The following is a 56,126-nucleotide window of genomic DNA, read 5'->3' as shown; positions in this document are numbered from 1 at the left end:
CGGGCGGTGGCGGTCAACCACCATTCGAGAGATTTTTTCAATGCCTATAATTCAAATGATAGTAAAAAAATTCTAATACGTCACCACCATCATGAAACAATGATGAATAATTGTTCAACATGTTTTAATGACATTGATAATATATATATGCATTAGGCTCAAAATGTATTTTAGTGACATTTAATATAATATACATTAATTTTAAAACACATCCCGATATTACCCACCACGATCGTTCCACATCCATTGGGCCAAACGATCTCGAAACCTTGACATCTCACGAAGGTGCTCTAGGCTGATTGACCGAGATGGTTTGTTGTTCTTGTGCAGTCATGTCATCTTCTTCAAGCTCCACATCTTTATTTTCAAACTCGATAAATAATGGATCTCTAGAATCATGCATTCGAATCACGTTGTGAATAACTCAACATGCTAATGCTATATATTTTTGTTTTCTCAAACTATATGAAGGCATATCTCTTAAAATTAAAAATCTTTTTTTCAATACCCCAAAGCATCGTTCTATAACATTCCTTAATGACGAATGCAAATAATTGAATAGTTCTCTAGTACCTTGCGGTGGAAGATTATGCCGTCAATAATCATTCAAATGATATCGCTCTCCACGATACGGTGAAAGAAAACCCGACATATTGGTATATCCAGAGTCAACCAAATAATACTTTCTTGCAGGGGGCATAGGGAATTTATTTGCGGGATTGCTAATGCACTCTAAGGAAATTCTTGAATCATTTGCACTTCCTTCCCATCCACGCATAACAAATGTGAACCGCATATCAAAAGAACAAGCACACATCATATTCATTGTCGGTACAATTTTCTTTCCACGATATGGAACATGACTATCTTGCGGCACACAACCTGAAACATGAGTTCCATCTATACCCTTACACAATTCTGTCATGTTATATATATGTATATATATTACTATTAGAATGATAGTAAAAAAATTCACATACTTAATGTAGGAAGGCATATATACATACCTTGAAATAAGGATAATACTTTGTGATATATGATATCTCTGTTGGAGTTGCATCGTATGATGGAGGGACGATCACATATTTGGTTAGAGAGCAAATTGCATAAAGGACCTTCTTAAAATATGTAGAGATGGTCTCTAATGAGTGCTGAAAACGATCCGCGGCCATACATTGGCGTTCATTAGGAGAAAGCACAAATAAAAAGATTGCTATTTGTTCTTGAATCGTCACATTTCTAGAATGTTTTAATTTTCCAATTCTCTTTAACTCTTCACAAAGGTTAATAAATGCTTCTTTTTTCATTCGGAAGAGGTCAAAACAAGTACCCGGGTGACCACCTAGAACCTCAATCACCCAATCATGCCCACATAATTTTGAAATCCTTTATGGTCGAGGCTGCTCCATAAAAGATCCATTAAACTTCATAAATGCATGAATGGTTAATAACACTTGAAATTGCTCCTCATCTGAATCAAAGTCTGATGATAGTTGATAATCATCTGTATCTGTATTGCCATCCATACCTACAAAAAACAAATAAAATTATAATTGAACACTATTGAAAATATAGTCTTGCATAATAAAATTTACATAAGGCATGAAACACATGTTAACAACATGAACAAGTAATACCAACAACGTTATGGAAATACAAATATATAGGTTAAAAAACTAACACAAATACACCCAAAAATCTTCAATCTACTATAACACAAGCATAATTTAAATACACACAAAAGTCCTTGACCTACTAGAATCAAACATATAGAAACACACACAAAGTCCTTGGCCTAATAGAAACAAACACAAACATAAACAAATACAAATTTCTTCGAAACAAACATAAACAACATTAATGTAGATTTAACACCCAATCCTTCTTTCTCTCGCTATGCATGGCTAAAAACATGGTTCTCCATGATGCATCATCATGCAAAATATGCGCGGCCTTGGAAAACTGAGTTGAGTCAACATCGGGTAAAGCACTAAGTGCAGTGATGCATTGAACCATTCCTTGTTCTTCCTCAGAGCTTCTTCCTCTCCTTCCACTAACATGACTATCTGCAGTAGTCGAACTCATTTTCCTCTCCCTCCACTCCATTTTCTTCCTAGAGTTTTCTCCCATCGAGGTTAAAGCTTCAACCATTGCTAATTGGATTTGCTGGTTCAACGTTACACGTTTGTTTGCCACTTTTGCCTTTTTCTTAGCTCGAGATGACTCAACATCTTCCTCATCTTCATCTTCTTCTTCCTTATCATCTTCACTAATGGTAGGACTTTTAGTAGAGGGATGAACATGATCACCAGTAGCAGTTGTATCACCAAAAATGATGTACAACTTGTCATAACCTTTGTAACCCTTCTAAAATATCTTGCGTACTTGTGCGTTTACGTAAAACAAAAAATAATAATGCATTCAAACTCACATAATAAAACTAATAAAAATTGCATTATTCAATGAGTATTACTGCATACAACTTAGTCCACACATCTTCCGTTGCAGATATTTGACCGGTGCTCGTAGTATACCCAATTGTCGTATCCGTCAATATAATTTTTAAATTTCTCCATCTTTGTCTCAATTGGTTAAACTTATTTTTCATTTGGTCATGAGTGTATTCTCTCCATGTCTTCTTTTTCAACTCATGCTCCATGAATTTCCAAGAGGATCTAGTAAATGTAGTTGTAAGCCTATTTTCCTTTTTCACTTCTTCCTCCATCAAGTCTATGAAATAAAGCTCCACATTTTCAGACCAAAAAACATATCCTTTTGAAGGGGAAATCTCCACCGCTTCGTTAACATCACGATTTTCACTTGACATCTATTACATTCACAACAACATGAAACCAAAAAGGCTAATCAAATAAGAGAGTATAACTAAAATCAAATAAAGCACAAGGCATACAAATAGAGCATAAGCAATTTTTTTTTTTAAAATTTGATTGAATGCATGTATATATAACTTGCACGAAGAAAAGACAACAATTGAAATTAGACCATATTGGATATAAACTCTAAAAGTTATTGAAAAAAATTAAATCCTAGAAACAGCAGCTACCCAGTTACATATTTTATCCAAGTAAGAATCTCCTTCTGGGTTTTCTCTTTCATGTAATTCAAGGAATATTATACATGAAATTTCGATATGGCATGTTTACTCTAAAATTAACAACAAAATACAAAAATTATAATTCTATGACCAAATATAGAGCAATAGAATGAAACCTCATACTATGTAACTTCTAAAATTACGAAGAAATAGAATCCTATGTTCCAAAAAAACAATAACCATAATTGCATGAAAAATAGTTAAAATCTCCATTTGGGTTTTCTTGTTTCTGTAATTTGTAAGAAATACTGTAAAATTTCATGTTGATATGTTTACTCTCGAATTAAACGCATACACAAGTGGTAACTCTAGAACCAAAACATAAGAATTATTCCTCTACAAACTCAAACAAATTATTGACCAAAAATTATACAGACAAATCCACAAACAAAACCAAGAAATCTCAAACAATCTACATGAACATAGAGATTAGCAAAATTCAAACCCATCAAGTGAAAAAGTAAAACCTTTTATGGAGTGTACAGTATATTGTTTATTGAAAAGATAAAAAAATTACCTCTCAAATTTTCAGGGGAAGAACAGTATATTTATCGGTGGCTGGGCGACGTGTTGGGGGTGGTGATCGACGGGTTGGAGGCGACGGGTCGGGGGCGGCGATTTCGGTGTGACGGTGATGGTGTTAGTGTTGAGGGAGAGAAAAGGGGGGGGGGCGGCTTGGAGTGGCGGCGATGGTGTTAGGGTTGAGGGAGAGAAAGATGATCGGTTGGTTTGGGGGGATAAATAAGCCACGAGAATCTCAAAACACCTAAAATGTGTTTTGAGATAAGCGTTAGATTTTTAGGTTTTGTATATGGTCAGCTCAAAAAAACACTCTAGTTGCCAAACATGTTTCATAGATTTTTTGAAAAAAAGAAACAGAAACAGAAAAAACACTCCAGTTGCCAAACACTCCCTTAACATTTCATGTTTAGAAATGCTATCAGTTAAGAGTACTCGTTTAAAAATTTTTTTATTTCCCAATGGTATATGCAAAATGACTGTTTTATTGGTCTCTTTGTCTCTCTCTCCATTATTTTTACATCCAGATGATAGAAACTAATCCTATGAGTACATTATGGGATACTTGTAGCATTACTCTTTCATGTTAGCAAATCTCCTATTAGGACGAGAGGGTTCATCTTAATTGATCAGATTACATAAACCCCTTACGACTTTCCCGCAAAGTAGTCTAGAAATAACTGTTGCAATATTAACAGAAGAATTGGCAGTTTGTGAGGAATCACTTCACCTTCTTTTCTTTTTCAACTTCTGCCAACTCGAATTCACCTAATTCCATTTTATGTCTAGAGAAAATATGAATGCATGTACTATTATCATTGCCTTGTATTATGCCAGCAGTTGCTTAGTTTAGCTCCCATTATGTGAGACACAACATTTGGCGTGATGCCTTTCAAAGAATCACTGAGATACCTATGAAATCCTACACAGGTGCTTGTTGAGTGCATTGAGTTGATAGATAGCGATCTCCTCTTGTTTCATTTTTCCAGGGTTTCGGAACACAAGCAGCCAAATTTCAGCCTCCTTGACGACAAATGGAAAACACATCGTATGTGCTAGTGAGGACTCTCACGTCTACATTTGGAGACACGATTCTGATGCCCAACCAAACAGAAGCAGAGCAGTCTCTGTAACCCAATCCTATGAACATTTCCATTGTCGGGATGTTACAGTGGCTATTCCTTGGCCAACAAAAACTCAAACAACCCAGAGCAATTCTCACGACAGCTCACCATTGTCATCATCATCATTCAATACTAGCATCAACCCCTTTGGTGATAGAATCACAGCAACTTGGCCTGAAGAGAAGTTTCTTACTCCACCAGACCCTAGCAGTCTCAGCAGCAGCATTGATCTCAGTAATGGGGTGATGCAATTGAAAAGGCGGTCTGCATGGGGGATGGTGATTGTGACTGCTGGAAGAGGAGGCAGGATCAGAACATTTCAAAATTTTGGCTTTCCGTTTTAGTTTGGAGGATGGAAATTGCTAAGTAACTGTTAGTCTGGTCGAGTTGCTGCTCATGCTATTCTCGTTTTGTGAATAGATAGATTAGTATATGGTGAGTGATTGGAACTGTTACAAAGATATGCATGTTGCTATTCAACTTGGGGAAAAAAATTCTATAGAGGGTCCTCTGTAGAAAATCATATAAGGAGGTAGGAGAATTTTACAAGTCTCTCAACTCTGAACTTAGGTAAGGGACTCTTTGATCCCTATAAGATTTTCTATAGAAGGCCATGCTTAGGATTTCCTTTTCCTTCCAATTTTTCAAAATTGGTCTCATTTGCAGTGCCGGGAATTTCCCAGCTCCAAAACTTGACACATCGTTCTATAACTGCAGGGGGCTTTCTATGAGCGAAGTGTAGATTGAAGAGGATGCTTAAAAGCCTTATGAGACCTCAGGTGAATTCGTTTTACAAGTACAACTTCTTACTATAATTTTGGGGCATGCAGTTTTCAGTGTGCCATTATTTTTTGATATTCTACATTTGTTTTTTCTGTTTATATTGTTCATGTAAGTATAACATCTTTAATGCAATGAAAGAAGTTACAGTTTCTAGGGAGTTTTGCCTCTGTTCAGTGCCTAAAGTAACGTGTTTCTCAAAGCAATTAAGAAATGCTTGATACATCAATAAGATTGTAGGCAACAGACAAATTCACATAAATGAGAAACTAGGGTAAGACCAAGTACAATTTTACTAGGAACTTTTATTAGCTGTTGAGATTCATTTGAAGCATCAATCTCCATCATCCCATTCTAACAATTCCAGTAACTGCCACATTGAACCAATGAATCCTGACCCCAAATCGACAAATGAATCCTGACCCCAAATCAGACCATTCTCATAACCATTCATCAAATTTATCATACTTTCTTCACTATTAAAACTATATATCGAAGAGTTTGAATTCGAGGAACTGCAATCTGTATAAAAATCCTCAGGAGCAGACATTTACAGACGAATCTGAGGCTGTAACAGAACTTTTACCTTGATCAATGAAGGTGGATTGGTTTGGTGCAACTGTAAGGATTATAATTACAGTTTGTATATGACTGAAAATATTTGGACCGTTCAGTAATTTTAACTAAAAGTTGAGTTTAAATTACTCTAATTGACAGAAGTCTAAAACTTTGATGCCTAGAACAGACGTCTAGAGGTACAAATGGAACTATAAACACACAAGTTTAAAATTGAATGATACAAGTACAACTACAACACTAATTGTAAATGACAAAACTTTAGAATTGAAATACACAGCTACCACTATGATTGTACAGTCCATAATTGTTTTACGATCAATCCCCTAGCAGAAGTTCAAACTGATACTTGAAAACAACACAGACAACTAGAATTATAATTTCAAATTGTAAAATTTAAAAACTGAATCAAACAACTACAACAACTACCTGTAGTACTTTCTGTTGAATGCAAACCAAACAGTTCCTACTGAACTACAGAGAAAATTGATGATTTGTATTATGTATACCTGTGACAACTCTTGATTTGGGTTGAGACCCTTTTTAATTTTTAGACTACTAGCAATCTGGCAAGAGTATGCAGATGAGGAGGAGATTAGAGAAGACGGAGATTAAATAAGACTAGCTCTGTTTTGTTGATGTTTGAGTTCAGAGTGAGGGAGCATGACAAAGAGAAAGAAAGATTTTGTAATAGAGTTGCACTCTTTTCTGAACGTTGTTGGTGTTGCTTATTTATGGACAAGTTTTTTGCTTAAGAGTTAAGGTGATAGTGTGAGTACACGACAATGAAGAGCAAACACGTACATCAAATTGAAAGGGACAGGGGTGATCGGTAACTAAGGAATGTCTGCAAATTCTACCTGTCAAAATGATTAGCTAATTTTGTGATCTCTTCATTCTTAGCGTTGGGACTTCGATGATCTTTGAATTTGTATTAATTATTAAATCTGGTCCCAAAAGAGCACTAACTTATATCTTGTTATGGGGAAAGGCTTAATTTCACCCAAATACCCTATAGTTTCTCCTACTTTTCACTTATATACCCTCACTTGTTTTTGGCAGCGCTTATATACCCTTGAGTTTATAAAATTTGGACTTATCTACCCTCATCTTTTTGCAGCACTTATATACCCTAAAGGTTTTAAAACTTGCACTTAAATACCCTATAGTTCTTAAAAGTTGCACTTAAGTACTCTTAAATTTATGGGACTTACACTTAAATACCCTCAAGTTTGCATAGCTGAGGGGTATTTAAGTGCATTTTACTTTAAGGTATTTAAGTGTAAGTTTTAAAAACTTTAGGGTATATTATTACTGCCAAAAGAAGTAAGGGCATATAAGTGCAAGTTTTAAACACTTTAGAGTATAAAAGTGCTGCAAAAACAATTGAGGGTATATAAGTGTAAAGTAGGGAAACTGTAGGGTATTTAAGTGCAATTAAACCTATAGAAAATGAAGGAGGGTTTTGTTGATATTTGGTCCTTTGCATCTCTAGTTTCCTATTAGTTATTTCAAATTAGCTCCTTTTTTTAGTAAAATGGTGAGTGACTACCCTTGTGTGCCGTTGATAAGAGTTTAACGAAACAACTCACAAGATGACAATAAAGAAAGTAAAAAAAGCCACAAACAAAAGAAGACTAAGCTAAACTGTGGCAAAACAAAAAGAAAACAACCCGACTATAATCAATCACAAAAATAACGGAAGAACAATCGTACAGAGCTTAATGGAAGAGTATCAGCCTTTATTTCAAATTAGTTCCTTGTGTCGATAAACTCATGAAAAAAAAACTAAAAGAGTTTTATTGTTTATTTTGCTTTAGGGCACAGGAGTACTACAATTAATTGGATGAATACTTGGGGTGCATACAAAATATCCATATTCAAGGAAATATCCGAATTTGTATTCTTTAGGATATGGATAGTTGGATATGATTACTAAAATCTATAACCAATGGGATATAATCACAGATATGGTTGTGTAGATCTGAAATATCGAAATATAAATTGGTCATACTGTTGCAACAGTTTAATCCTTTGATTAATGGATTTGTGGTTAATTTTGATGATCCAGATATCTCATATTAGCTTTTCAGGTATTACAAACATATTAATGAACTCTCTAATATCATATAAACCATATATATATTCCAATATAAATTGTGTCCACATGTCTATCCGCTTATATATTCACATGCAAATCCATATATGTACCCGATTTTAGCGGATATTGATATGAAATTTTCATACCGAGACATATATGTATCCATATTCGTGATTGATAAGTGAATATATATATGGTAAGTATCATATCTGAGCCATATCTGGACCGCATGCACCTCTAATGAATACTCATACGAAATGCTTTCATTCATTGCCTCAAACATATGATACATTGTTTAAATTTAGCATTTCATCTTCTTTGGTTTGTAGAGACATACTCAATCAAAGAAGCTACTTGATGATGTGTGGTTAAAGTTGATGCTTAGCAGTGATGGTGAGATTGAGGACCAAGAAATTCATGCAGGAAGGCACCTTCGAACTGCTGCTCTAGCTCAGGTACCTAATTATAACCATATGATCAATGATACTTGATAAATAACAAAAATGATTATTCCTAAGTACTGCATCTTCAATACTTACTCTGAATGGAGGTTGGTCATGTTTCTTTATTTTTCCTAAAGATTGTACACTTAATAATTAATTTTATTTATCCTCTTCTCCACACACCCTTTTCTAGTGCAGGATGATTCTTGACCCTTATCGCTCAAATTTAAATTGTAATAACACACAAGTTGATCTTCTTAACTATCAACTAGTGTTTCGGTTTCTATGACAAGTAACTGCCTCAGCTATTCTAAATAATGAATTGATGACAATGTTTCCACTGGTGCTAAAATGTGTTCCCTCTTCTGTTGGTGCCTCTTTAAAGTTGCTCTTGGCCAACATTTAAAAGATCAATAAAACTGTTAAAATTCTCTAGCCTTAATGATATATATTTTTGATTTCTCAGGAACGAGTTGCTCAAGTGAAAAAAGACAAAGGGCATCAGCGACAAAGTCAGAGGAAGGAGAAGGTAACTGCTCTTCGTAATTACCCTTTTAACATGTATTTTATTTTAGTCATACAATACATATCATTTGCCACAAATTATTTATAATATTTTATCATATGGCTCTTCCTTCTACTATTTTAGGTGATAAAATGATAGCTGAAAGATATTTTGCTTGTATGGTTTGCAGAAACAGTTGCATATAGCTCTAGCAAAAGAAAGTTGGATGAATTGACCATAAAAAAAAAACATCGCAAAAAACGAGATCTGGAGAGTTATGGCAACTTGTTGAAAGCTGTACAGCTTGTTGCTTGTTTCTTAGACCAAAAGTTCTGGATTCAAAAGGAATCACTGAGGATCTAGCAAGTTATACTTTCCTTAGTAGCCCATGTTTGAGTTGTTTCTTTTTCTTTGTTCCATTTACCATATGGTTCTCGAGTAAATTTTTTTTGGAATTATACAGTTAGTGAATGGTAAATTAAACATTATTTCGGCTTTTAGAGGGCAAGCTTGCCGAGGTGGCCCACCATCATGCATGCGTTACTTTCAAGTGCAGTTCCTATCAGTATTGAAGCACAACAATAATTGCACTGACAACAAATAAGGACCATTTATGATATTGTTGTTTTGAAACTACTACCCCTATAGTTTCATTATTGCTGATGGGCTCTCTGGGTTAAATTTTTTTGGCTCTTTTACTCTTGGTGAAGGTTTAGGAGTTATTGCCCCAGCGCAAGATTAGTGAGTCTATTTAAGGGTAAAGGAGCCAAAAATTTAACCCAGATGAACTACCTGCAACAATGAAACTACCCAATAAGTTCAAAACAATGACTAGTACAGGAGGGTCTATCTGCCACTAATCCTTTCTTCATTCAAACTGCTCCGACCTGGATCTCCTTTGGTCTTTTTCGAAAATGGACCACCAGAGTCGGCACCAAACCCACAAGCAATCCGAATCCTGCTACTCCGCTCACCACACAGGCCACCAGAATCATTGTCCTCACCCACCCGTTAACCTTTTGCTGGTGGAGCCGCGGTGATGGTAGGGCCCACTTTGGTGTAGTCGAGTTCTTGGCTACTGGAGCTCTGTTGCCACCGAAGAAGGCCACCATTGCTGGAGAGATTGCTGCAGTTCCATGGTCGTTGTGAGCCGGACTGTGCTCCGATGGTTCAGTGGCTATAGACTCTAGACATTGCAGAGAGAGAATTGAGAAGATGACGGCTACTGCTAAGGACATTTTGTGTTTGTGGAGGACTCTCATCTGAGTTCTCTTTGGCTTTATCAGTGAAGGAAGCTGCAGCTTTTCTACTTGTCATGCTCTGGCATTGATTAAGACATCCTACCTAATTAAACTTATAGTAGATGCTTAAAGTTTGTTGTTTCCATAATTGATATCAGCAGGGTTAGACTGCGACTGCCTTTTGTTTTGCTTTTTAGATCCCCAGAGTTCAAAAAGTTTGTAGGCTGGATTTTTACCTAGTGAATTATTGAGACTGGATTCCTCTTCCATTAATAAAAATTGCAAGCTAAATCTAAACCTATCAGATTTAAAAAAAAAAGCCTAACGCATAATTTTCTCCACTAATTTATCTTCTTTTTCCTTCAGTAGAGATATTCTTTGCATGATCTCACAATCAATTGTGAGAAAATCATGTAAGAGTAAACCGTTTTAATGATCATCCTGTCGATTTTTTTTTTCAGTGGAGAATTTCTCTGCTCATCAATCATCATGAGAAAATCATGTACAGTAATCGACTAGTATCCCATGTTAGCCATCGATGGTTGGATCTACTACCGGATCTTTCCACTCAGAAATATTGAGCTTTTGTGATGAGTGAAAAAGGCGAAAAAAAGAAGTTTTTGAGTGGGTCACACCACACTTTATCACCAAAAAGTTCTTTTCAACAGTGTAATGCACTAGGTAGAAGACCAATTTCGAAACGCGATAATTTTACCTTTTACCACTAACACTTTGTATGGATACTTTACAATTTTTGCTTTCATGACAGGAGAATCTTAGTCAGGATACTCGTACATCCAATAGTCCATGTCACCCATACAGGAGGACTCAATCCTTTTAACAAAAATCTCAAAATCTTGAAATTTAAGGTCCACTTAAGACCGTTGAGCAGGGAGCATATTCACACAGCCGTTGTACTGAACCCAGTGGAAATAGATAAGTTAGATCATAGCTTAATAAGTAAATGGCATTTCAACCCAAACAATCTTTATAAAAATTTTATCATAAAAGCCCTTAATTAATCGAGATACTATGAATTTCTTGTCAATTAACTATTTTCTTTTGTTTATGCTTATGAGATTGTATTAAACTTTACTTGGTATCAATTGGCTCCAACAGTTCTAACTAGGGGTGCCAAACCGTATCCGTATCCAAGGAAATAACTGTAACTGTATCCATTAACGGATACTTAAAGGATACAGATATGATTACTCAAAGCTATAACTAATGGGATATGGTTACGGATATGGTTTTCTAGTGAGATATCCGGATCCATATCAGAAATATCCGAATACATATTAGTCATACTCTTATGGTAGTTTTAATTTTTAGATTATGAATTTGTGGTTAATTTTGATGATCAAAATGTCTAATCTTAGCTTTTTCAGTTATAATTAACATATTAACTAAAACATATTAACTAACTCTTTTGTATCACATGAACTATATTTTTCTGAATACTATCTAATTTTCTCATATCTGTTTTGTATCCGCATGCATATCCGTTTATATTTCCGCATGTATATCTGTACCCATATTCAATTTTAACAGATATGAATATAAATTTTTTTTACCGAGGTATATCCATATCTTTATCTGTACTCAAGATAGGAAGTAGATATAAATATGATAAGTATCATATTCAAGTTATGTCCGAACCAAAGAAGTTACCTCTAGTTCTGACCATTGGGGCGTGTTTTTAACATATTTTCATTCTTTTTAAAAATTAAATTAATAAAAGTACTTGCCCAAATGGTTTAAACTATGGGAGCGGCTTTTAGAACCATAGGGGATAAACGCATTTTGTACCAATAGGCTTTTCTTTAGCCCTGACGGTGGTAACTAACATACGATTTTTCTTTAGCCCTGACGGTGGTAACTAACATTCGATTGCCGCAAGGGTTACAACTACCGCGGCATTGTTGTAGTTCCAGTTACAACTGTAAGTGAAAAATTAACAGAACACCCCTCCTAAATAAAATATTGGCGACGCAACGGAAACAAGAGCCAACAATGATCTAAAAACAATCCGGTCTTCTGGCTTGCTCTTTAGACTCAGATGCATCAACCAGAGGTCCAGGTTGACACAACGAGAATACATTTCAAAGGTTATACCTAAATTATAACAAAGGAAAATCACTCTGTCACTCTCCCCTTTCTCTTTCGCTTTCTCCGCCTCTCCCTTCTTCTTCTTGTGTTGCTCAAATCTATATCCGAGCATATCTCCACAATACCGCTTGTTGAGAACATCAAGCTGTTCGATGAATGGCCTTTCCCGGGTATCCACCAATATGTCTTGCCATTTCTTCCCACCTTTTCTCACAAACTTTTCCAGACCTTTGATAAATGACAAAACAGGATTAGAATCTCTCACATGAACTGATTATATCTGAGATGAGAGGTAAAAACAACAGGGGGGAAAAAGGTACAGAAAAATATCATCAATAAATGAATATGCTATTCATGCAATATCTGTCTGCCATAACATATCATGTAGGAATGTTACTATCAAAAGATACATTGCAACAGGACTATTAAAAGGCATGGGGAAAAAAATATACTTAAAAAGGGTTTTTTATCATTTTAGACCATAAAATCTTCATATTTCTAAATTAGACCCCCAATATTTGTTTGAAATGGGATCTTATTTTGAACAACTTAATAGATTTAGAGGTCTCAATAAAGACATCTTAATAGATCTAGGGGTCTTATTCGCAACAACTTAAATGGATTTACAGGTCTACTTCAGGATACGATGAATGATGGTCTAATATAGAATAGGGAAAAATGCTTCCAGCCCCCAAAACTAATGAAAACAAGCTTCCCCCTCCCAAGACTTTTTCAACGTGTGTTTTACCCCCAAAAGTAAACTCTGTGTTCTCTGAGCCCCCAAAACACAAAACCCAAGAAATTAAGATACGTGAAGACCATAATACCCTCCATTGTCACATCCTCCTTCCTCTCCAAACCTAACCACCGCAACCTCCTCTCTTTCTCCTCCTTCCATGGCCTCAAGCTCATCTCCGCCTTCAAAACCCAATCTTTCTCCTCCCTATCATTGTCATCCTCCGCCCCCAAATCTCCACATCCTACGACCTCTCCTCCATCTGCTTCCGCCCCATCAAAGAATCCATCGTCTCCCGCGAGATGACCCGCCGCTACATGTCCGACATAATCACCTACGCTAACACCGTCGGCGGCGGCGGCGGTGGCGGTGGCGGCGAATCCGTCGGCCTCTCCTGCGCCTACGAGCTCTCCAAGAACCCCGACATCAACGTCGCCATCATCGAGCAGTCCGTCTCCCCGGCATTGACGATCTGATTTCTTCCTCCATCTAGAGAGCGTCGAGTTTGTACAGAAAGTGAAGCGTATCGCTGACAAATACTGGGATCTCTACTCTCAGGAACGCGATCTCCCTGGACATTTACTTAGCTATCCCATTGGAGTAAGCAGTGAAGGAGTTGTTACAGAGCTCCCAAGGACGGAGTTTTTCCCCGATACAAAGGCTCGTGTTATTTGAACCAAGTCTGATTACATGCCCCCCATCCTCACCACTTAGGTAGCATTTGTCTTGTTTCTTTGCTTCAGGTTGTTTTTACTAAATAATAGTGTTATTGTATGTGGGAATAAAAAAAGAGTATCTTTGATTGTGGGTTGTAGTTTGTTGTTGGTGTTCTTTGATGGATGCGAATTAATTTATGCGTGTGTGAGGTTTTAGTATTGAGATATGTTTTCCTTTATGGCATAAATAGAATCTATGTTAAGCCTGAAGTTTGATTATTTGTCTCCTATTGTGTTTTGTTAAGGTTTGTCGTCGGTTGTTAAGATTAGTGGTCGGTTGTTAAGGTTACGGATTTGTTGTTAAGGTTACGTGTTTGTTGTTAAGGTTACACGTTGGGATTTATATGTATATATATTTTGGTTGTTAAGATTACACTTTTGTTGTTAAGGTTACGCGTTTGTTGTCAAGGTTACGGGTTTGTTGTCAAGGTTAATTTCACAACTAATTAGAATATTCGTTGTTAAGGATAATGATTGGTTGTTAATGTTACGCATTTGTTGTCAATGTTACGGGCTTGTTGTCAAGGTTAATTTCACAACTAATTAGAATATTCGTTGTTAAGGATAAGGGTTGGTTGTTAAGGTTACGCGTTTGTTGTCAAGGTTACGGGTTTGTTGTCAAGGTTAATTTCACAACTAATTAGAATATTTGTTGTTAAGGATAAGGGTTGGTTGTTAAGGTTACGCGTTTGTTGTCAATGTTACGGGTTTGTTGTCAAGGTTAATTTCACAACTAATTAGAATATTCGTTGTTAAGAATAATGGTTGGTTGTTAAGGTTATGCGTTTGTTGTCAAGGTTACGGGTTTGTTGTTAAGGTTAATTTTACAACTAATTAGAATATTCGTTGTTAAGGTTACGCGTTTGTTGTCAAGGTTACGGGTTTGTTGTCAAGGTTACGCGTTTGTTGTTAATGTTACATGTTTATTGTGAAATTAACCTTGACAATCAACCCGTAACCTTGACAACCAAACCCGTAACATTAACAACAAACCCGTAATCTAAACAACAAACACGTAACCTTGGCAACAAGGCTCTTAGGCTCTTAGCAATAAGGTTACCCGTAACCCGGAATAAGGTTTGTAGAATATCGTAGCCATCATCAGTTCCATGCAAAAATTTCTTAACAATCAACCCGTAACCATAACAAGCAACCCGTAACCTTAACAACCAACACGTAACCTTAACAAGCAACACGTAACCTTAACAAGCGACGCGTAACCTTCACAACCAACGCGTAAATCACTTGGCTTTTGAAAATCTCATTAAAAGTGAAATATTATTATAATTTCCCTAAAAATTAAAAGTGAAATATTCATTTTCTAAAAATATATTGTTATATATGTTTCCGAATCTTACAAAAAATCAGTAAGAAAAAAGAAAATTACCAACAATTAACCCTTCAAAAAACAAAAAAAACAAGATTAAAATCACTAACAGGACCCACTTCCTTCTTCCACCTCCTCAATTAACCCTTCAAAAAATAAAAAAAATATTAAAATCACTAACATGACCCACTTCCTTCTTGCACCTCCTCAATCTCAAAACGAACCGAGGAAGCCACGAAATCACAGCAAGTGCCCACCACCTAAAACAAAATCCAGGTTTTGAAAATCCGACGCACATGCACCACGACCGCCGCCGTAAACTTCGTCATCCTCCTCTTGCTCATCACCTCCTCCTGCTCATCCTCGCCGTCACCGGCGTCTCTCCACGTGTCACGTTCCCGGCCATCCGCGTGGAGCTCAACATGACCCTCGACCTCCTCATCAAAAACCCTAACTATGCTTCGTTCTCTCCAGCTTTACTATGGTGGGGCCCAGGTTGGGGAGGCTGATGTGGATCCTGGGAGGATACCGGTGCGCGGGGCGATGCTCGTGACGGCGAGGTTGACGGCAGAGGGGGCAATCTCATCGCGGAGGTGGGGACCCTGCTGAGGGACATGATGACGGCCGCCATCGGGGAAAGGGACGGAGGAACCCTTTCAAATCATCACAGATAAAGAAAGAAAAAGAGAGAGAAAGGGTATTATGGTCTTCAAATTTTAATACTCTTGGTCTTTGTGTTTTGGGGGCTCAGTGCATATTTGTTACGAATTTGGGGGTTTTGAGAGCGTTGAAAAAGTCTTGGGAGGGGGAAGCTTGTTTTCATTAGTTTTGGGGGCTGGAAGCATTTTTCCCTATAGAATAATAGAGATTTGCGTGTCTAATATGACAAGGAAAAAAAAAAAACCGCTTTAGCATGTGATGGTAGACAGCTGGACACCAGTCGAATGAAGGAATCATAAGTAACCGACAAAACAGAGGTGACTGGGTAGAGAGGAAATGAAAAGGGAAGGCAGTTTTTTATTTTTATTTTAATTTTTTCTAGTATCGTATAAACTGATGTTATAAAAACAATGAATATGAGCATAAACCATGACAAAATAACATCATACAATAAATATGGTTATAAAAACAAGGAAAAAAAAATAGAATTCTGTTCAGCCGTCTGGTTAGCGTCTCAAACTCGAGGAAATCGAAAAGAAGGCGTAATACTCTAGCATTATTTGCACCTTCTCGGAGGGGATTGGAATCTGATAAGGCATAGCCTTCAGCTGAATATGAATATGAAACCGGAACAATGACAATAACATCATACAATAAATACGGTTAAATACTGTAAGTCGGTTTCATGAATGAGCCGATGCTAATTCCTAAGTAATGCAAGATAGTTGCAGAGGGTTGCTGCTATAACTATCCAAGTGCTTGTGATTTTGATACTGCCTCCAAATGCACATCCAAATTGGACAAGAAAAGGCGGGATACTACTCTGTTGTGTGGTTTAGATTGCCAACCCTTATTAGATGGAAAAGGAACAACACAAGTCTAGCAACAATTTGCGCATCTTCTTGTATTGGAAGTTCAATCTCCCGGTAGCACCTTCCAATAGCTTCTTTTTAATAGGATCTGGACGATGTTTAAGAATTTGCAAAAGATGTCGTGATACAACACCCGGGTTTTTTTTTTTTTTGGGTTTGACGAGGGAACTTCTCCATGATCCTTCGGACCATCGGTCGTGGTACATCTAGACGTTGTTTTTTATGCTGCATCCATAAAAAATTCTGACCCCAATAATTATTCGTATTTCCATCTTTGGTACCGTTAACCAGACATCAACTGTGGAGAGGAGTTTCTGACCAAACAATACGTGAATAACTGCAGTTCTCAGCTCTAATCATCTACTTGAAACACAAGTGTCTATAAGCAGTACAAATACAAGTAGATGATCTTTTCTTCTATGTACTCATAGAAAAACTTGTAAGCGAAAATTGAGAAAGGAAACAAGGAAATCACCGTCCATCAACAAGACCCTCCCAGTCAACATCTTCCACGGTGCAAACTTCTTGCTTCCAAAGACTGCAGATAGGCCTGTCCATCCGGCCCGTCCCGGCCCGGCCCGGCCCGGCCTGGAAATCCGGGCCCGGACCGGGCAAAACCGGAGCCTGGACCCGGACCCGAGTACCCCGGGCCGGGTTCTGGACCGGCCCGGTTTTTTTCTTTTTCTTTTATTTTTTTATCAAAATTTTTAAATTTTATTTAAATTTTAAATTAAAAACAAAAACAAAAAATAATAAAAAACAATAATTTTATTAATCACTTAAAATGACATAAATTACAAATAAAAAATTATAAAAATAAATTCTTTATTAATAAGTAATAAATCATTTATAAATTACAAGTATAAATTTATTTTGGAATTCATCGCATCACAATAGATAAGTACATCCCAAATAGGTTTTTTTAAATTTTTTTTCTTTTCTTTTTTTTTTGATAAAAAATGCTAAAAATTAGTTTAATATTATTATATTTTATATAATTATGTATTAGTATATACTTCCAAATTATTATGTAGCTATATATTATATATACATATATTATATGTAAATATATTGTATATATTTATAAGTTATAACTTGAGAGAGAGAGAATTGCATAAGTAGTTGTTGCCCGTTGGGCCAATGGGGAAGAAGTAGCCGTTGTAATATACTATACTTATATATACTTATAGAGAGTATACACACACACACACACACACACATATTATACATATATAAGAGAGAGTATACTTATATAATAGGGAGTATACATATATAAGAGAGAGTATACTTATATATACTAAGAGAAAGAGAGTATATTATTATATATATATATANCTTATATACTAAGAGAGAGAGTATACACACACATATTATACATATATAAGAGAGAGTATACTTATATAATAGAGAGTATATATATATATAAGAGAGTATACATATATACTAAGAGAGAGAGTATATTAGTATATATTATTATATAAGAGAAACTGAGAAGTATACTTATATATTCCTTAACTATATCATACTTATATATAGATGAGAGAGTATACTAAGATAGCTATATACAAGAGAGAGTATACTATACTACAATCACATATGACATATATTATACATATTATATATATTTATATATACATATATTATACATATATAATATAATACATAAAAAAATAAAAAAAATCAATCCGGGCCGGTCCGGGCCCGGGCTGGGCACAAAAGAGCCGGCCCGGCCCCGGCCCGGAGCTCGAACTTGGCCAGTGTTTCGAAAAAAAAGATTACAAGTCAACAATTTCTTCAGACCAAGACGCGGAATTCGTCTCTATGTCTCAACAACGCAACATGTGCATTTTAGCTGTCGAACGCAGCACCAAGCACAAACATGTGCATTTCCAGCTGCCAAACACAGCTGCAAGCTCTGCAAACGCAGCTCCAAGACGCGGAGGTCCTCCCCGCATATCGGCTCAAAACGCTGCATAAACGCAGCGTTCACAACTGCTGATGCAATTCAAACGCGGATGCGGACGCCTATCCAGCTCAACGCATTCACAACCGCTAAACGCAATACCAACGCTGACGCAGCGGCCACTCAACCGCAGACGCAGTTAGTGAATTTTTTTGTTCGAACGCAAGACAAACGACTCGAATGCAGGCATAACGCCAACTCAAGTGCGGACGTAGTGACACAAACACAACTCGCGTTCGAACGTGGATCTGCTCCAAAACGCACCCAATTGCGTTTGACTCATTCAAACGAGTTGAACGGTTCTTGAACCGTTTCCCCATGATCTGAGGGGATCACAACTCCACTCAGGAGTGATTTAAGGGGCGGTTACACCCACAACCCCCCATTAAGGAGCTATTTTAGGGGCGGTTACACCCCCTAATCGCCTATAAAGTAGAGAAAACTCAACTGAGTTAAAAAAGGGATTTTTGGATCAACAGAGACTCTGGCGAATTGAGGAGCAACATTCTGGCTTCAACATCAGTAACAAAGATCTTGGAGCTTAGATCTTGGCTTATAACCGAGTTTCGGTTCAAATTAACTCTATTACAGGGAGTTTTAAACTCGTTCTGAGTTCTTGAACTCGTTAAGAGTTATTCTAAAACTTGCCATGCAAGTTCTCCACAACGTCAAATCGTGAGGAGAAGACAACGTTCCAGTGAAGCAAAATATCGGATCGTCAATGGAAAGCAAACTCGACACGAGCATCGAGGGAGGCATTCCATCATCACCATGAAGAACCCAGTTTTAAACAATAGGGAGAATCTACATCGATCTTCTTCTCTTTTGTAAATCAGGATTCTGATTGAGAATATTGTAATTCCTTTTTTCTGAAATCAACCAGAGAGAAATTGTAATCGAGGGAATTGTAATCATTCTTTTTCTAAAGTCAGTTAGATAGAATAAAACAATTTTTACCTTAGATTATTCTTTCAATTTTGCCACAAACACACATGTTGTGCCTTGGGCTAACCCAGAAAAGGAGCCAAGGGCTTAGAATCCGACTGAGGAGTCGGATGCCTAGAACTCAGGAGAGAGTTGACTAGGTCTTCCCCTATGACCGAATGACGACTGTGGGAGTCAACCAAAGGGTTGTGCCTTAGGCTTATCCTGATAAGGAGCCAAGGTCTTAACCATGATGATTGATGAGAGCCGGAGGAATCGAACCATAAGTTGTGCCTTGGGCTTACCCTGATAAGAAGCCAAGGGCTTTTTGTCACGCCAACCCGGAGGTTGGGTCGCCTAGGACTTATTTTGACGCCTAGGGCTTCACCATGATGGTTGTTGAGAATTAGAGGATCCAACCACATGTTGTGCCTTGGGCTTACCTAGAAAAGGAGCCAAGGGCTTAGAATCCGACTGAGGAGTCGGATGCCTAGAACTCGGGAGAAAGTTGACTAGGTCTTCCCCTATGACCGAATGATGACTGTGGGAGTCGGCCAAAGGGTTGTGCCTTCAAGCTTATCCTGATAAGGAGCCAAGGGCTTAGAAATTCGACTGAGGAGTCGAATGCCTAAAACTCGGGAGAGTTGACCGGAACTTTCCCTCCCTTATGGCCGAGAGATGACTATGGGAGTCTGTAGGCATCGAAAATTGCCTATAGGTCTCCATGAACAGCTCAGCGCTAAGAAAAGACGATGAACGTCACTATCCGGTTCACAGAAGCTTGATTGATATCGGTGAACGTTTGAAGTGAATCGACGAACTACGTGAAATAACGGAGTTTCAGAATAACAAAGACACGAACCGATCGGGAACCTCGTGTCGTTCACAAACGGCGAAATACCCTTCGTGTCTCATTTATTCCATAGATGATCTAATCATTGGAGCTTATAGAACTCCTCGTCGGCTTTCCAACGCACTTTGAATCACTCAAATCCGAGTTCGGACGAAGAAATTACGGCGGAAACGGACAAGTGCACGGAAAAGAACGTCTCAGCCTGAGTTGAGACACCCCGAGGTGTCTCGGCACAATCGAGACACCCCGAGGTGTCTCGGCACAAGTGAGACACCCAAGGGTGTCTCGGCCTCGCTGAGACACCCTGGGGTGTCTCCAGCCCCTAAAAGTGCCCGTTATGCGGTTTTAACCGCCCGGATCTCCTTGAAGCCTATAAATACAGCCCCTGGAGCCTCTTTTTTTCAGATCTGGAATTCTCGAACGTTGGCGAAGCCCTGCCAAATTAAGGAGTGAAGAGCCATGAATTTCAGAGAGGAGGAGGAGACTTCAATGGATTCTTCGTCATAAAGAAGATGAGTTCGTCAGATCTGCAGCCCGGTTTGTCCCTTAAGATTACCCCGTTACGGTAATCTTAAGAAGAGCAATTATCTCACTGTTGCCGAGATAAGCGCTACGGTTTCTTAATTCCTTCACGAATCAACGAAGCTCTGCCTAATTTTTCAGCAATCAGATCTGATCGACGGTGGTCCACGGATATCAACATCCCCGTCACAGGCCAAGATCCCACGCAAGCAGAAGACCGATAAACGATCTCTGCACTGTTTGAAGAGAATTGTATTTTTTTTGTTTTCATTGTGTAAAGGTCTTATAAAAAGACTAATTTTTGTTTTCGTTGTAAACGTCTGAAGTTTGTAATGAATCCCGCAATGAATCAAACAATTTTCACCGCAAACAGAGTCGGCCAAAGGGTGACTGCCTTGGGTTTTGGAGGTCTGTGGTCCTGGCTGCCGCCTTGTAGGATCCTCTATGTCCATGTACCCATGGGCTTTCGCCATCAACTGCTCATAGTTGGTGACTGGCTTCTTGGCAAGAGAGTCGGCCAATGCATTGCTCTGCAGGCCGGCCACGAGTGCTGATATGGTGACCGCTCTACCTAGGTCGTTGACTTCCAGCCTCTTTGCTTGAAATCTCTTAAAGTAGTCTCAAAGGCTCTCTTCTGGCCCCTGCCTAATTTGGATCAGCACATGAGGGGGAAGCTTCTGCTTGGTGCCAGTTAGGAAATGATGAATAAACTTTCGGGTAAGTTGTCAAAAGTTATTGATGGATTTCTTCTCGAGAGTGTTCCACCAGAGTTTAGCACTTCCTGTGAGGGTGATAGGAAAACATTGACAAATAACCGCTTCCGATACTTGGAGCATGCTCATCACATCATAGTAATTCTGAACATGTTCGGAGGGGTCTCCCTCGCCTTTATATGTCTCTAAGCGAGGCATTTTGAACTTTTCGAATGGGGCATTCATGAGGTCGTCTGAAAGAGGGTTATTACTCCTGAAAACACTTGCGATTGGTCTGTAGACTCGATCGTATCCAGAGGTCCCTATGGTAGGACTTTCGCCGGTGAGATCCTGATGAGGAAGGAGATGTCGGTGAGTCAACCGATGAGATGATGGGGTCTTGTGCTTGACGCGATCCTTTCGTTGATTGACAGCAGCGTGAGGAATCGGAGTCGAGACTATTTGTTGTGCTCCGAAAGGTGGAGGAATAGCAAAATTGGCTTACTGCGGCTGTGGGAGCCGGATGATAAGCTCATTGGTGAAGGTAGCAAATTGCTCTCAGAAAGATTGAGAAATCATTTGAGCTGTTGCTTCAAGCTGAACTTGAGTAGCATAGATCTGAGGAGGTCCTCTAGGACGAGATTGCTCAGCTCTATCTTCAAAACCAGACATGCTTTCTCGAAAAAGAAAGAAGGCCCCACGGTGGGCGCCAAACTGTTGATGCTGAAAATCACACAGCCAGTTGAATCCGTAAGAGGATGTTGTTGCAGTTGCGAGATGATGAAAGATGGGGCCGTCTTCTTCTCCGACTTTATGTCTGGCCACTGAGTTAGAATGAGCGAATCTACGCACAAAGAACCGTAAGAGGGAGGGGTGTGATTCCCCTATGGTACCTCCGACGATCAAGTTAGCTGATGAACTTGAGTAGAGTAAAACAGAACTTTGTGTTCCTATGCAATGTGTTAGGGGGTTTTAGATTGCAAACCTCCGATCTTTTTACAAGGCCAAATAGTATCTATGTTTATAGAGGATGCCGGGGGGAAATTGGTCACTTTGCGAGTGCACAGTCCGACTGTGGAGAAGTCTCCGCTGGACGTCGAGTCAGCTTGGACTTAATAAATGTCAACTTGTGAGTGATGGGAGATCGCTTCAACCATATCAGGATCCGCACGGTCTGATGATTCATGCAAACTATCAAGATGTGAGTTTCAGAGATGTCTGTAAGGGTTTAGACAGTCTCGGGAGTTGCCCCCGATGTTTGGTGAACCCAAGGCATTGACAATCCTCTAGCTTTGCCGCTTAGCTTCTGGCTTCGCTCGAGAAGCAACATTCTGAGTCGTTCTCGGGGGGAGAGCCAATTGGACTTGAGGTCAGTAAACCTCTCGGTTATGAGAAGGATCGACTGGGTCCGCCTCTTGGATCGATGTTGAGGAATGATGTCGACTCGGATGGGGGAGAGATGACTCGGACCGCCAATCGAGTTGACTGAACATGGGAAGGAGCTGAACCGAGTCTTCTGACGACTTGCCCGGGTCGAGTTCGAGTCGTCTGGGAGGAGTTTCGGCTTGGCCAGATCAAACGGGTCTTAGGCGAGCAGTATGACTGGACCGACTAGTATTGTCTCTCATGTCGATATTGATGAACGTTGATTCGTCTAGTTGGTCGAATCAGACTTTAGCTGATCTCTAGCCCTCTCCCGTTGGCCAAGATGTCGACTCATCCGGGAGGAATAAATCTCTCGTGGCGACTAACAGTTAGCCCCTTGAATCGATATTGAGATGTCGGCTTGATTGGCTGGTTAGGATGTCGGCTCACAAAATCGTGTATTTATGAAACAGTGATAACTCCATAACACGCCAGCTTCAACCAAGGCTTGGATGCTATTTTTGAGGGCGAAGCAAGCCTTGGTGGGATGAAGAATCCTTTTATGGCACACACAATACTTTAGATCCATAATGTTGTTAGCTTCCTCTATCCTGATTTGTGATAGGTGGCAGCTTGATCTTGTTGTTTTTAAGGAGGTATTTGAAGATAGCTGGAACTTCCTCATCCTTGAAGGAGTATTCTTTTTGGATTCTTGGGTCTGAAGTTTTTCACTGCTTCAGAGGTTGTTGCTGCGACGTCTGATTAACAGCTGCCATAGGTGCTTTTCCTTTACGAGAAGTGAAATTCGAGTTCGGAGGGTTGGTTATTGTTTGACCTCTCTCAGCCTTCTTCTTTTTGAGGAAGCGTTCGGCCTGTTCTCCGTGCACCTTCAACTCTCTCCAAGTCTTGGACGGCGCCACTCCCATGGCTTCTAACACGTCCAAGGAAAGATTGTTGTGGCATGTTTGGAGGACGAATTCTTCAGTGACTGGATCTCGGGAGTTCATAGTTTTGTTCCAGAAGCGTTTGACGAAGGTGTCGACTGACTCTCCGTCTTTCTACTTCTCATCAAAGAGTGTCCTAATTGACACCTCGATGTCATCATCAAAGAAATTGCTAAGAAACAGGTTCTCCATGTTATCCTAGCTATTGATGCTTCCAGGCTTGAGACGGCGGTACCAATCGAAGGCAGGCCTACGAAGGATGCCAACGAATGACCGGACTATCAGAGGTTCATTACCAGAGATCACGTCCAAGTGGGACTTAAAGTAAATCAGATGCTGAGTGGGGGAACCATTTCCGTCGAATGGCATGAAGTTGATTAGGTTAAACTTTGTCGGATAAGGGATCAACTCCCACTCTCTTGGATAGGGGCATGGAATACTGGTCTTTTTCACCTCTTGGGTAGACATCAATGTGTTGATTTCGCTTTCAAGGTCCTTCATTTTCTCATCCTCGTTCGTATCCTTCTTTGGTCGATTTCGAGGAGAAACAACATGGTCACCCCCAGTGTTATCATCATCGGTGGGACCACCCCTAGCATTGTTGTTCTCAGTAGGTCCACCCCCAGCGTTTTGGTCAACAGGAGGGTTTTCAGCAATGAGGTGTTCATCCACATTTGAACCACCACCCATTTGATTAACGTTGTTGTGACGGCTGGATTCACATTGCTGGTTCATCAGAGCCGCAATTTGTTGGTCGTGCATTTTCCTTATTTGTTGCATAGCCATTTCCATTTCGAGTTTGAAATCCTCTCTCTGTTTGGCCAGAGCGTCTTCGAGAATTTGGGATATTTGTTCAATGTTGATCATAAACGCTTCCCGAGCTTGTCCCATGCTAGACATTGTATCATTGGAAGCGACCGCGGAGAAAGTATCCGAGAGTTGGTCTTTTGAAGACAATCCTTCGTGCATCCTCGGGTAATCCCTGTGTCGGATAGCTTCTAGCTGCAGTCGAGATATTCGTTGGGTTATTCCTGATTTGACTTCTCTTCCCGGAGAAAAGTCAGGATTTGAGCTATTTGAGGCAATCATAGACTTTTCTTTGTCTGTCATGTTGATGGAAATTTCTGGGAGTTTGTCATCTTGAATGGCTGATCTTCTTTTGCGAAAGCCCCTTGATTTGGGCTTTGACGCTTCAATGGATAGTCTTTCAAATACCGAGACCCTTTGTGAAGCGGTTTTGGGGCAGCTACATGCTGATAATGCTGCCCTGATAAGCCTCGCACACGGATAGTGAGAATTCGTATCTCGGATATTCCTCTTTCGAGAGCTCTTCGTACCCCCATTCCGATAGTACAACTCATCGATCTGATTATCGGAACAATCTATGGAGTGGTGGCATAACTTCCCAAGTGTAACGTCTTCGTCAGACGAATACGTTTCCCTTTGAGGATATAATTCTTCATTATCATTTCCAAGATTCGCACGTTTAGAACCATGCTTTCGCGAGCACGAGACTTCAATGGGCTCTTCGACTTTGACACGCAATCCAATGTGGTCGGTTATGAGAATCTTCCCCGTATGAGAGGACTTTGAACTGTTTGGAGGATGAGTATGACCCCCAGTTTGATGATTTGGTCGGGTTTCGTTCAATGGTCCTAAGCGTTCCTTAACATGAGCTTTGCTTTCGATCTTCGTGTAGATGACCAAGGCGAGCAGATGTGGTGGCAGTAGACGGACGAGGAGCAGACGTCGATAGAGTTGACGAATTGGCCTTGGGAGGCTGCTTTTCGCTGAGACGGATGTGTGTCTCTCGGCTGAAGGAGATATTCCCCAACTCCGATTTTCGCGCAAATTTAGATTTTGGAATCCAAACTTTACGGGTTTTTGGTAACTCTTTTGCCACCGTTTCTTCCTTATTTTCTTGTGTTTGTCGCACCTGGGCACGGGCACGAGCAGCGTTTACACGGCGCTTCTGGATGCGTTCCCTAAGGGTCGGCGTGCTCTTTTGACGAGAACCCATTCCTCCCCTGATAATTTAGCAGAGATATGAGTTGTTTGTCATTGAGGCAGCAGGACCACTCAATGCTTTCTTGACTCTAGATCCGCGTAGTAGCGAACACCGTCGACTTGCTCTAAGGCTTTAGCCGTTTGACGAGCACGACGCTGACGTTGTCTCTGACGAGCCCTCTTCGTCAGTGCTGATGAACTTTGATTCAACGACCCCTTAATTGGAAGGGAATCGTTGTGAGCAGAGGTTCCGACATCGTCGCTTGCCAGAGTGATGTTGTTAAGGGAAACCTCAACAACGATGGGGCGAGAGTCATCACCCATAGCTTTCGTCAGAATTGAAGACTGACGAACCTTCTTTGAAGATGAAATCTTCCTGCATTTGCGAAAAGAGGAAGATTTTGAGGATGAGGACGACAAATATTCCTCAAACTTTGCTTGGTCGAATTCATACTCGACCGTAGACTCAACCGGAATCTTGATCGGCTGCGACACGACGGTCTCGTCAGCGAGATTGTTGGCTCCCACTGTGGTCGCCACTTTGTTTGCGTTAAAAGTTGTTTTCATTGCTGAATCCATTATTCGTTTATTGATTACAGATTCAAAGTAAACTTAGTCTTTTTATAAGACTTTTCTTACACAATGAAAATTAAAAAAAAATTACAACCTTCTACAAATAAATACAAAAATTGTTTATCAACTCCTGCTTTTGTGGGATCTTTGCCTATGCCGGGGTTTATCCGTGGACGACCAAATCAACGATCCAAATTGAACCGTGAAGGCTTTTGGGTATTCTTCTTCATTTATCGAAGTAAGAAAATAAGTGAATATCTTATCAATATAAGATGAACACTCTTCCAAAGATTAAGTCAAAGCTTAGATCTCTAGGAATCACCAAAAACTTCTTAAAATGCTTGTGAAGAACGAACACTCTCTTTCTTGCTCGAAATCACCAAGAGCTCAAGTCTCTCTGCTCAATAATTCGTCCTCCTCTCCCTCGCGCACACAAGTGTATAAGAGGGTATTTATAGCCTCTTGGAGTTATACCTACAAAATAACAGATATTAACTATCTCCTTTGGGCGTGGCAGTGTCCACTGCCGTGGCCAAAGGAGGTAGTTTTCCAACCTTTGTAACCACCGTCCTTTACATTAGTGTCCACCTTTTTCATGGGTAGTGGGCCTGTTCTCAGGGTATAACCGCTCCTCCACGTTAATGCATGTTCTCCCTCAGTTATGACGCCAGGGGGACCCCAAAATAAACTGATAAAAACCATCAGCAAATCGTGAGAAGCTGCCCTGACGCTTGCGCGACGTCTACCACTACCGCGCCTATGCGCGACAATGGATACTACCGTAGGTATGCACGTTGTTCTCCTAAGTTGTTTCACATGCCTCTTTGCTTCTTTTGGCTTCGAATGATCCCCTCTGACTTAGATAATAACATTCATTGTCTTCTCTTTGTCTTAAGCTATATTCGGATACCTGCAGGCATTTTTAGACGCCTACAAGCATCATCTGTGTATTCTGTACCGTTGTCAGATCTTAGTGTCTTTAATTTCTTCCATATCCTATTCTCAACCATTATCTTCCACTTCTTGAATGTCTCGAACACCTCATTCTTATGCTTAAGAAAATAAATCCAAGCATACCTAGAATAGTCGTCTATGAACGAGACAAAATATCTGAAACCACCCTTCGAAGTAGTCTGAGTCGGACCCCAAACATTCGTGTGCACATAATCTAGTATACATCTGCTCTTATGATTGCTTCTCAGAAACTGAACCCTATGCGCTTTTCTGTACACATAATCCTCACAAAAAATCCATGCAAGGTTTCTTCATATTCTTCAGCAAACCCTCCTTACCAAGCAGAACTAGACCTTTCTCTGACATGTGCCCAAGCCGCCTATGCCATAACCGTGTGTGCTCACATGAGTCTCCATCACTTCCTTCAGTTCCTACAGCTACATTTCCCGTCACCGTTATACCTGAGAGAGTATATAAATTACCATGACGAACACCCTTCATCACTACAAGGGAACCCCGGACAACTTTCTTAACTCTGTTCTCCCTAACAATCCTACAACCACCGGAGTTCAATGCACCCACTGAGGTAAGATTCTTCCGCAAGTCGGGAACGTGCCTCACATCCGTCAAGGTTTGGACCACTCCATCGTGCATCTTTATCTTGATATCACCTAGCCACACTATTTTATAAGCATGGTTGTTCCCCATCAACATAGTTCCACCATTAATGTTCCTGTAGGTAGTAAACCACTTCCTGTTTGGGCACATGTGATAGGAGAAACCCGAATCAAGAATTCACTTCCTAGAGATATCCTCACCACCCGCGACGACATAACATTCTTTTTCGCTCCCTTCCTCTGAAACGTAGCTCACCTCTTCCTTGCCTTCTCTCCTCTCAGTATTGTTGTTATTCTTCTTCCCACCTACTCTTTTATTTGGACAGTTGGCTTTAAAGTGCCCTAGCTCACCGCATTTAAAACACGATCGTTCCGCAAGAGGTCTTGATTTTGATCTAGACTTTCCTCCATTGCCCTTTCCTTGCTCATTGCCCCTTCCTCTATCTAACAATCCTTATGCCTATTCCTTATTACCACCAGTAGCCATGTCACTGGTTGTAATCTTCCGAAGATCACCAGCTAGAAGTGCCTTTCTAGTCTCATCCATCGTCAAATTGTCCCCACAAGCATCAGTGTTTGAACTAGGTTCTCATAAGACTTCGGCAGAGATAGAAGTAGTAGAAGAGCATGATCCTCGTCTTCTACAGTCACATCAATATCTTTCAGATCCGATATTATCCTATCGAACTTATTGATGTATTTCCGGATTGATGAGCTCTCCTCCATCTTGCAAGTATACAGTTTGGACTTCAAATAGATCCGGTTCGTTAGACTCTCCGTCATGAAGGTACTTTCTAACTTCGACCACACGCCCGTAGCTGTTTTCTCTCTATCTATCAAGAAAGCTACATCCCTCTCAAGGCAAAGGATAATCGACGCCCGTGCTTCCAAATCCAGCTCCTCCCAATTCTCATTAGACATGTCCTTGTGTTTCTTCTATTTTCCCGCCAAAGCTTTGTGCAAATTTTGCGAAATCAACGAGTTTGTCATCTGCATCCTCCAATAGGAAAAATCGTTCTTTCCATTAAACTTTTCAATCTCGTACTTTCCCACTATAATTGTTTTACTTATAGACGTCATTCTCCACTTGTTTTAATAAACCTCTTCTCTTAGGAAATAGCCGAGCACCACCTCAAATCAAAATCTACACCACTTCTAATCTGAATAACAGCTCTGATACCAATTGTTGGGCGTAGAGTCACGCCCTCACGCCACGGAAGCGATATAACCTGAGAGAAAGCCCTGACTTTTGTTGTCACAAAAGCTCAAGTCAACCTCTATATTCCTGTTTCACTAAGGAAAGAAGAACAGAAAATGAAATATCTTAACAAAGTGATATATACACTCTTTTACCCTCTTTCTCTCATCAGTTCTAGGACTGACTTGTCGAGGGAATCTACAAACAATAGCCAACTCTACCTCTCATCAGTTCTAGGACTGACTTGTCAAGGAACCTACAAGCAATAGCCAACACACAGGAAATAGTAAATACACGAGATTTACGTGGTTCGACAAACTTGCCTACGTCCATGGGAAAAGGGTTAAATGAGATTTCACTATGAAGAAGAACACCGACGACTTGTACAATTCCCAAGCTCGTTTCATAGAAGAAGCTTTAATTTTTACCCAAAATAAATTGACCTCTCTTGTAAAATCTCTCTAAAGCTCTCTATTTTTATCTCTCAAGATCTCACCTTTAGATCTGAAAAAAACTCTATGCTTTCTCTCCTGTAGAAAATCCTAGAAGAAAATCCTATTTATAGGAGATCCGGGCCTGCTCTGCCCGCTAGAAAAACGTGTTTGCAGCTGGGAACTTGGGCTACAGAGGGATGGTGTGGTCCCCACGCGTGTGCGTGTTCATAACAAACGCGTGGGTGTGGCCTCCACACGTTCACAGTTACAAATACATGTTTGTCATTACTCAAACAAAGGAAATTGTACGGACAATCTTACACAATTCACATTCACCGTTCCTAATAAATTACATTCTTATCTCCATTCACATTCTATCACCATTCGTATATTACATTCTATCTCCTATATACCACTATTGTGGCATAAAAAAAATCTCATAATTTGGGTACTTGTTGACATCTTAATTTGAAGTATTACAATAATTTTGAAGTGTACAACATAAATGTCGTACATTTGCTAAAACTAGCATACCATAAACACTTACATATAACTACAGAGATAATATAACACAAAGCAAGTGCTTACATGGAGTAAGCGAAGCAGGCCTCCATCTCACTGTTGCAAATGTATCGAGTACATATTGGGAGGAACAGAAACCTCAGTCGCTCCTTCCAGCATCTGAACAACCTTCTTCATTGAAGGCCTTAGCCAAGGCTCATCCTGAACACAAGAAATACCAACCAAAACAAATCTCTCAAGCCTCAACCTATCTTTTTTCGCCTCCTCGTCGTCCTCCACCAACAAATCCATTCTCCCATTCTTATAGCATTCCTTCGCCCAGTCAATGACTGTCAACTTCTCTTGGCTCTCCAATCCCCAATCGAAATTCCTCCTGCAACAAATAATCTCCAATAATACCACTCCAAAGCTATAAACATCCACTTTTGTTGTGATAGCAATGTTTTTAAACCATTCAGGTGCGAAATAACCTATAGTTCCCCTGATGCCAGTGCTTGTTCGAGTTTGCTCGAGCCTTAACAGTTTCGCTAGTCCAAAATCCGATATCCTAGCGACATTATTTTCATCCAAGAGTATGTTCTGAGGCTTTATGTCACAATGTATGATCTGTTTCCTGCATTCCTCATGCAAATATGCAAGTCCTTCAGCGATACTAATTGCAATTTGGGCTCGTTGTGTCCACTCAACACAATTCATCCCAAATATGTACTTACTTAGGGATCCATTGCTCATGAACTCATATACCAAAAGCCTATGCTCCCCCTCCTTGCAGAATCCAAGCAAGCGCACTAGATTCTTGTGGTGTGTCTGGCCGATAGTATTGACCTCGTTAGTGAAATCTCTCTCAGCTTCTTCCAACAGAGTTCCTAGTTTCTTGACAGCAATGAGAGTTTGAGATTCTGAATATGCTATATTACCTTTATATACAGTACCAAAAGCACCTCTTCCTAGCTCTTCGGTGAACCCTTTGGTGGCGAATTCAAGCTCTTTGTAGGTGAATGAGCAAAGAGATGGCACTAAACCACCTGGATCTCTGTACAACAACCGCCGTTTTCTTTTATATACACAAGCAGAAACAACAACCAAGTTCAGAAGTACTGAGCTTCCCAGAAGAATCGATGCTGTAAGCACCAAAGTTTTCCAATTTCTCTTCCCATTATCTGATTTTGAAGGAAGATAGATTGTGTTTGTGTTTGTGTTATTATATTTGGAGAATTTGATGAAAACGTTTGTTTGAATGCTGCTTCCCAAATTCCCATTTGAAAGAGGAAACTTCTTCTTCCGGCATGTTTCGGTACTGTACACAGCAACCAAGCAAAAACAGTCCTTTAAGCAGTTGTCTTTGCACTGAGCTTCATTCATGGGGTTTAATGTCTCAACATCTGAATGTTGCCAATCCACATTATTCATTTCAACAAAATCGAACGGTGCTTCTCCTCTTTCTCTCATCAGTTCTAGGACTGACTTGTCGAGGGAATCTACAAACAATAGCCAACTCTACCTCTCATCAGTTCTAGGACTGACTTGTCAAGGAACCTACAAGCAATAGCCAACACACAGGAAATAGTAAATACACGAGATTTACGTGGTTCGACAAACTTGCCTACGTCCATGGGAAAAGGGTTAAATGAGATTTCACTATGAAGAAGAACACCGACGACTTGTACAATTCCCAAGCTCGTTTCATAGAAGAAGCTTTAATTTTTACCCAAAATAAATTGACCTCTCTTGTAAAATCTCTCTAAAGCTCTCTATTTTTATCTCTCAAGATCTCACCTTTAGATCTGAAAAAAACTCTATGCTTTCTCTCCTGTAGAAAATCCTAGAAGAAAATCCTATTTATAGGAGATCCGGGCCTGCTCTGCCCGCTAGAAAAACGTGTTTGCAGCTGGGAACTTGGGCTACAGAGGGATGGTGTGGTCCCCACGCGTGTGCGTGTTCATAACAAACGCGTGGGTGTGGCCTCCACACGTTCACAGTTACAAATACATGTTTGTCATTACTCAAACAAAGGAAATTGTACGGACAATCTTACACAATTCACATTCACCGTTCCTAATAAATTACATTCTTATCTCCATTCACATTCTATCACCATTCGTATATTACATTCTATCTCCTATATACCACTATTGTGGCATAAAAAAAATCTCATAATTTGGGTACTTGTTGACATCTTAATTTGAAGTATTACAATAATTTTGAAGTGTACAACATAAATGTCGTACATTTGCTAAAACTAGCATACCATAAACACTTACATATAACTACAGAGATAATATAACACAAAGCAAGTGCTTACATGGAGTAAGCGAAGCAGGCCTCCATCTCACTGTTGCAAATGTATCGAGTACATATTGGGAGGAACAGAAACCTCAGTCGCTCCTTCCAGCATCTGAACAACCTTCTTCATTGAAGGCCTTAGCCAAGGCTCATCCTGAACACAAGAAATACCAACCAAAACAAATCTCTCAAGCCTCAACCTATCTTTTTTCGCCTCCTCGTCGTCCTCCACCAACAAATCCATTCTCCCATTCTTATAGCATTCCTTCGCCCAGTCAATGACTGTCAACTTCTCTTGGCTCTCCAATCCCCAATCGAAATTCCTCCTGCAACAAATAATCTCCAATAATACCACTCCAAAGCTATAAACATCCACTTTTGTTGTGATAGCAATGTTTTTAAACCATTCAGGTGCGAAATAACCTATAGTTCCCCTGATGCCAGTGCTTGTTCGAGTTTGCTCGAGCCTTAACAGTTTCGCTAGTCCAAAATCCGATATCCTAGCGACATTATTTTCATCCAAGAGTATGTTCTGAGGCTTTATGTCACAATGTATGATCTGTTTCCTGCATTCCTCATGCAAATATGCAAGTCCTTCAGCGATACTAATTGCAATTTGGGCTCGTTGTGTCCACTCAACACAATTCATCCCAAATATGTACTTACTTAGGGATCCATTGCTCATGAACTCATATACCAAAAGCCTATGCTCCCCCTCCTTGCAGAATCCAAGCAAGCGCACTAGATTCTTGTGGTGTGTCTGGCCGATAGTATTGACCTCGTTAGTGAAATCTCTCTCAGCTTCTTCCAACAGAGTTCCTAGTTTCTTGACAGCAATGAGAGTTTGAGATTCTGAATATGCTATATTACCTTTATATACAGTACCAAAAGCACCTCTTCCTAGCTCTTCGGTGAACCCTTTGGTGGCGAATTCAAGCTCTTTGTAGGTGAATGAGCAAAGAGATGGCACTAAACCACCTGGATCTCTGTACAACAACCGCCGTTTTCTTTTATATACACAAGCAGAAACAACAACCAAGTTCAGAAGTACTGAGCTTCCCAGAAGAATCGATGCTGTAAGCACCAAAGTTTTCCAATTTCTCTTCCCATTATCTGATTTTGAAGGAAGATAGATTGTGTTTGTGTTTGTGTTATTATATTTGGAGAATTTGATGAAAACGTTTGTTTGAATGCTGCTTCCCAAATTCCCATTTGAAAGAGGAAACTTCTTCTTCCGGCATGTTTCGGTACTGTACACAGCAACCAAGCAAAAACAGTCCTTTAAGCAGTTGTCTTTGCACTGAGCTTCATTCATGGGGTTTAATGTCTCAACATCTGAATGTTGCCAATCCACATTATTCATTTCAACAAAATCGAACGGTGCTTCTCCTCCAGGTTCACAACTTTGAGATATAAAATCTGGCTTGCAACCTTTGTATTTGTTATCTGGATCAAGGTAAGAATACTTAGGTGGGCACTGGCAATTAACCCTTCCATCTGAATCGAAAGTGCAGTAGCTGTTGAATCCACATGCCCCGCTGCCTACATCAGTTTGAAGGCTTTCGCAGATGTTATCAGGTGTTGATACTTGCACATCCCAACTTCCAGTGGTCAGTTTGTTCTTTAGAAGTGTATAATGCCTGCGAAAAATTGACGCAAGTTCGAGAATTGAGCAACAATTGTTTTTGTCGCTGATATTTTTAAAGCAGAAAGAAGTAGAATACCCAAAATGGCATCAAGTAAATTGTCAAGAGGCAAAAAACAAGGGCTCTTAGAATGAAAAGTCTCCAAAGAAGAAAATGCCAAAAACAACGAATTAAAAAAAAAGGTTGGGCTTTGACCGCTCTATGCACTAGGTTCTTTGTCTGAGTATCAGTATAGTTATCACCAAAGACCATTTAATAGTGCAAAATTTCACCTAAAGTTTAGTAGTATTGACACCTGCAGGCTGCAAAGATGAAAACTAAGGGAGCGTTTGGCAACCGGGACGTTTTTGTCGTTCTGTTTTTTTTCAAAAAAAACAATGAAATGTGTTTGGTGAATGTAGTGTTTTTTTGACTTGACCCTTTACAAAATCCAAAAAATAAATGCTTTTATCAAAACACCAAAAAAAGTGTTTGGAGATCTAGTTTTTTTCCCTCACCAATAACTATAAATGGTGTTTTCAAAAAACTTTTGAAAAAAAACACAATGGCATGGTGTTTTTCTACAAAAACACAACAAAAAAATCAACTTAATTACCAAACACACCCTTAGCATTCTCCTGCAAACTGTACTTTCACATATAAACATCTACAATTAACAAATAACAATACCATAGAGAATAATCTACATAATGACACAAATAGGTATGTGACGATATTCTGTCACTAGTTCAAGCCAGAGATGCTCTTGATTAATTCTCAACTAAGCCATTGATTACATTACATTTTAGTAATTAAGAGAAACATGCCTGAAAATATAATTGAGAGACTTTTGTTGGTAGTCAAATCTCACAAATATAAAGTATATTCTTGATTTCAGGAAATAAAACATTAAAGTTTTAATTAAGTAACAATCTTCCATTCGCAATGGATGACTATCTCAAAAGAAGATTGAAAAAAGTGTTGGATTAAATCTAATTGTGGGCATATATGTTACATTAGTGTATAGTGCTATCCTTAAGGTTAACCCGAATAAAGTGATCAATTAAGTCAATTGGGTTAATGGGTATTTAAATGTGTCATGGACTAATTGTGCAGATACCAGACTGCAATTCTAATTTTATGAAGGGCTAAGTTAGAAAATTACAAATCTATATAAAGGGGTTATGGTCCCTGATCTAAAGGTTACGTTCTCTATTCTCTAATCCCATTTTAAAAGAATTCTTAAAGAGAAACCTTTCAGATTAGAAGATCAACCCTAATTCAGATCCGTGATCGAATCTTCATGGATTCAGGTATTGCTTCCGCTCTCATGTTAATCTCTATGAATTAGTCACAAATTAAAGTTTCTACAAGTGGTATCAGAGCCTCTTTGATTAATTCTTAGGGATTTAAGATTATGAAATTAGGGTTCTTTGATCTTAATCATGTATTATTAAGATCCGTTGTTCGCTGCACTGTAGCATGCTCGAATGAACATTAAAAGTTCATGTTTCTTTTTTGTTTTGATTTCTTTCGGCTGTTTCTTTTGGATCTCTGAAAACATGAACTGTAGCACTTTGTTCAAAATCATGTTTTGATGATCTGGATCAAATCACTGATCCAAGTCGTATTCAATTAAGTTCAAAAATCAAGTGCAAAAGAATATTTAAATTCAGTTTTCAGCCATCGTTCGCTCCGCTCCTCGCTGGCGATGTTCGCTGGCTGCCTCGCTGTCAAAGGAAGACAGCGGCGGCATCAGGAAGCCCTAGGGTTTCGAAACCCTAGGGTGCGTGTCAGGTACGGGTGAGGATTGCACTGGAAGCTTGCCAACAGAGACTCAACCTGAACCTGAGAATTAGACAGAGGCTGAAGAATGTGCACGTTGGGGAAGAACTGGAATGATTCCAAACTTGAAGGGCTCTTGTGCATATTTGTTAGCTCAGAACAATTGTAATAAATGTTAGAGTAGGTTACAACAGTTAGAAACGGTTAATTCTGTTGTTTGTTAGTTTGTTACAACCGTGCACGTTTTGTGCACGTTTTTGTGTTTCTTTTCTTTTGAGCGGATATAAAAGGAGAGGATGTAAACTGTAAAAACTATGAAATGAATGAGAATCTTTTTCTTCTTCTAAACTCTGAATTCTGTTCTTCTTTCCTCTAACTCATCTCTTTCTTCATTGTCTCAATTCTCCCTTATTTTCTGTTCTCAAGACTTGATAATCTCAGTCATGGCCAGAAATAACAACTTGAGGTCCAATCGAGGTTCTCGATCCTCACAATTGGTATCAGAGCAGCAGGAAGCTGAAGCTGGTGCTGATGATTTCTTGGGTGATCAGGAAGGAGCTGATGCTGAAGATATTACTTCAGAGGAGAGATTTGCTCGATTAGAGGATGATGTCCTTCGAAATAGCTCTTTTAGCAGTCAACAAGAATCATTCAACCAGAAACTCTCAGCACAGATGAGTGATCTCCAGCTCCAACTATCTTCAAAGATGGAGTTTTTGATGCAGGAGATCAAGAACCTCAAGAGTTCCGACCAAGGAGTTCTAGGAACTGGTTCAAGAGAGAGTAGGGAGAAAACAAGGTCAGGAGCTGGGGAATCTAGCAAGAATGATCAAAGCAATGGATATCTCCCTCCACATCGAAGAAATGCCGAATTCAGTGGAGAATTTCAATCTATTAGCAGTTTTGGTAACTCCTCAACTCAGAGAAATTCTTTCTTTAGCAATCAAAAACTTGTTCAACCAAAATCTCTGCGTTTGGATTTTCCCTCTTTTTCTGGGACTGAGAATGTTATAGCTTGGTTAGAACAAACTGCACAAATCTTTGAATATTATGATATCAAAGATGATGAGTGGGTCAAGGTTTGTTCTTTTTACCTAAGGGATGAGGCTTTACAATGGTATAGATGGCTTACTAGAAATATTAAAAATTACCAGTATTGGGCTGTCTTTAAAGAGGAATTAATGACAAGATTTGGCCCTAGTGAACTTTCAAGGCCATATGATGCTTTCTCAACTATGAAACAAACTTCCACTGTTAAGGAGTACTTGGGAAAATTTGAACAAACCCTAGGGTTGTTGGAGGATCAACCCTCTAGAAGGCACATTCTTGAGAGATTTATAAGGGGGTTAAAGGATGAGCTACGGTATGAGGTAGCAGCTGGCAGACCTTCTTTGAAGGGAGCAGTGTCATTAGCCAAGCTATTTGAGGATAAGCAAAGAAATGAGAAAAGGAGCAAAGGGAATTGGAATGTCTTTAATCAAGGAAATCCATCTAATCGTACCTTTCCTGAAGTGCCTGTACAAGACAAATCCAAGTTTCCTCAGTTCAAGAAGCTTACACCTGAAGACATACAAAAGAGGAGTCAGAATCTATGTTTTACATGTGATGAAAAGTGGCATAGAGGACATCAGTGTAAAGGCAAGCATATATTCATCTTAGAAGGGATCTTAGAAGGTGGAACTGAGGAAGAGATAGAAGACCATGGATGCAATGATCAAGAAGACCTGGCCTTTGAATTAGCTGAAAGTCTGATAAGAGGAGCCCCTTCTATTTCAGTCCGAGCTCTTAGTGGAATCACAGCCTCTCATACTATTAGAGTTGTGGGGTATTACAAGAATCAAGTCATCAGCATCTTGATAGATTCTGGTTCTACACATAATTTCATCAATACAAAGCTAGTTAAGAGACTTGGATTACCAGTGACAGAATATAGCAATTTTGATGTTCTTGTGGCAAGTGGAGAATTTAGTTAAGAGACTTGGATTACCAGTGACAGAATATAGCAATTTTGATGTTCTTGTGGCAAGTGGAGAATTAATCAAAGGAGATGGAGTGTGCCAAGACAGAATATAGCAATTTTGATGTTCTTGTGGCAAGTGGAGAATTAATCAAAGGAGATGGAGTGTGCCAGGGGGTGTCACTGGATTGTCAAGGAGTCCGCATTCAAGTGAATCTGTTAGTGATGCCCTTGGGAGGTAGTCAGATTGTGTTAGGGACAGATTGGATGAAAACCTTGGAAGATATCACTTTGAACTTTAAAAAGTTGCAGGTAACATTCTTATGTGAGGGAATAAAGAGGACTCTACAAGGAATAGTACCAAGAGAGTTACAATTGGTTAATGAGAAAAATATTGCTAAATCTGTTAGAGAGCAAAAAAAGGGATACTTAATTCAATTATGTAGTGTTAATTTGCAAGAATCTGTTTCAGGAGCTATTCATGAAGAATTACCTGCAGAGATCCACAACTTGGTACAGGAGTTTGATGTTATATTCCAAGAACTACCACATCTTCCTCCTGCTAGAGAGATTGATCATAAAATTCCCTTAGAAACTGGAACAAAACCAAGAACTACCACATCTTCCTCCTGCTAGAGAGATTGATCATAAAATTCCCTTAGAAACTGGAACAAAACCAGTGTGCATTAGACCTTATAGGCATCATAAAATTCCCTTAGAAACTGGAACAAAACCAGTGTGCATTAGACCTTATAGGCATGCACATTTCTTGAAAGAAGAAATTGAAAAACAGATTGAAGAGATGCTGGAAAAAGGGATTATCAGACACAGTCATAGTCCTTTCTCTTCACCAGTGGTGATGGTTAAAAAATCTGATGGGAGTTGGAGAATGTGCATTGATTATAAGTCCCTCAACAAAGCTACAATTAAAGACAAATTTCCTATTCCAATTATTGATGAGTTGCTGGATGAGTTACATGGGACACAGTTCTTCACAAAATTGGATTTAAAATCAGGGTATCATCAAATAAGAATGTGTGATTCAGACATTCCAAAAATTGCCTTTAGAACACACAGTGGGCATTTTGGGTTCTTAGTAATGCCTTTTGGACTCACCAATGCCCCTTCAACATTCCAGGCCCTCATGAATAATACTTTCAAAGATATTCTCAGGAAATTTGTCTTGGTTTTCTTTGATGACATACGAATATACAGTAAAGGGTGGTAGGACCATTTGATTCATCTGAGACAAGTATTTCAGATCCTCAAGACCCATCAGTTGGTTGCCAAGATGTACAAATGTAGTTTTGGACAAAAACAGGTTGAATATTTGGGGCATATTGTGTCTCAGACAAGGGTTAGTGTGGACCCTAAGAAAATTCAAGCAATTACAGATTGGCCAACACCTCAGACACTCAAAGGATTGAGAGGATTTTTAGGCCTAGCTGGATATTATCGAAAATTCATCAAGGGGTTTGGAACAATAGCTCAACCCTTAACACAACTTTTGAAGAATAGAAATTTCCTGTGGAATGCAAATGCTGAAGAGGCTTTCAATTCTCTTAAAATTGCCCTCACCAATTCTCCAGTTTTGGCTATGCCTGATTTTAATATCAATTTTGTCATAGAATGTGATGCATCGGGCACAGGAGTTGGGGCAGTATTAATGCAAAGAGAAAAACCCATTGCATATTTCAGCTTTGCTTTAAAGGGAAAGAATGCTACTCTATCAACCTATGAAAAAGAACTATTAGGTATAATTCTTTCTACAAAGAGATGGCAACAATATTTGTTGGGAAGGAGTTCTGTGATAAGGACTGATCACCAAAGTCTCAAATATATTCTTGAACAAAGAATACATACAGGTATTCAAAACAAATGGTTAGCCAAGTTGCATGAATATGATTATATTGTGGAATACAAACCTGGAAGGATGAACAAAGCTGCTGATGGATTATCCAGGGTTCATGAGGATGTTGAGAATGATGTAGAGGTCTCAGCAATTTCCTTTGTCAGGAGCAACTGGTTAGAAGATATCAAACAAATGAACTTGACTGATCCTTTCTTCAAAGAGCTAGAGACAAGATTACAACAAGAATCAGAGGCTACTGGGGAATATCTTAAAAGGGAAGGAATTTACTACTACAAAGGCAAAATTTTGGTTAGTCCTATTGCACCAAACTTAAAAAATTCCTTGTTACAAGAGCATCATGACAGTCCTACTGCTGGACATTCTGGTATTGCCAAAACCTTACACAGGTTGAGGAGGGTATTTTATTGGAAGGGCATGAGGAAGGATGTCCAGAATTATATACAGGCTTGTGATGTATGCCAAAGAGCAAAAGGGGAAAATGTAGCTTCCCCAGGACTTTTACAACCCCTACCTATTCCAAAATATGTGTGGGAGGACTTGTCAATGGATTTCATCACACATCTTCCCAGGAGTGAAACACAGTCAGTTATATTTGTGGTCGTTGATAGGCTATCAAAGTATGCTCATTTCTTTGCATTAACCCATCCTTATACTGCTCAATCTGTGGCAAAGGTATTTTTTGATGGAGTGTTCAAACTTCACGGTATGCCTAGATCCATAGTCAGTGACAGAGATCCCTTGTTTACCAGTTTGTTTTGGAAAGAGTTGTTCAGGTATGCCTAGATCCATAGTCAGTGACAGAGATCCCTTGTTTACCAGTTTGTTTTGGAAAGAGTTGTTCAAACTGCAAGGGAGTAAGCTTAAATTCAGGAGATCCCTTGTTTACCAGTTTGTTTTGGAAAGAGTTGTTCAAACTGCAAGGGAGTAAGCTTAAATTCAGCTCAGCCTATCACCCTCAGACGGATGGGCAAACTGAGGTAACTAACAAGAGCCTGGAAGCTTACTTGAGGTGTTTTTGTTGCCATAAGCCTAAGGAGTGGTGTAAATGGCTTCCATTAGCTGAATTCTGGTTTAACACTACTTGGAGGGTGTCTACAAACTCTACCCCTTTTGAAGCTGTGTATGGTAGACCTTCTCCCTCATTACTCTCTTATATTCCTAAAAGCTGTAGAGTTGAATCAGTGGATGAAGGTCTTTTTTCTAGAGATGTAGCTTTAAAATTCCTAAAAGATAGTTTGAAGAAGGCAGCAGAACAGATGAAAAAGTTTGCTGACAGACACAGAAGTTTCAGGAGTTTTGAGGTTGGAGATTGGGTATTCCTTAAGTTACAACCTTACAGACAACTCAATGTCTCATCTTACAAAACTCATAAGCTTTCTCCAAAATACTATGGTCCTTACAAAGTGCTAGAAAAGATTGGTGAAGTTGCTTACAGGTTGGAACTTCCAAGCCATGCACAGATTCACCCAGTCTTCCATGTTTCCCAGCTTAAAAAAAGAATTGGTTCTGGTGTGGTACTCCACTCTGATTTTCCCAATTATACTACTGAGTTGGTTGATGAACCAGAAAAGATTGTGGACAGGCGCACAATTGTGAAAGGAAAAATGTTGATTCCTCAAGTATTGATCAAATGGAGGCAGCGATCCCCATTGGATTCTACTTGGGAGAATTATTGGGATCTTGTGAAGCGGTTTCCTACCTTTGACCTTGAGGCAAGGTCAAATTTAAGGGGTGGGGAATTGTCAGGTACGGGTGAGGATTGCACTGGAAGCTTACCAACAGAGACTCAACCTGAACCTGGGAATTAGATAGAGGCTGAAGAATGTGCACGTTGGGGAAGAACTGGAATGATTCCAAACTTGAAGGGCTCTTGTGCATATTTGTTAGCTCAGAACAATTGTAATAAATGTTAGAGTAGGTTACAACAGTTAGAAACGGTTAATTCTATTGTTTGTTAGTTTGTTACAACCATGCACGTTTTGTGCACGTTTTCGTGTTTCTTTTCTTTTGAGCGGATATAAAAGGAGAGGATGTAAACTGTAAAAACTATGAAATGAAAGAGAATCTTTTTCTTCTTCTAAACTCTGAATTCTGTTCTTCTTTCCTCTAACTCATCTCTTTCTTCATTGTCTCAATTCTCCCTTATTTTCTGTTCTCAAGACTTGATAATCTCAGTCATGGACAGAAATAACAACTTGAGGTCCAATCGAGGTTCTCGATCCTCACAGTGTGGGAGCTTAAGCGGCGGCGGCGACGGTTCAGAACGAAACCCTAAGGGGGTGTTCGTGCAGGAGAACGTGCGTGAAAACGTGCGGAATTTTAGGGGACGGTGGTTACCTTAATTACAGGCGAGCTCAACTCCTCGTTTCAGGCGAGTTTCGACTCGAATCAGGCGAGCTTTGTCTCGATTTCAGGCGAGCTCGACTCCTCATTTCAGGCGAGCTTCTTTATCTCGATTTAGGCGAAGTTGAGTCTCGAATTTAGGCGAGCTTCGGCTCCAATCTCAGGCGAGTTCACACGCTTCGATCAAGCGAGCTTTAGCTTGATTCAGGCGAGTTTTGAGAACTCGTTTCAGGCGAGTTCGAGAGCTCAACTCAGGAGGGTTCGGTCTCGATTCAGGCGAGTTTTGAAGCTCTATCAGGCGAGCTCGGATGCCCAAATTTTCAGGCGAGCTTGCATTGGGAATCGTTTCAGGTGAGATTTATCAGGCGAGCTTCGAAATTTTGGGCGAGCTTGAGTTTCAGAGATGAACTTTGGTTTCGTCAGATGAAAGAAGGGCTCTGCTTACTTATGGGCATGTGTCATTTGATCAGGCCAAAGCTCTCTAAAGGATATTTAATATGGGCCTTCTAAGTTAATGGGCCTGAAATAAAACTAAGGATTATTGGAATTGTTCATATAAATTCAACATTATGGGACTAAACCTATTTGTTTTTCAGATCAAAGCCCAATTAAAATTTTATTTGGGCTATGTGGAAACAGGCTGAAGCCCACTTAGTTTTAATTTTAAGTTGAGTTAGAAACAAATTAAGTCTTGGTCCTATCGAGGTTTATTTGAATGTTCAAATAATGTTATTAAGGTTACGAACATGTAACAATTAAGTTGTGGATTATTTGATTATTAATCAAATAATAAATTAAGTTGTAGGCCATTAAAATTTTTAATGGGCCTATTTATTGTTAATTAAAATAGAAAAATCTATTTTAAATTGCTCAAGTAAATTTCAGACTTTGGTTTAATTTAAATTAAATTGTTTAATTTAAATTAAAATTTGGTAGTTAATCAATTATTCAATTCAAATAATATGACACTAATGTATTAAGTTTATCTTTCATTCCAAATGATTAATTGAAACAAGATGTTGCCAAAGTAACCTCTCTTATGTAAATTGTTCATAAGGAATGTTAGATGGTTGTGTGTATGTTTTTGTGTAAATATTTAATCGGCCCAAAGGAATGTTAATATTTATTTAGACTGTATACACATCTGTGATGATAAATGTGTGATAATTATAAGGTTTACATGTGAATAATGAATCGATCCAAAGATAGTTTCATTATTTGACATGAGTTATTGTCAATGTTTGATCATTACAACAAGGTATCACTTGCAATTAATATTACTATCCAAAGACTGGATATTAATGTTGTACCAGATATCTTGAGATGAGATTTGTCATTATTTGAATTTTATTGATTACTAATTAAGGCTAAAATCTTTTGTTTATTTTAGCTAATGCATCTGCTGCAACAATCTCTGCTAACATCAACTCAATTCCCATGCTCAATGGGACTAATTTCAAGGTTTGGAAAGAGAACATATTAATTGTTCTTGGCTGTATGGATCTTGACTTTGCATTAAGAACTGAACAACCCCAACCTCTCAATGCGGATAGCACTCCTGATGCAAAGAAGGAGTATGAGAAATGAGAGCGTTCAAATCGCATGAGTCTCATGATCATTAAGCGTGGCGTTCCGGAAGCCTTCAGGGGCATAGAATCCGAAGGGATTACTAAGGCTAAAGATTTCCTTACCGAAATTAAGAAGCTTTTTGCGAAAAAACGATAAGGTAGAAACAAGCACGCTTTTAGCTCGCTTGATTTCGATGAAGTATAAGGGCAAGGGAAACATCAGGGAGTACATTATGAAAATGTCTCATATTGCTTCAAAACTTAAGGCACTCAACCTATGTGATGAGTTACTCGTGCATCTGGTTCTGTTGTCTCTTCCTGCACAATTCAATCAGTTTAAGGTCAGTTATAACTGCCAAAAGGAGAAATGACTCTGAATAAGCTCATTTCATACTGTGTGCAAGAAGAAGACAGGTTGAAGCAAGATAAGACTGAAAGTGCTCATTTGGCCTATGTCTCTAAGGATAAGGGCAAGAAAAGGAAGAATGATAATGAAGCTGCTAAGGGTCCGGTTCAGAAGAAACAATATAAGGATGGTCAGGGTTGTTTCTTCTGTAACAAATCTGGACACGTAAAGAAGGACTGTACCAAATATCATGCCTGGCGTGCTAAGAAGGGTATGTTCCTTACTTTGGTCTGTTCTGAGGTTAATTTAGCTTCAGTACCTAGAAACTTGGTGGTTAGACTCTGGTGCTACTACTCACATAAGTGTTTCTATGCAGGGTTGCCTGAGCTACCGAAAGCCAAGTGATGTTGAAAGACACATCTTTGTGGGCGATGGACAATCGGTAGACGTGGAAGCAATTGGGCACTTTAGGTTGCTGTTAGGAACTGGTTCTTATTTGGATTTGAAAGATACTTTTGTAGTACCGTCTTTTAGACAAAATTTGATTTCTGTTTCTGTATTGGGCAAATCAGGTTATTCTTGTTCATTTGGAAACGATCAATTCAGTTTATTTTTTAACTCAAATGTTATGGGGACTGGTTACTTGAGTACTTATGACAATATATATTTGCTTGATACAATTGCTTCTTATAATAAAACTTTGCATGTGGAATCACGTGGTACTAAGCGTAAATTAAATAACAAAAATTCGGTGATATTATGGCATAAACGCTTGGGTCATATCTCAAAAGGTAGAGTTGAGCGTCTTGTGTCTGATGGCATTTTGGATTCCCTTGATTTTTCGGACTTCGACGTATGTGTTGAATGTATCAACATTTTAAATTCCCTTGATTTTTCGGATTTTGACGTTTGTGTTGAATGTATCAAGGGAAAACAGACCAAAGTTAAGAGATTAGGTGCTAATAGAAAGAGATTAGGTGCTAATAGATCTTCAGAAGTCTTAGAATTGATACATACAGATATTTGTGGGCCATTCTCTACAGAATCTTAGAATGGTCAACAATATTTTATATCATTCATAGACGATTACTCACGTTATGAATACCTATATCTCATTCATGAACAATCTGAGTCTCTGGACATGTTCAAAGCTTTTAAAGCTGAAGTTGAGAATGAACTCAACAAAAGAATTAAAACCGTTAGATCTGATCATGGTGGTGAGTACTACAGCAGATATGATGGTTCAGATGAACAACGTTCAGAACCATTTGCTAGATACCTAGAGGAATACGGTATCGTCCCACAGTACAATATGCCAGGTTTACCTAGCATGAATGGTGTAGCTGAAAGACGGAACAGGACTGTTAAGGATATGGTAAGAAGTATGATTGCTCATTCTTCTTTACCAGAGTTACTCTGGGGAGAAGCACTTAAGACAACAGCTTACATTCTGAACAGAGTACCAAGTAAAGCAGTTGCTAAAACACCTTATGAGCTTTGGACTGGTCGAAAGCCCAGTTTAAAGCACCTACATATTTGGAGATGTCCAGCTGAGGCAAGGCCTTATAGGCCAAATGAAAAGAAATTGGACTCCAAAACAGTTAGCAGCTACTTTATTGGGTACTCAGAACGCTCTAAGGGCTATAAGTTTTATGATCCCACACTAAGGAATATTTTTGAGACGGGGACATCAACATTCTTTAAGGATGTTGAGTTTGGGGGGAGAAATAAGGTTAGAAATATTGCTTTTGAGGAGGAATTGGTTTCAGATCCAATTCATACAGTCACTTTTGACGATATTCAGGTTCATATACCTGTTATTGATCAAGAAGTGAATCCGAAACCTCAAGAAGACAATATTAAACAACTCCCTATTCTAGAAGAACAAACTCAACAATCTCAAGAACCAGTGCCATTAAGGAGATCCACGAGAGAAAAGAGAAATGCTATTCCGGATGATTTTATTGTATTTCTCTAAGAACATGTGGAGAGTAATGGAATGTTAGAAGATGATCCAATCAACTTCCTCCAGGCCATGAAAAGTTCTAACTCTCAACAGTGGATTGATGCAATGAATGAAGAGTACAAGTCTATGCAAGGCAATAAGGTTTGGGAACTTGTCTCATTGCCAGAAGGTGCAAAACTAATTGATTGTAAATGGATATTTAAGACCAAGTGGGATGCAAATGGTAATATGGAGATGTATAAGGCACATCTTGTAGCTAAAGGTTATACTCAAAAGGAATGCATTGATTATACAGAGACTTTATCTCCGGTTTCATCGAAAGACTCTTTTAGAACAATCATGGCGTTCGTTGCTCATTATGATCTTGAGTTACATCAGATGGATGTTAAGACTGTATTTCTCAATGGAGACATTGATGAAATGATCTATATGGTGCAACCAGAAAACTTTGTGTTAGGAGACCAAAAGAATATGGTTTGTAAATTAAGAAAATCTATCTATGGACTCAAGCAAGCTCCACGTCAATGATATCATAAGTTTCAACAAATAATTATCTCGTTCGGTTTTGAGATGAATGTTGTTGATGGCTGTGTATATCACAAGTTCAGTGGGAGTAAGTATATTTTTCTGGTTTTGTATGTCGATGACATATTGCTTGCAACTAATGATATAGGCATGTTGCGCGAAACCAAGAGATTTCTATCAAAGAATTTTGAGATGAAAGATCTTGGGGACGCCTCTTTTATATTAGGAATCCAGATACATCGAGATCGTTCTCGCGGTGTACTTGGATTATCACAAAAGAGCTATATCGATAAAGTACTCAAAAGATTTGGCATGCAAAATTGCAGACCAGGTGACACCCCTGTTGCTAAAGGAGACAAGTTCAATCTCAATCAGTACCCTAAAGAAAACCTTGAAATTCTGGAAATGCAGAAGATTCCTTATGCTTCGGCTGTAGGAAGTCTAATGTATGCTCAGGTGTGTACGCGCTGGATATTGCGTACATTGTTGGGATGTTAGACAGATACTTAAGCAACCCTGATATGGATCATTGGATAACAGTCAAAAGGTTTATGAGGTATCTTCAGAAAACAAAAGATTATATGCTCACATACAGAAAATCAGATCAGTTGGAGGTCATTGGGTACTCTGATTCTGATTTTGTTGGATGCTAAGATAGCAGAAAGTCTACATCAGGATATATTTATATGTTAGCTGGAGGAGCTATATCATGAAAAAGTGTTAAACAGACACTCGTAGCTTCCTCCACTATGACAGCAGAATTTATAGCTTGCTACGAGACATCAAATCATGAAATATGGTTGCGAAATTTTGTCACTGGACTGTACATTTTGGAAAATATTGAAAGACCACTAATGTTATTTTATGATAATAAATCAGCGGTCATATATTCCAATAACAACAGGAGCTCAACTAAGTCAAAACATATTGACATTAAGTTCTTGATTGTGAAAGAAAGGGTACAGAGTGGACAGATATCCATAGAGCACATTGGAACAAACTCCATGATAGCAGATCCTCTTACTAAAGGGTTATCACCCAAGTTCTTTCATGAGCACACTGCTCATATGGGTGTGATATTATTCGAGGATATCATGGTTTAGTGGGAGTTTGTAATTTTTTGATGCTTTGTGTTTGGTTGTATTGTCTGATCAGAATAAAATATTCAGTTAAGACACTCTGTTACATTATGTTTGGTTTTGCCCTCACTAAAGTAGGACCAGTTAAAAATAGACATGTACTGATCACATTGCATGTAATTTTCATGCTGCACATCCATGATTGATCTATATCATTTGATTGTATTGTTATATGTGACCATTGATGGGTTTAGTCACGATAAATGTGACGAATGCCGCTTTGATCCTATATTAATATAGTTAATGGACGAGATTGTTTGGAAATACCCTTATTTGTGATAGAAATTTCTGAGCTCATAAGGTTGTACACATTTTAATGAAACATATAGTGCCCAAGTGGAAGATTGTTGGATTAAATCTAATTGTGGGCATATATGTTACATTAGTGTATAGTGCTATCCTTAAGGTTAACCCGAATAAAGTGATCAATTAAGTCAATTGGGTTAATGGGTATTTAAATGTGTCATGGACTAATTGTGCAGATACCAGACTGCAATTCTAATTTTATGAGGGGCTAAGTTAGAAAATTGCAAATCTATATAAATGAGTTATGGTCCCTAATTTAAAGATTACGTTCTCTATTCTCTAATCCCCATCTTAAGAGAATTCTTAAAGAGAAACCTTTCAGAGTAGAAGATCAACCCTAATTCAGATCCTTGATCGAATCTTCTTGGATTCAGGTATTGCTTCCGCTCTCATGTTAATATCTATGAATTAGTCATAAATTAAAGTTTCTACAAAAAGCACACAGAATAGCACTCATATTTGTTCTCGATGACTTGTCAAAAAAGGTTAAAATGAAGGGGGGAAAAGAAAGGGAAAAAAAGGAGATGAAATGATGTCAAATGATAACACCAATTAATGTAGTTAACTAACTACAGTAAGAAATTAAAATATGAATTAGTAAGAGAACACATATCATCAAGAAGATAATGAAGAAAACATGCCTGAAAACACCATCAGAATCGAGTGTTGCCCTCTGGAAATGATCTTCTGTGATTTGCACCGAGGATACAGTGAACAACTCGCTGTTGTTAGCGCGAGCGAGGTACAGCTTTCCAGACTGACCAAACACAAGTTGAACGTGTACTGAACCCCAAGTGTTACTAGCCCAATAAGCAGGCCTATACCGGAACGCAGTAGGATAAGCTAAAGAATACAACACGAGATTTCCATCAGGCTGCACACCTAATTCAAATCTTCCACGTGAATAATCGCTGTCGGTAAGTCGTGCATAAAGACTAGTTCCTTCTTGTAGTACTTGGCCAGGCAGAATAGTATCAGTCGGATTGTCGAAGGTTTGCCATAGTGTGCTTGAGTTTGAGCTCACTAGCATGAAGTTGCCTGTGTCGAGCATGGCTGCAGATGTTGCAGCAGTGACACTGGTGTTCCAAATTTCATTGCCTGTAGGGTCAGTTTGGAATGATTCATTTGACGCTGTGTTTGGATGCAAGGAATTGATTTGCATATGTAGAATTTTATTTCTAGAATCTGAAATTTGTAAATTGAAGAAAAGCATACACTCAAATACGAACATATCGAGTTATACATAAACATATTCGAAAAGAAAATATGCGCTGTTGCTAGAAAAGTTCTCTATTTTTAGGCTTAATTGCGGATAAAACCTCGGTACTATCACCAAATTGCAGACATACCCTCTACGCTTTTATTTTTGAAGATAGACTCCTTATAGATTCTCAAGCCTGTTAGTTTCACAATAAGATTGAGCTTCATAATTAACTGATTTACTCACTACAAACTTGCATAATTGTCATTCCACATAACTAAGGCTCCGTTTGGATACCATGATATTTTACTTGGTTCTATGGTGTTTTTGTTAAAAATAAAACACCATGCGCTTAGAAACCATGGTGTTTTTTGAGCTAAATCATCCTCAAACCAAAAACACAACACTTATATCAAAACACCTTTTAGGTGTTTTAAGTTTTATGTTTTGGTTTTGAGTTTGAGAATGTGTTAATATAATATCTAACATAATATATTAAATATAATTAATATAGAGTTATTATCAACATGCTTATTATATTATACTATACTTTACTATACTATATTATAATTAATTTAATATATTAGTAATATTTATTAAATAATATAAAAATATAATAAATAAATTATCTTATATAAAAACATATTAAATACCAATATTTTATATGTTAATAATGTATTATATAATAAGTAATTAATAATTAAATATAAATAAACTAATAAATAATAATAATAAAGTTATTGGTAATAAATAAAAAAATAATATATTTATAATATAATAATATTTATTTATATCATAAATACTAATATATTATTAAAGTACTATTAATAAACTCTAACATATTAAAAACTATAATATATTATATAATATTAAAATATTTATAATATATTAATTTATTAATAACGTACTAGTAATAATATAATATTAACATTATTAATAATATTATATTATATGAATAATAGTATAATATTATATTAATAATAAAATAAAATTATTATAAAAATATTAATATAATATGCAACAATAACAAATTGATATACCAAAATAATTAAATATATAATTATTTAAAAATAATATGTAATAATTATAATATAATATAACTCATTAAAGTATAATATAATATTATAATACATTATACAATATTATATTGCATTATATTTAATACTTATAATACTATGATAATGTAAACTAAATATTATACTAATGTTATAATTGATCAAACTAGTGTTGACAAAAAATATTTAATAAGATATTTTGAAAATATTTTAAGGGAAAAACACAACAACACAGTGTTTTTTTACAAAAACACAACAAGGATCCAAAGGAAGCCTAATTTAAATGGAAACGGTAACCCAGTTGAGAACCCAAGAGGTCTATCTGCGACCACAGAAGTAGTACAGCGATATCTATCGGCAGTTTGGCCAAAGGAAGGACGTCTTTGCTTTTTACTATTTAGGATCAACAATGCTATAAAATCCAATTTGAAGAATTTCTGTATTTACTTGCCTGCGTGGTCTCGGAGGGAAAGCCGGCCATCTTGAGTGAACACGGCCTTCGACTGATTATTAGTGGTTTTGCCTCCATTTGCGGTCCAGACTACGGTTTGGTTGGGGACTTTGTTGAAGAAGACGGCGAGGAGGAATTGGGTCGGGTCGGATTCAAGAGGACGGAACCCGAAAGCGAAGTCGCCGGAAGGGGAGAGCCAAGATGTGGGTGGAGTCAGAGGGGTCAAGGTTTCTCCCAGGGTGATGTTGGTGTCAGCTTGAGCTGAGAGAAAATTTGAGAGGAGAAAGAAGAGGAGGAGACGAAGGAAGAGAGAGGACATTTTTTTTTTCGTCGGGGACGTATTCTGTTGGTAAAGTGAGAGGGCGTTTTGTATTTAATTGGGAGTTATTGGTTGACTTGCAAAGTATTGGAGGTTGATGGCTGATATGGAAAGACTTTTTTTTTTTTTGGTTTTTGCCTCTAAGTCCGAAGCTTTTACTGTGATTTACTCTTGGGTCCAAGTTAATTTATTTTTACCTAAAAACCCAAACATGTATGTGGGTCTGTCTTTCAACCCAATCTCCCAAATAAACTACGTTAAGTATGTAGTGTTGGATAGCAGGTTTCTAATCTGTTTTGGTAACAGGTTATTGAGATTCCTAATCTGTTTTGGTAATAGGTTATTAGGATTCCTAATCTGTTTTGGTAACATGTTATTAGGATTCCTAATTTGTTTTGATTTTGGTTTTAGAATTCCTAGTATGTTTTTGGTTTTAGGATTTCTATATATATGGAACGATTAGAAGAGAGATTAGTAAGAAGAAAATTAGGGATATTTGGAGCACAGAAAATAGGTATTTTCTGAGCTATTGGTTAGGGTTTTGTTTGGAGAGAATTAGAGATTTGTTGGTGAGATTAATTGGTGAGTTTGAGTGATTTATAATTTCAGTTTGTACTCTTTTTCTCTATTAGTGATAAACCTTATCCCCTTCTTGCCCCGTGGACATAGGCAACTTGCCGAACCACTTTAAAATTGGCTGTTTGTGTTTGTGGCATTGATTTGGTTCGTTTGGCCTTCTCTCGACGATCGCTTGATTTGATTTCTCGTAGCATGTTGGTTTGGTTGTTTGGTTTCCGCAGCGCACAACAAGTGGTATCAGCGCTCGGGCTACGCTTGGGCTATTTGGAGGAGTAGGTCGTTTTGGAGGCTCACCTAGGGCTTTGTTTGGTGATAAAGGTGAGATCTTTTTGGTAAAGGCTCAATCTTTTTAGTTTTGGATCTATTCTTCATTTGTTCCACATTTGTTTTGGTGCCTTGAGAAAGATGGTCGGGAAAGAAGAAGTTGTGGAGGATACTTCCGGCGTGAAGACAATCCAAAGTTTGAATATTCACTCTATGAAGATAGATGTGGAGAAGTTTAATGGCACAAATAATTTTGGTCTTTGGAGATGTGAAGTCTTGGATGCGCTCAATGCGTAAAATTTGGAAGATACTTTGGAGTTGGACGAGAAACCGGACGACATTGAGGAGAAGGTTTGGAAAAAGATGAATAGAACGGCGTGTGGTGTGATTAGATCTTGTTTGACTCAAGATTTAAAATATGATGTGATCAATGAGACTTCGACTAAGAAGATTTGAGAGATCCTAGAGGGCAAGTATTTGATCAAGAGTGTAGAGAACCGCTTGTATTTGAAGAGGAGGCTTTATCGCTTCCAATTGAAGAAGGAGACCTCCATTGGTGATCACATGAACCACTACACGAAGCTTCTTGCGGATTTGATGAATGTAGATGTGATGATTGAAGATGAGGACAATGCGTTGTTGTTGTTGAGTTCCTTGCCTAACGAGGAATATAAGACCTTCGTTCTTACTCTTATTAATGGGAAGACATCTCTTTCTTATAGTGAGGTCACCGTTGCACTTGTGAATTATCAGCTTCGAAAGAAGGATAAGGAGACTTCAGTTGAGCCGGTAGCGGGGGCATTGGTCGCAAGAGCAAAGAGTCCAAACTGTGGTAGGTGATCGCAGTCTAGAGGGGCATATCTTGGATTTCGTAGGAATCAATATGCCTTTTGTAAAGAGGATGGACATTAGAAAGCCGAATGTCCAAAGTTGGTTGATCGAGCCAGGAAGAATAAGGGGAAAGCTATTCAAGCTTCAGAGGTGAATGTTGTCAAGGCTAGTGGTAATAATTCAGATTCGGATTCTTCGGGCTACTCGTTATCTGCACTACCGTCAGTTTGTGTTGCCGACTGTACAGAGTGGATGTTGGATTCGGGTACTTCTTACCATATTTGTCCTAGGAGGGATTGGTTCTCCAGCTTTCAGGAGTTGGAAAGAGGGGAGGTCATGCTCATGGGTAATGATTATAAATGTCCTATTGGTGGTATCGATACCTGTAGGCTGTCTAAAAATCACAATAGATAGCTGATCCCCATCAAACTTCAATGAGGAGAGTTACAATCCGACGACTCCCATATCTCGATGATGAAAGTTACAATCAGATAACTTTCATGTTAACAAATAAAAACTGCAAATTGAGGACTTTTCACATAGATCGAGAAGAGTTACAAATCAACGACACTTCCGACAATTGATGAAAACTTTATTCAGTGGTCTTCACAATCAACTGTGAGAGTTACAATATAACGACTTTCACACCCCACAATAGCTAAAGCGAGGATTACTGAACAATGGTCCTTGCAACGCTCTACAGAAGAGATTACAAGTCAACTAACCCCTTCTAAACGCAGAATTCATCTTCGCGTTTCAATTCTTGAAACGTAGGCGACCCCCGCGTTTCTAAGCTGCAACAAGCAAAACGCGAGTGGCCCTCGCGTTTTTGACGTTCAGTCACCACCCAACTCCGCGTCTCAACCCTAGGACGCGGAGTTAGGGTCCTGAACGCCAAATTGGGCGTTGGACTCATTCAAACATGAGTCGAACGGTTTCAGAACCGTTTTCCCCACGATCTGAGGGGCGGATTAAGAGGACAGTTACAACCCCTTATCCTCCTATAAAACCTCAACAAACTCAACAGAGAGGAGGTTCGGATTTTCAGGTGAGATCTTTTTGATTTAGGATCAGGCTTTTTTTTTCACAAGAGGCCAGGTCTTTCCTCATCGGAAAAACCGCACAAAGGCAGTTCCGGTCGGTTTTGGGAAGATCTTCTAGTGATTGGCTAAGGACGAATCTTGGAGGAGATTGGCATCTTTGACTTCAACAACAAACAAATCTATTTGACTTCTTAACCGATTATTCGGTTTTAACAACTCTTTCCACAGAGTTTTAACTCGTTCTGAGTTCTTAAACTCGTTAAGAGTTATCCATCAAACTTATTACATAAGTTAATTTTTCCCGCGAGACAAGACGGTCGGATCGTCAATGGAGAGCAAATTTGACGCAAGCATTCGAAGGAGATACTCCATCGCTACCGTGAAGAACCCAGAATTAAACAAAGGGGAGAATCCAGATCATTCTCCTCTCTTTTGTAATCAGAAATTCAAATTGTAATTGAGATCGAGAGAATACAAGTCAATTTTCTTTCATTCTTTTTACTGCAAATTTTCCACCAAACAATACCGTTCGGATTAGGATGAGTGACGGAGTGATTTGGGAGTTGGTTGGAGTGAGGTTCGTTCCTCAGTTGAAGAAGAACATCATTTCACTTGGAGTTTTAGAGGCAGCATGCTATAGGGTGACCTTGGTTGATTCACATTTAAAGGTCACATTGGGGTCCATGATTGTGATGAAGGGCGTCAGGAGGAATAATTTGTATTATTTGATTAGGAGCACGGTGTTTGATAGAGAGCTGACGACTTCTTTGGATTTGGCTAGACTGTGGCATTTATTAAGGCTGGGTTATTTGATTGGTTATGCCGTGCATGGTTTGTTAAGGGATGCTTTGACCTGCAGATTGAAGTCCTTTTGAGAACATTGGTATGAGCAAGAAGACCAAGGTGGAGTTTGGCACTTCTATCCATCGATCGATGAGTCTTTTAGGTGGTGTTCAGTCACCCATTTGGGGGCCTTCTAAGGAGGCATCTATTAGACCCTAGAGGGGGGGTGATTAGGGTCTTATGCTAATCTAATCCGATTTTATACTAATTAAAAATAATTAATAAGTTATCCTAGCAAGTATGAAATACAACAAGATATATGAGCTAGGATAAGCAATATGAACTAAGGGATATATCCTAGCAATGAGATATATTATGAGATATATGCAATGATATGCAAATCACACCATGGTAAACAAATTAAACTAGATAGTGGGTTAAATAAACAATGAGCAATACACAATGGTGATATAAGATATGAGCATGAAAATAAGTGCGCCAATGTAATCACAAACAAATGATATGTTCACGGAGTTCGCTCCCCACGACCTACGTCTCCGCTCCTCACCTCGAGGAGATCTCCACTACACACTCAGTTTTCTAGCTAACCGAAAACTTTAAAATCTCACAATATAATAAATGATTTGTTCTCTACAATAGATGAGAACTCAATGTAAGCTCACACTCAATTGTTACTATACTCACCAACCCAATTATACTATGTATGAAAATACAATAAGCTCAATGTGGGTGTGTGTAAACAATGAGTGAAATTAAATCAACTAAACTCAAATATAAATACTAGCTTAATAGAATGATAATCAATTAATATAAAAGTAAAGCTAGATTGAGTTTAGAAAAGTTCTCCAATAAATGACAAGAGTGAGAGAGAGATGATTTGAAGCTCAAACACCAAGTGATGATCTCTTCTAAGAGAGAGATGATTTGAAGCTCAAACACCAAGTGATGATCTCTTCTAGCTCTTGTGAAATTGATTTCACAAAATTAAACTCTCAATTGCTTAAAAGCTTTTAAAACTTAAACCAAACATAAACCCTTGTTTAAAACTTTCTTAAACTTGTTTAAAACACTCATTGTTATCTAAAATAGTTAGGGCAAAGGGGTATATATTGTTGGCCTCTTTGTTTTGATGATGTTTAACAAACAATTTACTACTAATGTTGTTTGTCTAGTGTTTGTACATTCTTATATATTGTAGACAAACAACGTTGTTGGTGGTTGGATGGATTGCGCCATAATGATCATATCAAGAGGAGGTTGGCGGAATTGTGGAGTGAAGCAACGTACAATTCAAAGTTAAAGATCAAGTTCAAGCTTCATCCGCGAGATTACCAAGTAGAGCTTATTGAAGACCAATCAAGCTTGGGTAACTTAGTTTAGGATTTATATTATGTGTGTTAAGTACGTTAAGCTCAATATCTATACACACACATTATGTTGGTTTTCATATATATATATATATATATATATA

The 56,126-nt window shown here is 38.6% G+C and overlaps 2 protein-coding genes across 5 annotated transcripts in view; one reads left to right on the top strand and one right to left on the bottom strand.

Annotated features, from left to right (window-relative positions):
* LOC109820167 (WD repeat-containing protein 44-like) overlaps positions 1-9,663 on the top strand; it is a 23,180-nt gene extending 13,517 nt beyond the window's left edge. Inside the window, exons 7-11 of one of the 2 annotated variants that reach the window (XM_020386269.1) lie at positions 4,624-5,193; positions 5,476-5,537; positions 8,545-8,670; positions 9,125-9,187; positions 9,354-9,663. In XM_020386269.1, coding sequence (XP_020241858.1) covers positions 4,624-5,102 — 479 coding nt within the window. In that variant the 3' untranslated portion in view covers positions 5,103-5,193; positions 5,476-5,537; positions 8,545-8,670; positions 9,125-9,187; positions 9,354-9,663. Of the gene's footprint in view, positions 1-4,623; positions 5,194-5,475; positions 5,555-8,544; positions 8,671-9,124; positions 9,188-9,353 lie in introns of both variants that reach the window. The other variant, XM_020386276.1, reaches the window with a different exon arrangement.
* Positions 30,202-51,168, bottom strand: LOC109820148 (G-type lectin S-receptor-like serine/threonine-protein kinase LECRK2). Of its 3 annotated transcripts, XM_020386262.1 has the most exons (5): positions 50,816-51,168; positions 48,750-49,206; positions 34,011-34,315; positions 30,863-31,774; positions 30,536-30,765 (listed from the first exon to the last, which is right to left on the bottom strand). In XM_020386262.1, the coding sequence occupies exons 1-5, from the start codon at positions 51,132-51,134 to the stop codon at positions 30,725-30,727; spliced, it is 2,034 nt and encodes a 677-aa protein (XP_020241851.1). In that variant the 5' UTR covers positions 51,135-51,168; the 3' UTR covers positions 30,536-30,724. The 3 variants fall into 3 exon arrangements, with proteins under 3 accessions (XP_020241834.1, XP_020241851.1, XP_020241843.1); XM_020386245.1 differs by having other exon boundaries at positions 30,202-31,774; positions 50,816-51,166; XM_020386254.1 differs by lacking the exons at positions 30,536-30,765; positions 30,863-31,774 and adding an exon at positions 32,772-33,001 and having other exon boundaries at positions 33,099-34,315; positions 50,816-51,167.

The sequence above is a fragment of the Asparagus officinalis genome, chromosome 1 (genome assembly GCF_001876935.1).
Source record: "Asparagus officinalis chromosome 1, Aspof.V1, whole genome shotgun sequence".
NCBI lineage: Eukaryota > Viridiplantae > Streptophyta > Magnoliopsida > Asparagales > Asparagaceae > Asparagus > Asparagus officinalis.
This window is presented reverse-complemented; position numbering and strand designations above follow the sequence as displayed.

Coding starts and splice junctions, on each gene's coding strand:
- LOC109820148 (XM_020386245.1), bottom strand. CDS start 51,134: ATGTCCTCTCTCTTCCTTCGTCTCCTCCTCTTCTTTCTCCTCTCAAAT. Junction 34,316..48,749: donor GATTCTGATGGTGTTTTCAG/GCATGTTTTCTT, acceptor AATTTTTCGCAG/GCATTATACACTTCTAAAGA. Junction 31,775..34,010: donor TGTGGATTGGCAACATTCAG/ATGTTGAGACAT, acceptor GGCAACATTCAG/ATGTTGAGACATTAAACCCC.